General features: G+C 33.5%; 2 protein-coding genes across 5 annotated transcripts; both read left to right on the top strand.

Annotated features, from left to right (window-relative positions):
• Window positions 1-21,428: 21,428 nt before the first annotated feature.
• Window positions 21,429-29,225, top strand: LOC113779115 (lysine-specific demethylase JMJ706). 2 transcript variants are annotated; one of them, XM_027324565.1, is made up of 11 exons: window positions 21,429-21,909; window positions 23,647-24,025; window positions 24,285-24,441; window positions 24,518-24,737; window positions 25,352-25,405; window positions 25,498-25,577; window positions 25,652-25,929; window positions 26,082-26,477; window positions 26,576-26,961; window positions 27,053-27,316; window positions 28,362-29,225. In XM_027324565.1, exons 1-11 carry the CDS (start codon window positions 21,907-21,909, stop codon window positions 28,725-28,727), a joined length of 2,583 nt encoding a protein of 860 aa, XP_027180366.1. In that variant the 5' UTR covers window positions 21,429-21,906; the 3' UTR covers window positions 28,728-29,225. The 2 variants fall into 2 exon arrangements, with proteins under 2 accessions (XP_027180366.1, XP_027180367.1); XM_027324566.1 differs by having other exon boundaries at window positions 24,336-24,441.
• Window positions 29,226-45,113: 15,888 nt separating this feature from the next.
• LOC113779060 (probable transcription factor KAN2) lies at window positions 45,114-50,255 on the top strand. 3 transcript variants are annotated; one of them, XM_027324479.1, is made up of 6 exons: window positions 45,114-46,211; window positions 46,379-46,455; window positions 47,357-47,402; window positions 47,544-47,703; window positions 48,945-49,005; window positions 49,962-50,255. In XM_027324479.1, exons 1-6 carry the CDS (start codon window positions 45,449-45,451, stop codon window positions 50,079-50,081), a joined length of 1,227 nt encoding a protein of 408 aa, XP_027180280.1. In that variant the 5' UTR covers window positions 45,114-45,448; the 3' UTR covers window positions 50,082-50,255. The 3 variants fall into 3 exon arrangements, with proteins under 3 accessions (XP_027180280.1, XP_027180281.1, XP_027180282.1); XM_027324480.1 differs by having other exon boundaries at window positions 48,948-49,005; XM_027324481.1 differs by having other exon boundaries at window positions 47,553-47,703.
• Window positions 50,256-69,643: the final 19,388 nt, after the last annotated feature.

A 69,643-nucleotide genomic window follows, 5' to 3' on the forward strand; every position in this document is an offset into this window, starting at 1 on the left:
ATGATAATCTTTCAGGTGGTGGCTATTGATATTATTTTAGAATCATTGCTATTGACTTAATTAATTGATTTCTTGTTATCAGGGTTTGGTGAAATGTGAGAATCTTAATTTAGTAGTGTTCATGTATTAAAGGTTTCTAATCTTCTTAACAAGTAAAAAAAAAAAAAAAGCTAAGTTGCCATCTACACTCTATTAGCGGCATTTTTGAAAGCGCTGCTCTAACGAATGCCCAATGCATACTTGTTAAAACATCTTAAATCACACAAACCATACCATGTGAAAGTATACGTTAGTAATTATTCCCTTAATTACCTTGCATTTATAAGCTTTCTCTATCGTCCAATGTGTACTTGTTAACCAATAAGGTTAGCCCAGTGACCAGGGAAGGACTATTAGAGTTTTTCCTGCCATCATATTCAGAATTCAAATCCTAAATTTAACAGTTAAGGGTGGAAAGAACGTGATAAGGGTGTGGGAGGTAAAAGGGAAAAAAAATGAGCATTCATTAGACAAACCCTTTTTAAAACGGTTTTAAGAAGTTCATTTTTTATTATTTAACATTTTCTTAGACTATTATTTTAGCCCTTAAGCTGTATGACTCTGGTAAAAGTGAACTGTCGTCCTTTTATGTGTGCATGTCTTGATGAAGACTATGAAGAATTAAACACACTAATTTAAGAATTCAAGAATCAAGAATCAGAAAATATTAAAAGGAACAAAATTTACAATTTTCCATTGTAAAACAAGCAAGGGGCGTGATTTAATTAGAATCTTGGTCATGTTGAGGGCATTTAACCAAAATTTGCCATTAATGCAAATTTCTATGATATAAATTTAATTTTAGTGTACTCAATGACTACTAACAATTTCATTAATAAAATTGGTTATTTATCAAAAAAAAACCCAATTGGTCATCTTAAATATTGAATTGACAAAATTTATTTACTTCCATTTAATTCGAAATCCAATCCTTCACTAATTTAAAGCTCATCTAAGTTATTGTGATCCTGCAATTTTATTCCCACCATGATTATCCTGCTACTAGTATAATTAAACTACGATACATATATCTCAGAATTGGGCCTTGGCTTGGCAGGCGCTCACTCTACAGATAAATCATCCTCCACCCGGGCCGGACTTCAGAAGGGCCCAATTTTTGTGGAAGATCTGGATCATTTAAGGATCCAAACATGAACCAGATCAAGCACAACAGGCTTTCACCTGGTACCGGGCTACCTTCAAGTCGATACTTCTGAATCAAGAATTACATTTATTAACCCAAGGAAAAAAAAGTTTACTTAAAAGCAAAAAAAAAAAAAAAATTAAACCACTGCAGTTGTAGGGGAGTTTGGATTTCTCGATTTTGGATGTTTCTTTTTGGTATAGGTTTATTGTAAATTGAACCCTTGAACTACTATTACTGACTTGCAAATTGCACTGTTAACTTTCAATTGTAGTAACATTTTAGTACATAATTACACTATCAATTTATAGCACGTAACTGAATTTTGTTGAGAAATTAATGAATTTTCCTGAACAATTTTGATGAAAATAATTCAATACCCCTAAAGAAATAAGAATATTTGGTACATAGATGCAAATTATCAGTACATAATTTTTTGAACAATTTTCTACAAAATTAATAGTCTAAAGATATTGCAGTGCTCAGCAAAGTTAAAATCAACGATAGTCTAAGGGTGCATAACCTTTTAGTTTTATGTTGATTGGATTTGGAAAATAATCACATCTAAGTATATATTGAGTAAATCTTATATACACTAACGGTATATACACTATTACGGTTGGATATACGATACATATGCAAAATTTTACTTTCAAATTCATATTCGAATTATGCATCATGCATCTAACCGTGAAAATATATACACTATCATCAATGTATAGAAAATTAATCCTTTTATATTCACTAGTAAATTTTGGAGTCTCTCTTGAACTAATAAAAAAAAAAAAAAAAAGCAAAGGCACGCTAATCCTCTATCATAGTCACCCTAATTGAAGTCCAAAAGAAACAACCATAGACACCTAAGCCACATAGGGAGTTCTTGGGCCTTAATGGATTAATCTGCAGGGCTTCCCCAACTATTCCTTGGAATAGTTCAGTAATGACTCAAAGAAAAAGCCCAAGATAATACCTAAATGAAATTGATCAAAGTTGAATTTAAGGTGGTGTGAGTTTTGACCCAATCAAACCAAAAGGAATTTAAAAAGAAAAAAGAAACAAAAGGACAAATACATGGTGTGAAATGTGAATGGAAGAAATGAATGCAAAATTTGACTAAGTATTACCAATAAAAGAGAAGTAGACTACAATATGTAATTGACGGCTATTGGCTACGGCAGTTGTACCAATCAGTACAACTTACCGCCCCACCAACTTACCAGAAAAAGAAAATTCAGATATAAATTCTTGAGGAAAATTTTTGTCCTGAAAAGTGAAAGGTAGGAAGGCGACTTTTGCTTCTAGGGCCAAACTTTTCCCTGTGTGTAGCTGCCGAAGGCTATGTTGATACCATGAAAGTTTGAGTCCATTAGCAGCTAATAAAGAAAGATTCTAACTTTTGGGATGGTGTCACCATTAATTACTCCATCAACTAACGAATTAAATTTTTTGTTCTCAATCCACGTGACTTTTTGCTGGATCATACCTGTAAAAACAAAAAATTGTATAATTAACCAAGAAAATCAGATATAATCTCTTAATTAAGACCTTTGTTTTGGGTTATCGCCTTAAATTAATCCCTTCTACGACTTTTTTATTACCTGTTTATTTTGGCTTTGCCAGTTTGTAATTGTTAGTTTCTAAGTAAGTTTACAACTTGCTTGGATTGTTTTTTTTTTAGCAAAAAAAATTATTATGTTTTCCGTAAGCATATTTTTCAATCACTTTTTTTTATTTTATATATATATAATCGCTCGTTATATTACATTTTTTTTTAACAAAAAAAAAACTCCAGAAAGTAGCAATTCAAACTGTCTTAGTTAGACTGTTCAATTGGGGCTTGCAATCATTGTGGGTTACTTGTAGCGTTGATTTGTGTGGTTACTTGTACCTTGTGTTGACTTTAGATGATACTAGAACTGATTTACAATTCTAGAAGGCTTCAATTCTCTATAATTTTGTTTGAATTTTATAAATAAAGAAGCGTGGTCTTGTACTTTCAAATTGTCTTTTTTTTTTTTGTCTCCAATAGAATGGAACTTTCGAAATTAATAACATGAGCGTCAATATCAAGAGTTAGTAAAAGCAAAAAAAAATTATTATTATTATTATCATTATTAAGAAATAATTCCAAATTAATCACATACGCGTAATATTTTTTAGGGGTCAGTTACATAATTTCTTTCGCGTTGATTCGGCCCAAAAAAAAAATATAACACATTAGAGAGAGCTCTCTCTAATTGAAATGATTCTTTGGCTCAAAAGCAAAAAGAAATAATTCCAATTTTTTTTTTTTTAAAAAAAAAGGGATTAAATCAACATCTTTAACATCTAAATTAGGACATTGATAATGCTGCAATTTAGTAGTAAGTATGTATATTTAGCTTATGCAACATGTCATTTGTTATAATCTTACGCGCCAAACTAAAAATTAACGTGAAAAAAACACGAAAAGAATTGGTCAAAAGTTTTCAAAAAGCACAAGAAAGAAAACAAAAAAGAAAACCCCTAGTCAAAATGAATGGTCATTAACGTATGGAGAAACTATTATTCTGATGATTAATACAGCGGCCGTGGAAACGCGTGAATCTGCGGCATTTATTTACCCCAGAAATGGTTTGGATTTGGTGAGCCAAGTCCACCTGAAAAACAGTAGTGAAAACAAGAAGGATACGTAGATGACTTTGAGAAGTATCTTCAAGATTTGGGATTTAAGGAAGAAAATTCAAAGACTCGAAGGAAAGGTACTAGAAAGAAAAAGGGACGTATGAAAAGTACGCCTCCACATACGTACCGAAGAAAAGCCATCTCCGACCAATCAATTGGCCAATGGGCAAAGGGCAAGGGGAAGGGAGGGAATATGAGGGGTAAATAGTGGTAGATTCATTAGATCATCTAAATGTGTAGAATCCAATATGAAGTTTCCAAATTTGGACCATTTCAAAGCATGAAAGATGCTGTTTCTGTGTTGAAGTCATGGTCTTCATTCTTTGCCTCTATCCCATGAATATCACTTTTTTTCTTTCTTTCTTTCTTTCTTTCTTTCCAGAATACTACTACTAATTGGCCAATGCTTCCGACCATGTCTTAAAAGTCTTATCTTACCAAGGGATAAGATAAATCTTTGTCCAATCATTCAACCTCCTCCTTTTGATAAAAATCTTGTATTTTAGGACTAGATAAACCTAAAATGGTGGGGGTATTACTATTAGACATTTAGACATGATAGGTTTCTGAACTCTTATTTTGGGTCCCCTTTGTACAGTATTTTTTGATTATTCCATACTTGGAAATTGTGGAGAATGAGTTGGACTCCTTTCAGTAATCAAGAATCAAGCTGGACTTTACTCTTTTGCGTTACAATATGAACAAACAAACATATGGAGTTTTCTTGGACTTTGCTTCCCACAAACTCAAAGTGATCAATGGATGCCCTATGGTTTTGGTTCTATAGTACAATCACCTAAATGCACTTGTTCCTTCTGCACTTTTTAGAAAAAAAAAAAACAGAGTGGAAAGAGAACGGGAGGAGGATTAGAATCTAAAACTTCTGAATCAAAACTTCTTCGGCAATGTTGTTTATGCTTTCGTCATCTCTCTAATCTAACAAACTCTTGTCTTCACTAGTATTCTATTTATATTTTACGTGCGCCCCGAACCAAAAGGAACCCAAAACAATTTTAAAAAATAAAATACGATCAGAGCCCTTAAAATTCTCGCCACCAAGGCACCAACTATCAAAAAAAAAAAAAAAGTAATTTTGCATTCCAAATATCAGATTCCCATCACAGGGTAAGAATCAAGGAGCACGACTAAAAGGGACTAACTAGTATCTGGAGGGCAATAAGAGTCTCAACAAAAAATATGTGTTGCCATATAGAATCTGCTATCTGAGGAGGGTGATGATGCTTGCATCCATGAATCATAGAAGGACAAGCAGAGCATTATAGGAACTTTAGAATCTTATCATATGAGAGCATTAATCAAGAAGTTGATGAGCACAATGCTGCCTGTCGCCTGTAAATAAGTTGACCATTTCTTCTTGGAGAAGGTTACCAATAACGTAGCAACAAGAATTCACCAGTTCTAGAACTTGTGTCCAGAGAAACCAATCAATTTAGTTTGAGGCTTAGATGAATTTATACCAACACACCTACCTACATATGGAGTATATTATTTTGCTTACTTCCGCTAGGATGCTGCCTAATGTGATGCACGTCAGCTTGAATTCATGGCTTTCTTGTGCACCAATTGCAGGGTAGTCGTGAGTTACAGGTGAAGAGAAGACAAGCATGCTTTGTGCCATGGATTCTCCTGATCCGTGATTCTTATTGATTATTTTGCTTATTTAAGTACATCCCACAATCATACAGCAACTAAAAGACATTGGGTAGAAATAGGAATAAAATCCATAAATATAATTGTTTTTTTAAAAGGGCATTAAAGGCACAGACGACAAGAAAACAAAGGTGCACTTAGGATTACATCATCATATCATATTAAGGGTGCTTTTGATAAAATTAAAATCTGAATCCGTTAAGTTATGTTACTGAATTGTTCAGTACTAAATCTGATACATTTAAATATATATTATATTATCAATTAAAAACTTTTCATTGGGGGACACATATTGAGTTCTTGTCTATCAGCCAACAACATAAATGTCCTGAGTACTCAATTTTTTGAGTATTATTTATAGACAAGAGCCAAAGCTCTCAGGAAACAATCATATAGAAACTTTAGAAAGAATTTCTACTTTTAAATCGTAGAGTATTGGTTACTTTTTGCTATGGGGCAGCATGTAGTAATTAGCTCTGAAATTATGGTACGGTTCACACCTTGTAGCCAAAAAGAGGAATTAATTCACACCTGATAGGGCTTTTTTTTTCATGTCCCAGCAGAATTAAAGTGGAAAAGTTAGTCATAACCACTTTTCCTAAAGAATCCACGACGTGGAACTTCCCATGTCCATAAATACACATTCGTTGTACTTTGTATGTGGAGTAATTAACAATCTAATGGCTTTCCGGGAATCAAGATTGTAGGAATTTAATTTTAAGGTGGGGATCCAAATACTATGACCCACTTCCGTCCATTTCTTCACCAGTTCCATGCAATTGAGCAAGTACTATTGGTTTCGACAATCAGCACATATTTCTGCACAAGAATAGAATTTGATCGTACTTTTCTTGTCTTAATCGAACTTATTATGTTGCATCAAATTTTATGCTTGGAGACCCCATACTAGAATTTTCCCACTTTTATACAAAAAAGAAAAAGAATTTGGAATAATGTTTTTTTATTTTTGACTTTATAACGGAGAAGAGAAAAAGGTAAGGTTTCAGTGTCGAATTTTTCGAATTTTCAAGAAATTCCATGACTGATTCTTAGAGATCAATAACTTGGCAAGAACATAGCTAGACTTGTACAAACTTCTACGTGTATGTATAGTTACATGCAATGTACAAGAATTCATGTTGTTTAAATTAGCATGGACAAAGATCAAACTAAACTGTACTTGAAAACAAGAAGACAACTTGTGTCCAAATTGTCGTAAAAATTTTTTGAATAATTCACTCGTGTCTTTTTCCCCTACGACAATGGTTCTTTTCATTTGTAAAGGGACACGAAGCTTCGTGTCTTTGTAAACCCTTCTTCATGCACATATCTTTGTCACCAACTCATAAATTCTGATGATGTATGAGAATGATACAAGAACATTTTGTTTTGGCTTGGATTGTGACATTTTATTCAACAATCCAACACATAAACCCCATTGCCACCACCATTGCAAGAATTTCAAACAACATTTTTGCTCCATCTCCCAAAAGAGAAAATCATGGAGGCATGCTACACATTCCTCTTGCCACATTTTGATACATACATGCATGTGAACTAAGAAGAAAGGTGCCCAAACATTGATAGTCTAAAGCGAAACCATTGGGGCCATAGACACATAAGAGTTGTGGTCATATACTCATCAACATAAATGGTCAATGGTCGTATATATAGTCCCATGATAGATATATATATATACTTTCAACGATTAGCAGTTTACTAAGCTTTCATACATTAGATTTGGTAAGCCAGCTTCATTAAAATATTTTTGTGGGCTTGACTGATTCAAACTCAATGATTTTTTCCTGAGAAATCGACACTAATCTTATAAAACTTTTTCCTGAAAGTCTTTTGGGTTGGTGAAGATTTTACTGTTTCTATTTCTGTTCGTGTCTGCCATGCAGCAGGAGTCTTTGTCCACACCAAATTCTAAGAGTTTCTTTTCTACACGTTTTCTTGGGTTGAGAAACTGTGCAATGACTAATGAATGAAGCATTGAAAATTCTTGAAATACTATTACTACTGTTGCCTGAGCTGAAAAAGGGTAAGCAAGAATGGGAGGAAGAATGGGAGGAAGAAGATTTATATGTAGCCGTGCTTATCAATCATCACGGGCGGCTTGGATCACGGGGGCCAGGGCAGCTGCAAATGTGTGATTCTCATCATGCTGATTTAGACCTATCCACAGTTCTACAAAAACGACCAAAATATACGGCTGCATAGTACACTAATTACTAATATTCATTGTTTCGGAAAACTGGAGAAATTTACTGTTAAGGTTTGGAGAATTTTATTCTAGCATGCATTAAGAGACAAGATTCTTTTTTTTTTTTTTTTTTTGTCGACGGAGTGGGTGTCCGGGTCAAGTCCGTAAAGGCGGCCCGACTAATCCCCACTCCGGCCCGGCCCAGCGCCCCAACCAGACCTAGCACGTTAAATGCACGGCGAACTGATGTTGCTGCGGAGGTTCAACCCTAGGACCTAACGGTCCCGAGGAAGAGGCGCCAACCACCGGCCCATTCACGTGGGGCATTAAGAGACAAGATTCAAGAATGAGGAATATGTGTTTCAAGTAACTAATAAATTTCTATCTCAAGTAATAGAAATTATTGTTTTATGCTTTCACCATCTGAAGATTTTTTTTTCTTCTTGATGAAGTACTTTTGTATAAAAGAGTAAAAAAACCATAAACTTCAATGGTTGTATACATTGTCAACTCAATCAACATGTGTTCCATTAACATTTATGTATCTAAAATATTTTATATGCATCATTGTTGGGGGCTTATTCTTAGCATTTTAAAACTACTCAGACTAAAGCTATTCCTTTTTTTTTCTTTTTAATGAAAAGCTATTTTGAGCATTCTTAACTACTATTGACTTCTGCTTTTAGCCCTTTTTTTTTCCATCTGCAAACAGCTTGTTATAAAAAACAGACATTGAAGTACTTTGGAAATTAGTTTTCAAGTTCCAAAACATTTTAAAACAGAATTATTAGGTTTTCAATTCTTTTGTAAAAATTTCATGAACAGCCTAGAAAAGGCTAAAAAGGGAGTTGATTTCACGCTCTTAGATTCTGAATTTACACTAATTTGATTTGTAGGTTCGATGAGAAGCATTTAGAAAATTAGACTCTCTATATAAAATATAATAAAGAACATGCAAAAGTGAGTCTAAAAAAAGGACAGATGTGATATATGTTATGTTTCAACACATACAAAATAAGGTGTTTGATAGGTCAGGTTACTATATTATATCAGACCTTGTTACTAAATAAAATATAGATTCTTCAGTTTTAACTAAATTGTAAAAAGAGATGTGATTGTCATGTTGACATATTTTTGTACAAATTCAATTGAGCTTATTTGACTATTTTCAAAAGAATATCTAAGACAAATAAGTTTTATAACTAATCTCGGTTTTTTTTTATTTCACATATATCAGCAAAAGCACTTTTGTCATTAGTAATAAAATATAGTTGGAAATTTTGCTTGAAGGATAGCGAGTACTCAATTATGAAATACAGATAAGTTAAGAGCACAATTTTAGCTAAAGTCACTTTTTCTTGTTCATAATCCTTAGAAAAATACTACTTATATACCTATCAACTTCCTTCCCCTACTTATTTTTTTTTTTCCAAATGAAGGGTGTTCATTTTTTGTTAGTTTCCTATCCCATTAAAACATTCCATAGAAGTTTATTGATTCCTATCTATTATATATGTCATTGTATGGAATGACTGACAATGCTCTGATGCCTTGATATTTTTTTAAGACATTATATGTGAATAATTTTGAGAAAATCTAAACCCACACCTTTTCATCCTAAATTTACACTTTGTGCAGTATTGGTTTTAATACAAATAGTATAAGTCATGAATGCATCAAATGTATGAATTCAAGATGGTAACCTCTCCATGATAAATTTTATCAAGTCATTAGTAAGTTTAGTTTTAAAAATAGTAAGTTATTAGGATGAGATTTTCTATTTGTTTTAGGAATAGCCAAACAAGATGTTTTTGATATAATGTTTGGATATGGTGTTTTTGGAGTTGTTTTGGAAATACACATTTACTGTAACATTTGGAATGTGAAAAACAGTTTTTCAAAAATAGAAGCAAAAACAAGGAATCCAAACGGACCCATAGTTTTAGCACTTTAGAAGGGGAGGATGCCCCTCCTGAATTGAGAAATTAGAAGGTCCATACTTACTGGTGAACTTATAAATAATAATCTGCCCATTGTATTCCGTGGATTAATTATTAATTAATCAACACAAAAGAGTTGGCAAATTTTCAGCCGACAGCTAATCACTATTTTAATTCGTTGCCCCTCACACAGAATTGTATTAGCGTGTGATTAACAAATAATGCTGGAGCACAATAAAGTGTATAAACAGGAGCTTGAGGAAGTTTCCAAAAAGATTAAAAGAGGGGACAAAAGCTAATGCAAACGTTAAATCTTACGCAAGCACTTTTCCATATGGGCCTTCCTGTTGTCTTTTTCGCTGCTGTCTATGGTCTGGCAGTAGCTTTTGCAAACCTGATGGATATTTTGGAATGTTTGTTGGAACTTTATTTGCGATTTAGGCTTTTTTAAATTTATTATCTCTATTAATTTATTAGCAATTTTTGGACTATCATCGTTTCTCAAAATTTTTTAATTTTATTTTGAATTGGACGAGTTTTTCCCGGAACAGTCTCTGAATTATATATATATATATATATATATATAAGAGATGATCTTGATTTTATATTCATCTAAGTCCGTTTGGATTGCTATTTTTTAAAATTTTTGTACAAAAATATACTGTAGCAATATGATATGTGTAAGGTATAAAGATGATTGAAAAATATGTTCACGGAAAACGAAAATTTTTTTCAGTAAAAAATAAAAAATGACAATCCAAACAAAGCTGAATTGGAGGATGAAGGAAATAACATAAGAGTTTTTTTTTTTTTTTATGTGTTGAAAGATCTAATTACGCATAACATACTAAAATTCCTTTTGTATAAGACGCTTGAATTAATATGGTATGACAACAAATGTACGATGGGGTCTTTTGAGAAATACCAATGATCCCTTCCCCTCATTTATTATGTAAAAAGAAGAGAAAGCCCAAAAAGTTAACCAAAACTAAAATTTAACATCCACGTTGATCCAACTTGTTGCCAAAAGTGATTCTAGCTTTGATTATTTCCACCAAGAACAGCAACAAACATGGAATTCAAAAGGTAATCCTTAAAATACCTAGATAGACAGGGTAATAGAGTAATTTTTGTTTTTTTTTCTTCTTTTACAAATACTTCTTTTAATTTTTGTTCTCAAATGGGATCTTTTATTTTTCTATTTCTTTTTTTTTGGGAGGGGAGGAGGGGGGGTTGTTGTGGGGTTGAAGAACATTTTTTCCGATATAGTATGAAATGACAAAACATGTAGAAAAACGGCCTTGAAAAGTCAACAGAAAATAGCTATAACTTTTCAATCTAACTCAAGATTAAGACACCTCAAATTGACCCTGTCAAAAACTCAAAATTGCTCATGTCCGGCTTGCAGAGACATTATTGATTATATCTCTGTGGAGGACAATTGTGGATTTGTCCACCTCGGCACCGTCTTTGGGAGCAGGGCTCAATGGGTACCAGGACTTCAACCCAAGAACCTTTAAGGTCAAGGGTTCGAATCCTGGGGAGGCCCCCCTCCAAGCACCACCAGGGAGTCCAGGCTCCCCTGCTCCCCAAGAAGGTGCCGAGGTGGACAAATCCACAATTGGCCTCCACAATATCCATATAACCAAGATTAAGACTTCACTAATCCTTGAGTGAACCTACTGTTTTGGCACACCCGCTTGATGACTTTTATTTTCCGCTAATACTCTGTGTGCTTAACAATAATTGAGCATACAATTCCTATTCCAGAAGTAGCTAAGCCATGGAAAGTGTACCAATTAAAATCTCCTCCCTTAAAAAATTTTTTAAAAAAATTACATCACCTACCATGAACCAAACCCAAGTGGATAGTATTGTTTAGTGTGGGATATTAATTGGTGATGGTGGTGTTGTTGATTCATCATTGATTGGATGGTTTTATATAGTTTATGTGGATAGGGTAGTAGGTATGATAGTTATGATAAGGTTGCATAATTGAGTAATTTATCAACTTTTGCCCCTTATTTTGGTGCTGCTTTGGGAAGGATACGTCCTTTTGGCCGATGCATAAGATTCCTTGAGGAATCAGCCAGTCACAATGGGACATGAGATTGGAGAGCAGAAAATATTTATTTGGCTAATTAGAAATATAATTTATGAGGACAGCTTTCTTTATAAACCATTTAGATTAATCTTCTATATATTAACAGTATATACACTATTATCGTTTGATGCGTGATAATTAGTCTGAACTTGAATTTAAGATTTAAATTTTGTATGCATATCATGCATCCAATCGTGAAATGTATATACTGACATTATTGTATATAAAATTAATTCTAAACTATTTGGGATAAAGATTTCTTTAGTTGCACTTCAAGGGCTTTCTTAAAAAGGAAGACTTGAGTGTTTGTAAGTAACATTTTAGGCACGTACAACTAACTTGTCATGTTTATTTAATTTCTTGATCGATACTTATTGAAGTAGGGATAAAATTCAAATGATGCAAAAGATGTTATGTTTGCAAACTATTTGCTATGAATGTGCAACTTTAAGGTCGTTTAGTTTCAAACCTAATGGCTAGTTTCTGATTCTATATTAGTGTTCGTTAACAATAATTGATAGTGATTAGCACAAAGTGTTGCGTACAAGAAAGATTTAATCTAGTCAACATGATGGATTCATTTTCTTTCTAACAAGTTAGCAAGAATTTTCTTTAAAAATTGATATTTAAAAATGAGAAAAGAACTGGAAAATAGTATTGGGAAAAGACGAAGACAAAGAATCAAGAAGATGCCAAGAACCAAGGCCTAATGTAGATGCCATCTTAGATGATTAGAAGGAGACGACTTTGGTGTTAAAAAATTTTTTTTTCTAATTTTTAAACGAGTCAATACTTTTGATCCTTCTTTCTTGCTTTCTTCATGGAATTCTTTGAATTGAAAATGCCATTTTGAGGAATGCGCCATAAACATTAACAAAATCATAAATAAATGCAGTAAAAGTACAAAAGAAGCAATTATAATATGACTTAAAAGCCGCAATTTAACTAAACCATTGAACTTAAAAAAAAAAAAAAAAAGTCTCAAACTCTCATGTTGACCTACGGTGAGTGCAAAATTCAAGAACTCATGAGCTATTCTTCTTAATTAACTCATCAAATTTGCCTGAATTCCTGGCTCTGATTAGCCGATAGCTTTACAAAACAAGCCGATCATGACTGTTGTTTATTTGATTACCAACTTTGATTTAGGTTATGAATTTATGATCAACAGAGTCAACCATCCATGTGTGACTTAGTATTATATTTGTCTTCACTTGCCTTTTGCCCATTGCCGACTTGAATTTCTAAACCGCCAAGTCAATAGTTTTCTTCTAGATGTTCTATTTTAATTGCAGTCTTTTGAGTTCATATGGTACGTGCTATAATGGGATCTAATTTAAGCACAATGTAATGCTTTTGTGACGTCTAGTTGAGCTACATGATACCATCAAATTATACTAAATTACTTCCACTAACTTGTACAAGGATGGGAATCTAACATAGTCCTAAGAGATAAGATTCTTTTTTTTTTTTTTTGCATTTGAAAATAAAAGCAAAATTGTAAATCTATTTTTATTATTTTATATTATCTCTATTCACCAAATATATATATTTTTTGTTCCTTTTAGTTCTTCTCTGTTTTAATGTAAAAAAAAAAAGTCAAGTTAGATGAATAAGTGGCAAAATTGAGAGCCCATTTGGATTGCTATTTTTTGTAATTTTTGTAGAAAAATATGTTGTAATGATTTGATGTATGCGAGATAAAAAGTGACTTCAAAATGTGTTTACGAAAGAAATGTAAATATTTTTTTTGAAGAAAAAATTGCTTTCAAGATATTTTCTTTTCTAAAATTTTTACAAAAATAGAACCAACCATTGCTATCTCCTGCATTAGTCTGGCATGTTACTTGGCTATGGCCACCAATCTGGTTCTGGGGTCCCATGTGATTACTCTTCTGGCAATTCGCAGATTTTTTGTCTACCGTATATGCTATTTGAAGTTATCATGACCCTATCTTCTAAAGTGACAAGCGAAGATATGGCATGACATGATGCTCATTTAGTCTCTTGCTTTCTTTAGGTAAACTATTTAGCATCAATGCGTTTTTGTAGATTATTGTCAAGAAGAAGTTCCAAGGTTTAGGAAGATGCGTTGGTTAAGAAGGAAGAGAATGTGGAGAACATCCAAACGAGATTTTATAGACGAAAAAATAAAAAGCAACATTTTATTTACAAAAAAAAAAAAAAGATTTCGAGTAGGATGAAAGTATTACATATTCTATTTATATCACGTGACATGTTATGTAGTGTGTTAATAACAATCGCTAAACATTAGTAGGTCATGCCTTGTTTGGTTAATATTAAAACATAATGATAGCGGGTAATTGGCACTAATATCCTACAGACAATGCGACATTGTGCATAAAATAATGTTTTTCCCAAGAAGGGTTCTGGTCCTTGGAAGATGCTAAAGATTTGTGCACAGGATTTGGATTGCCAGTTTTTGCAGAATAAAATATTGAAAATATTCTTTAACCTGTTTTTCAATCACATTTTTACTTCATATACTGGATAGGGAATGCTCGCGCATTGCGGGGATGTTTGGCATGTATGGTTAAAGAGAATTTTTTAGGTGCCTATGGTGAGCAAGTGAATGAAGATAAAAATCAAATAACAATGCATATTGAGTAATATTAAGGAAATATAGCTTTTGTTGAAAACCATTATAAAATGCTAAGTGTAAAGACTAAAAAAATAACGCGGTCAGACAATAACTCAACAGTATACCCGTGTTATTGGCCATTTAATTGAGATGTAAATAGTGTTTTATTGCTGGTAGAGAAACTGTTTTAAACGACTGAGCTTCAGACATAGGAAAGTATATAATTATGAGTGTTTCAGACAGTTGAAATAGAGTTATACTAAAATTACTGAGGTTATCGGCAGCATGGCTCTATTTTAATTACATAATAACCTCATTTTAGTAATTGCACAAAAACACACATTTATATGAATTGGACCAAATGCACAAATGATTGCCAAATAAGCCCACATTCCACAAATACCCAAGTGTGTTTATAAATACAAGGTTTAAATATACAAATATGGGAGTTTTAATGTAAAAACACTCAAACACATGCTGCAATCAGTTGCACCAAAAGCTTAAAAAAAAGCAACACACTTTTCAAATTTCCAAAATGCCTCTACCCATGCGGTTGAAATTCAACTTTCTTTTTGACTAAAACTCAATATTATATAGTATAAGGATGTCAGATCGTTACAATATATTTTTAACAAAAACTTCAAAAAAAAAGAGTATCAATCGAAACGGTACCAAATGGTTAGAGTTATCATGTTATTATAATAATGTAATATATGTGAGGTAAAAAAATAATTAAAAATGTGTCAATTGAATGTTCTAAAAAATTTTCTGAAAAAACCGAAAATCCAAAAAAAAAAATTTTTTTTGGGGCGCAACAAAAGCGCTAACCCTATCAACTTTAAACGGCGAGACGGCGTGGTACAACCACATTGGACTGTTAGGGGCTATACGTTCTCGAAGGCTGTGCAAAAAGCTCCCATTTTTCCTCTTTTAGGGTAGGTAGCTCCAGGAAAGGGACGTATTGTACCAAGAACATTTGCACTCTGAAAAAGTGTTGGGGTAATTACGTGATTCTACAGCACTGGTCAAGGCATTTTCGTCCATTAGAGAAAGTTCCAGAGACGGGGTTGCCTTCTTTGCAATTCTTCGGCGGAGTTTGGTCTCGTGACTACGCGGCCGTAGTCATTTAATGGAAAAGGCCGCCGTTGAGGAACAAAATTACAAAATTATCCTCAAGTGACAAATGTCCCAATTTGAAAGCTAGTTTTGACTTTAAAGGAATGGCCAATGGGAGGAGAGAAATCACATGTGTAAATATGTGATGGAATGGAAGAATGGAATTGTGGTCCTCTGTATGATTGCAGTTATATGCTTCAATTATGGAAAAGGGATCTTTTGGCACCTTTATGCCTTGATAATGCTGGATTTATTTCACTTTTGTTAACTCTAGAAACTTACATTGGTGAACAAGGAAAAGAATATGGTACATGTCTATTTGGCTTAACATGGAGAATTGGGTTTTCTTCTATTCATTTTTCCTGTACAGGATATCTGTGATGGCAAGAGGATGGAAAGTTAGATTCCTTAAATTCTTGTTCAGGATGAAGTGTACTATGGAAATTAGACTATCCTAGGTAAAGCTTAGAATCATCCAAAACTTGTAATACTCCATCCATTCGTCCCAAATTATTTGTCGCATTCTGGGATTTCAATTATTTAAAAACAGCGACTTGATGATGATATTAGTGAATTTGTTTCAAAAATTGGTCAAATTTAAATAAATTTGAATTTAGTATGAAATATAGCTAAAAAAGACTTTAACATTGGTAAGATGATAAATATTTTGAAACATGCTAAAATGGAATGTACGATATTTTCAATGAAACAGAGGGAGTAGTAGTCTTGCAAGTTGCAACAACAACAATGGTTTATTTTTTTATTTTTTTTTTTGAGTTTCTTGTAATCTTTTTTTTTTTTTAAAAAAAAGAGGCATGGTTCATTTTTAGTTTAAGTAGTAAAATTTCAAGGATTTGTAGAAAAATAATGTGCAATAATTTATAGCAACTTTGGTTGTTAAAATTAGTTTAATCAAGTGATGTGAGAATAGCATAATTCAATGGAGAACGGGGAGAAAATAGAGATATTACTAAAATTGTGACTATATTAGATTCACAAAAAGATAGACTAGAAAGAGTTTTAACTTGATATTAGTTTTCTGGTTTCATTCTTGCTAAAATAAGATAAATTAATTTTGACTATCGTGGAGAAAATAATGAAGAATAAAATATAAAAGAAAAACAAGAAATATCACAGTCATATATTTTTTGAATCGAATCTATTTGAATTAGGTAAAAGAAATTTTAGGGATCTTTGGTGGGAAAAATAAGCCAATCTTGCAGTATATTAAAAAAAAAAAAGATTTCTTTCGTTCTTTCTTAAAGTGATTGTGAAAGAAAGGAATCTTTGCCACCTCAATAGTCTTTTAGATACCATGAAAAGTTTTCTTCTCCAAAATTTTGATAACCTCTTAATTTTGAGAAAGACGACTTTAGGGTTCTCAAGGAAAAAGAAACTTTTCAAAAAATAAAAAAAAATCCTTCAGAAGAATAGAATACTATTCAAAGTAGCAAATCAAAGGGTGATAGAGAAGAATTACAATTTAGTCTATATAACTCTATCAACCCTAATGTCATTTGAGAGCAAAAGCCTTTTTTTTTTTTTCCCAAGTGAAGGTCTTGAATTCATAACTTTCTATTTACAATCTCTTCTACTTTTATCATCTAATCTGACTCGAGCAAGAGCAAATATTCATTATTATCCTTGCCATTAAAAAAAAAAACCTAGCATCATAGGCTTCAAGTTTTTTAAAATCGACAAATATTTTCTCTTTCAAAAATAAATTGTACATACAGGTATCTTTTAAAGAAGTTCAGTGAAAATAATGAATCCAAATAAAAATAGACCAATCTACTATGTTGTATCTCTACAGCCTTGAAATAATAATCTCTCCTTTCGAATTTTGATACAAGGAATTTATGGAAAAGTTTTTTTTTTTGGGTCAAAAATCCCTCAACTCATCTGATTTTATGACGCATTATCCAAGTTGGCAAATTTTCGTCTTCACAAGCTTTAACTATGACCCCCCTTCTCACGTATTGAAAAATCTTATCCATAATTTTGTCTTGAATCTCTGGAATCTCAACATGTTAGTCATTGTCGTTTTAAGAACTCTACCACCGTCTTTTCTTTGTTTTTTTTTTTGGGAGGGGGTCCAAATGTCAATTCCTATTTAAAAGTGAAGGAGAAATGTCTAAACCAAAAAATAAATGCCAAGTAGATGGCAAGCAGTAGCTGTCAATTCAGCTGAGCCGAGCCATTAGCCACAAGACATAAAACGCCGAAGACCAAAAGCGTGGAAAATGTTGACTCAAAACTTACGACGAATCCAAAGCCGAGCCGCCAAAGACCTTCTTTAGTGAATTAGTGGTCTACTCATCTTATCTCAGCCCCTTCATTTTCGCTGACTGTTGAAATCTAATCATTAACCCAACTTCCCCCTGCTTCCCTTCGTAACTGTACATTCTTTCTAGCCAATAGCTTTTGAGTCCACTCTACACCTAATAAAACTTTTTCAGACAACAAATAGTAAAAAATAGTAGTACTACTAGTACTTTTATACCTTAGATTATTTTTCTACGTATCCTTTTCTTTCATAAACGACAGCACTTATACGGTAAAAAAAAAACTCATTTTAATCTTTTTTCTTGGACCAAAAAAAAAAAACTCATCTAAACGCGATGAGTGCACTAATACATCCATTGAATTTTTTACCTCTAGAATTGACGGGTGCACTAATCACACATATGATGGGGATTTTAAAATTCAAATTACAAGCTAGACAAAATTCAAAATATGATGGGAGGTTTCCAATTACAGAGTGCATGGAGTTTTAATCATTTAAAAAATAAATTGAGTTATCTAATGGTACTAATATATATTGACTGCATATATATTAATACCATTAAATACACGTGACATGTACAGAAAACAAAAGAAATTCAAATTTAGGTCAAGATCCAATTAAAGATAAATATTCAATGTATGTCATATCATCTCAATTTAGAGTTGAATTCCAAATTTTACACAAAAATGGAGATGATATGACATACATCAAAATGCACTGAGTCAATATTAATGTATATTCTATCGATGTATAAAAATTAATTCTTCATTTATAATACAAATTCAAATATAGGGTGCCGCGTCTTATAATTTCCAATTTACAATCTCTGCCTCATTTGAATTGAATTTTTTTATATTGTTCATGAACATAATTTTTAATTACTTTTTTATAGCATATATATCAAATCACTATAAATATATTATTTTTTACAAAAATTCTTAAAAATAGCAATCTAACCATTGCCTAACCTGTCATTGAGGTGGGGTACGGACGTACGTACAGAAACCCATACGTATAGAGAGAGCAAAGGAGTAGTATAGCGTTGAGCGGAAAGCCTGGGCCGGTAATCACAAGAGAACGTGATACCTGCTGTAACCGCCAGCTATTTCCCGCGGAACTACAGCCCATTGTATGCAACCGCCGCCACCACATCACGCCACGTGTTGACTTAAATCTCTCTCAGCCCTCCACGTGTAGACTTTCCCACTTCCTTCCTCCACGTTTCGTTCCCTCTATCAACTCCCCTTCCTTCCCCGTCTCGGTGGATCCGTTTTAGTATCGAGATCCTGAAAAGTCGGGAATCGCCCTCAACCAACGGTTAAAAAGGGACAGCGAGCGGGGAGAGAAAGGTCTTTTCCGTTGAAGTGGATATAACTAACAGAAAGTTAGGTCAAACTGCAACGATGCGTGTCAATTGCGTAAACGCCTAGAGGGTATTTCACTTGCCGTCTTTTAGATTTTGCAGAATTTGGATTGAGATTTTCTCGACCGTTCATCTAATGTGAACAAAAGTTCAGCGACGGTCTGATGTTACGCCGCGCAGTACTCGTCAACTGCTGATAAGCGCACGTGATTTTTATCCCCTCATTTCCTCCCTCTTTCACAGCCCTCTGACCGAAACAGCAGCCCACACCCTTTCGGTGATACCGACCTCTACTTCCCAAAATACCCTTCACCAATATCCTAATTTCCTTTCCCCATCCTACCCTCCGCCCCTCCCCCTAATTTTGGAGAATCACCCAAAATTATTCGTTACTTCGTCCAAATCATTCAATCCATCTTTCTTTCCGTTTTTAATAAACGACAGGTGAATTTTAAGATGTGGAGAGAGAGTAGAGGGGTTAGAATTCAAAACTTTTTCAACTTTAATCACTAAGGCTCCGTTTGATAACACTGAATCTGAATTCTGAATTCTGAATTCTGAATACTGAAATAATTAATTTGCTGAATTTTAAGCACTGAAAAGAGATATATGAATGTCTGAATCTTAATGCTGAATCTATTTATACTGTTTGATAAATATTCATAACTTAATGCTTAATAAGCTAAATTGTACAATTTTGCCCTTCTATCTTTTAATCCAAAAAGGAAATAGAACCTATGATTTAATTAACTTAAAATTGTTAGGTATGAAAATGACAATGATTGTGAAGAGCAATGCATACAGTGACAATGTTTCTTTGTGTGGGAAAAGGGTATGGTTTCATTGTTTTGAGAATGGGAAAACGAGCTTTTAATACTCCAAAAGCACGTTCAATTACATTTCTCAATCTTGCATGTGCTTGGTTAAAACGTTCTTCTTTTGATCTTGGACGAGAAGCATTTCGAAAATCAGACAACCAATATTTAATATTTCGATATGGTGTCATAAAGCCACGTGTGTGTGGATAAGCTGCATCACATAAATAATATTTATCTGCACAAAAAAAATATATATCAAAATATAAATGTTTGTGGATGAAAATTACTGCAAAAAAAATACTATTGTTAAAAAAAAAATTTAAATAGATAATATTAGGTTGTTTTGTTTAATTAGATAAGGATTTTGAATAGGGAATATTAGGTTGTTAATTAGATAAGGATTTTGAATGTAATTAACAAACAGGGATATACTTGGTAGATAAGATAAAGTAGTTGAAGTAAATCTCTTGATTCTTATCAAATTAAGCATTCAGCTACGATTCTTGTGCTGAAAAAAATACATACAAATTCAGCACCACTTAATAAGTTCAGCAGGTGAATTTTTATTTATCAAACACCCACAACATCTGAATGTCTGAATGAATTCAGTTTCAGCACTTTTTTATGTTATCAAACAGGCACTAAATCAAAACCCATTCAATTGATTCTTTTTAAGATTAATAGTAATCTTTACAAATATTAGTGTAATTTTATTTATAACAACAGATTTAAATACATAACACATAATACGTTACATTTATTTAAACCTAAATTGTTTATGCGGCTATACCTGTTGGTCTAAAAAAAATAATTACATTAACAAAAATTGACCCAGAACATAAAAATTAAAATAAATAATATCATTCGAGAGTCAAAGAGTCATATTTACTCAATGTAGTAAATATTTTCCTAATTAACTTAATTAGTCTACAAATTTATGCCAATTAACTTATTGATTATTGGGATCATTTTAGAGCACTGAGTAATTAAAGTTCGTTAGAAAGTAGTATTTGTAATTCATCTTGTTTGCTCTATGTGTATCGTGTCATTTTGGTTTGTGGAAAGGGTATTTCAGGAATCACAAGCGTATAATAAAACTGTGCGTTTGGAAGCCGGCAAGCGTTTGGTTGAACGAACCTAACCAACCACCACTTTCCTTCATAGTTCACACTTCTTTGCTTTTACCACTTACCCACAAAGGAAGTAATATAGTATTAAATACCATATTAGTTTCATTTTTTTTTTTAAAAAAATTTCCTCTTCAATTTTACCAATTTCTGAAATTTCCAAAATTAACTCTAGTTAAAAGTACAGAAGTAATAAGGAAATAAACAAATTAAGAAACGTATTTATTTATTTTCACTTTCTAATTTTTTTGATTGATGTGTGTACTGTGTGAGACGGGGGCATATATAAAAGTATAAATTATCCTCTCTTTTCTCTTTTTTCGGTTTTCTAAAGCCATACTTCTGGATTGAGTCTACTGTTCTTCTCTCTCTACCATGTTCTCTCTCTATTCTCTCTCTTCATATACATACAACTTCTATATACATTGAAACACTACCATATTTCGCCGGAAAACAGCTTGTTTTCGCCGGAAAACCGGTGGTTCGTCGGCGGGGAATTGTTCAAGGACGATAGTGTCGCTGTTTCATTGGCATATTCTAAGGGTTTTACACGAGTTTTGCGAATCGGTGTGCGGAATCGGCGTGATCTCTGAGTTCGACTCGGTTCGTGGAGTTTTTACGAGAATGTGGCGAGTGTGAAGCCATTGTTTTGGATTTTTTTGCCCTAGATCACGATCTAGGGCTTTGTTAAGGTTCATATTGTGGTAAATATTGTAAACTTTCAGCGGTGAAATTGCTGTTATTTTTTTTTCCTTTTTGGGAATTGGAGTGAAGAAGAAGAAGGAGAAGACGGCGAGAAGTAGAGAAGAAAAGCTTCGGGATGAGATGGTGAGATAATTTTGTGAATATTGTGGCTAATTATATGTAAATTCACGTTACATTAATTTTGTATTTGAAAAAGTAACAGTAAATATAAGAATGCGTTTTGGTGAAAATGTATGTTTGTTTTTTCCATAGCTTTTTTATTTTGAATTTGGATCTCGAGCATGTTTTCGTAGTTTTGCCGCTACCAGATAATTTTCCGGGAAGATTACTGTAGTTTTTTTTTTTTTTTTTTAAACAAATAAATTTTCTGTTTAGCGTATATGCACAATATGCGTGTAGGTATAACAAAGAGTACTGCTTGTTTCTGTAACTTTTTTTTTTTTGGGTGATGAAGCTGGTAATTGAGCTGTTTAATTTCGCAAAGCTCTAGTCCCAGATTAATGGCTTTGGCCGGTTTTGTATTTTTTTTGCAATTTTTTTCTCTAATACATACTTTTTTTTCTAAGTAGTAGTTTGGTTTCGGCTAATTTTTGGGTTATACATTACCAAAGCTGGAGAGTTTCCGGCTAAATTTCGCCTAGTTTCAGATCTTACAAGCTTTAGGTCCATATTATGTGAAAATATATTTTTGGAAGATTCTAATCTGGGTAGTATCTTTACCTTTTTTATTTGACTTTTTTTCTTTTTTCATATTTATTGGTGTCTTAGCAAAAATTGTTCGGGGGTTTACCTGTATTTTCTTGTTTCACCTAAAAGGAAAAGTCATATTTATGTTTGGCTACTTGGGGAAATAGGAGTTTTATTTCTTTACCTTGGGGGAAAAATAAATTTAAAATTAAGAAATTCGGGGATTGTGAATTTAGAGGTTTCAGTCCATGTTTGGCAGCTGATGGTCTGCTATGTATGTGCTGTTAATTCCGTTTTCTGCGATAGTGGTATGATTTATCACCCATAGTCAAACTGGTTTATGGTCTTTCAAGTTGTTGATTTTGGCTTAGTTTGGGCTTGAGATATTGTTAGTATTGTTTTGCGTTCTTTTCCCCCTCCCCCTCTGTTGATTGCATAATGCAAAGCGTGAATGGGCATGCATCGATTAGTTGGATTAAGACTTTTGTTTTCCTTCTTCAAGTTATTCCAACAATTATGGAAAATAAAGGAGGTGGTATCCTGCTGTATGGCAGTTTTTACCTGTGCAGACCCATCTTCTTGTTTAAGCATTATTGGAATGTCTAGAAACAAAGGAATTTGACATAGTTTGAATATGTAAGCAAGGGAGTTCCATGCATGAGTGCTGCAAGAGCCAAATCATTTTTCTAATGAGAATGAGGGCAATATATTATGTTACAATGAGTTGATTTTGGGTTTTATCGTATTCGGAGTTGTGGTGTTACATGAATTTCTGAAGCTATTACATGAATTTCATGTTGTCTTTAGTTGGTTAATTAATAGGCTTTATTTGGTAAATGAGAGTTTTTAAAGTAAACTTGATTGAAATTAGTTGGTTAGTTAATAGGCTTTTTTTGGTAAATGAAAGTTTTTGAAGTAGACTTTATTGAAATTGCTGGATGTTGCTCTTAAAAACAATTTTGTTTTGCCTATGCCTATGCGTATGTGTTAACTAATGTTCTACCATATTGAGCAATGTTGGATATTTGCAACCCTTATTTGTCCAGGAATACTATAGTACTGAGGATGATTTCTTGTCTGTTTGTTTAATATGGACTGACTGCTTATTGCCTACCTGTCTAATTTTGGAAATTCTGTCCTCTTCATCTAAGTTTGCTGTATGTGATTTAACAGGTGGAAGGAAAGGCTTGTATGTCAAGAGAGGCTAAATTGGAATTCTTGAAGCGCAAAAGGCTTCAGCGGATGAAAACTGAAACTGTTAATGATTTCACTTGTGTCAGTAACATGATGAGTAGGAGCGGAGGAGATGCTTTAAGAGGCTCTGCACCATGTGGTGTGAGAATCCATGGCAATATGGATAACTTTTCACAACCTGGAGCTACTTCAAACGTGAAAGATGTATTTACCAAGCGCAAAGTGGCAAAGTTCGATACTACTGACCTTGACTGGATAGATAAAATTCCAGAGTGTCCTGTTTATTGTCCGAATAAGGAGGAGTTTGAGGATCCTTTAGTTTATCTGCAGAGAATAGCTCCTGAAGCTTCCAAATATGGTATTTGACTATACATAGTTTTCTTGTATTCAATACACACATTTTCTTCCTGTGGTTGGGTGAAAAAGAGTATGATTTGATTGTGATATTGACGCTTAATTCAAAGACTAACAAAACCGGTTCTGCTTGCTAAAAGTTTTATGCTATGCATGCGACAGATACTTGTTTTATCTGCCTCCTCCTCACCACTGAATTTGCCTGTGAAATGAAATTCTATTGGTTTGTTGGATTAGACCTTATAACCTGATGGTTATATCAGGAATATGCAAGATTGTTTGCCCTGTAAGTGCTGATGTTCCGGCTGGTGTAGTTTTGATGAAAGAAAAAGCTGGATTCAAGTTTACAACAAGAGTTCAACCTCTTCGTCTTGCTGAGTGGGACACAGATGACAAAGTCACTTTCTTTATGAGTGGAAGGTGAGCTTTGCTTTGATAATGCATTCATATTGATTGGTTATCTATTTAGACCTTGAGCATGATTGTCATTTTTCAGAAACTATACATTTCGTGATTTCGAGAAAATGGCGAACAAGGTATTTGCACGTAGATATTGTAGTGCTGGATGTCTTCCTGCTACATACTTGGAAAAAGAATTTTGGCATGAAATAGCATGTGGAAAGACTGAAAGTGTTGAATATGCATGCGATGTTGATGGTAGTGCCTTTTCATCTTCTTCCAGTGATCAGCTCGGAAAAAGCAAATGGAATTTGAAGGTTTTTATCTCATTAAAGTCTCCTCTTATTATTTCTGCCTAGCTCAAATTCTCCTTCAGTAGGTTTCACATTAGTATGAACAATTTGGGACATTAACTACTTTTTAAACCCTAAATAATTACACGCATACAAAAGGCCTGCAATTGCTGAAAAGAATGTCTTGAGGCAATGGGTAAACTGAGCTCAGACCATTTGCTATCAAGTTGAACAAATTGAAATGATTTATTTTCCTAGAAACAAGCAACTTCATTTCCCACAAAAGTTACATTCAGAAAACAGCAGTATGTTGACATATCTATGTGACTTGCCTGATAAGTAAACTTGTGAAATGGAAGAAAGAACCGTAAAACATTAAGGGCTGATGATTTGTTTCCTTTTTAACCTTTTATCCTTGTGGATTAAGGGACTTGTGAGTTTATTGGATCAGTTAGGCAAGTTGTTAGCAGGATTGATTGCAAATGTTAGCAGGATTGATTGCAAAACATTCTTGAACCCATTTCATCTTTCATCTTCTTTCCTGCGTATAAATGGATGGTCATTTATGGGGGGGTTTTTTCTAATACCTTTTTTACTATCTTCTGGCAAATTTTGAATCTTTTGCTTCTATAATGCAGAAACTTTCTCGGTTGCCGAAATCCGTTTTACGCCTTCTACAAACGGCAATCCCGGTATTGTGATCTTCCTAAATTGGTTTTTTTTTTTGTTTTTAAATTTATTTTACATGTCTGTGTTTCTTAGCTCATTTTCGCTTTTACTGCAGGGTGTTACAGAACCTATGCTCTACATTGGGATGCTATTTAGTATGTTTGCATGGCACGTGGAAGATCATTACTTGTATAGGTATGTCTTCTTTAGACTGTGGTTGTGTTATCGTCATTTAATGATTGTTGGTAATTAGTTTGATCATTGTGCAGTATCAATTACCATCATTGTGGGGCAGCGAAAACCTGGTATGGCATTCCAGGTCATGCGGCTCTGGATTTCGAAAAGGTGGTTCGAGAACATGTTTACACTCGTGATATTTTGTCTGCTGATGGAGAGGATGGGGCTTTTGATGTGCTTTTGGGGAAGACAACACTCTTTCCTCCAAGCATACTCTTGCAGCATAATGTCCCTGTCTACAAGGCTGTGCAGAAGCCTGGGGAGTATATAGTAACCTTTCCTAGAGCATACCATGCAGGATTTAGCCATGGTAAGATCTTAGATATCTTGTACAGATTAACTAGCAAAACCTACTTCCTCGGGTTTGTTTAATCTGTTTGTTACATTCTCTGGTCATTGCATTCCTATACTTTTTACTTTTCTATTTTTTGCATGCTTTAAAGCGCTTTAAATATTTTGCAGGCTTCAATTGTGGTGAAGCTGTGAACTTTGCAATTGGCGATTGGTTTCCATTGGGGTCAATTGCCAGCCGTCGTTACGCACTTCTAAATAGGATGCCACTTCTTCCCCATGAGGAGCTTCTATGTAAAGAAGCACTGATCCTTTGCATGCGTTCGGAAGTTGAAGATCCAGAATATTCATCTGCAGACTCGATAGCACAACGAAACATAAAGGTTTCTTTTGTGAATTTGATGCGGTTCCAGCATCAAGCTCGTTGGTGCTTGATGAAATCACGAGCATGCTGGGGTGTTTCTTCATTTTCTCATGGAACTATCCTTTGTAGCATCTGTAAACGTGATTGTTATGTAGCATATCTTAACTGCAATTGCACCTCACATCCTGTGTGCCTGCGCCATGGTATGTTCATTTAACACCTTGTTAAAGGTTAGCATTTTGGTCTGATCTACTATATTAGTCTTGCTGATTGGTTTTGTTGTTTTGATTGTTGATAACAGATCCTAAGTTGCTTGACTTCCCTTGTGGTGGCATTCAAACGCTCTTTTTGAGGGAAGATATATTTGACATGGAAGCTGCAGCGAAGAAGTTTGAGCAGGAGGACAGTATATTGGATGAGCAACTCTCTAGGCATAGCGATGACCTTATTCTGCTATATAACATCTTCCCCTGGGCACAATCAAGTGGGTATATCCCTTACTGTGATATAGACTTAGAATCAAACTTGGCATTTCCAAACATTGAGAATCCGTCAGAAGAGCCAATGAGCAGTTCTCCCTGCTATCCTTCCATGTGCGATGTAGAAAATTTGAAGACAGAGAAGTTAGATACATCAACCATCAGTTCTTTTGTAGAGCTAGCTGATAGTATAACCAAAATTGATCATGTAAGACATGTTCTTTCCCTATTTTTATTGTTTTACTTACCACTAGTTTCTGCTTGGGTAAAAGCTTACTCTTTCTTCACTTTCCTAACAGGTACATGAGTCTCATTTACGAAATCCAGCGTCTATTAAGTCTTCTACAGAAGCACTTGTTGGCTTTGGAGATTCTGAATCTTTGATGAGTGATGAGCATGCCGGTGGGCATCTCAGGGAAAATCAAAGGAAAGATGTAAGACCTACAGAGGATAATGAAAGTGATGAATCTGATTCAGAAATCTTCAGGGTCAAAAGGCGTTCTTCAGTAAAGATTGAGCAGAGATATGGACAGGATCCCCTATCTGTCAGTTTTGATCATCAGGTATGGGAAGTTGTATGTCTATGTTGTACTTGTCCTTTTGGAAGTTTTAGTTGTTTAACTTGGCTGCTGAAATATACAAATTTGTAAGTGGTTACTTGATTTATTGTAACTAGTGTTCAAGGCAGACAACTCCAAAAAATATTTAAATTTTTTTTAAATATATTGGCCGAAATCATTTTTAATAAGAATTGATTTTATATATTTTTTAATACATATGTAGAAAATTCACATTCTTTGTAAGTAAAATGTGCAAATAGACTATTATTTGGCAGTGGGTAGTTATGAGGAGAGATGTAAAAGGAGATATAGTAGTGGCCAGTAATATATGAAGGGTAATTGAGGAAGATCGTAAAATGACAGCTTTTAGTTTACACCAAAAAAGTCTCTCCACCTTTATATATGGTATAGATAATTCATGGAAGAGAAGAATAATCCATGCAGCTAGTGCTGTTATCTTGTGTTCTTTATGTTGTTACATGAGACGAGGCATACTCCCAGTTTTTGCAGGGGATGCTCCACTGGATCCACACACGCTGCTTGAGTAAACTTAAGAAGCATTTTCTCCTCTCCCTTTTTGAACTGTCATCGTCTAGTGTCAACTTTAATTCCTATGTTCTGTGCTCTTCGAAATGTACATCGACAGATGCTGTTGAAATGAAGAATCAACTATCCCTATTTCTTAATGATTTTTCAACAATGATATGCTACAAATATTAATATGCGTCCTTGATGTCGCCAGATTAATGTCTCTGCTGCGTATGGCTTCTTTCAAGTGATGAAAGTAGCTGTGCTGCTCTTGCCTTAAACTTTTGGTTCCCAAAACCACTAATCTGGTTCATACCTGGCTGACCATGTTAAATATTCACGAATCACAAATAGTCAAGTTTGATTTGGACTTGTGATTTGTCACTAATTGGTTCACCTTTGATCTCCATACTCTGTGCCAGGGTGCTCAACATAAAACCTTCAATCTTTGAAATTTTGATGGATTTGGTAAACATACTTTGCTGAGAAAATATTGATCGTGGTTTTGCTGTTTTAATAGGGGTTCAAGCGGCTAAAGAAATGTCAGTCAGAGGCTAGTAACGGGCAATTGATTGCATCAGAGCCTTCAGTGGCTGATATTCCAAGTTATACTTCACGTCCAAAATCAAATAATTTCAAAGAAGTTGCAGATAATGGTTTGAGAGACAGGTTTGCCAATAGAAACACTGGTAATCTATCCATCAAGATTAAGAAAGTGGGGAATGATGAGATGATGAGCAAGAACAGGGAGCATCAAAGATCTGATAGGTGCCAGCATGACCTGGGGAGAACAGCGAGGGAGCCACAGCCACCTTTGGAGATGGGGCCAAAACGTCTTAAAGTTAAAGGTCCTTCTTTCATAGGATTGGACAACAGGTTGGATTAAATGACTGACTTATTGATGAAGATCTGGTAGGGCGACTGGCTCTAGAGCCTGACTTTGCTAACAATAGTTTTCTGATGGGGATCTAACAACACGGAAAAGCTAGAGATTCAATTCTGGGAGCAGCGACAGAAGATTAACCAAGTTTAGATTTAAAAGTAACATTCTTTGTGCAGGCCTCAAAGTGGGGCGACTTGCACGGTGGTGTTTCTTGGTTCTCGGGCCGGGGTGTTTTTCCGTCTTTGGCAGGAGAACCTTTCTCCTTCCTGCAGGTTGAAAATAGATTTTCCAGTTAGTGACTTTTGGTGTACATTTATTTTAGCACTTTCAATTGATTCGATTCTTGTGAGGATTAGTGGGTATTCCGCTTGGCCTCTCTCATTTGATGACACCTTGCTGCTTCCTTTGCTAGGATCTAGGTTTTACTCAAAATTCTTTTTTGTAGCTATGGGTCTTTGATCCCTAGACTACTTGAATAAAAGATATAGAAATTCTTCTTGATCCTGAACTCTTCTGCCGAGCTGATTTAGTTTGCATCTCTCTCCCTGCAGTCTTGTGATTTTTCCACCGTTGCCTAAAATAAGTATACTGGTTTTTTGTTCTGTCCTTTATTCGGCAACCCAAAATTTCTGCAAATATTGAAGAATGAATCCAGCAACTTTTGGTAAAATATGCAGTGCCTCTTTGAATTTGGTATGATAATCACCAGCAGCAAAAAGTAGGAATTCCCTGAGAAGTCTTTTCAATTTAGCAAAGACAAAATGTGGCCAAGTCTTGACATGCCTTTTGTAGCAATGTATAGCGGTACCCTCCTACAAGACAGGACCGAGGCTAAACCTTTAACCTAATTCAAAGAGTGTGTGCTCTGTGCACTAGTTCCATGGGGACGTTTGCGTTTTCTCCCAAATATATATATATATATATATATATATATATATATATACATATATCACGGATTCCATTCCCCATTTCTTGTGCTCTGTAAACCTCAAATCAGAAAAGGTTTTTGTGTAATTAGATTAATAACTTAATTATTTGCTTGATCCTCTTGGGCTTTCAAGATATTCATGGGTGGCCTTTGGCATTTTTTTTTTTTATTATTTTAGCACATTTTAACCCAAAATTTCAGCTTCTTGTGGGCTTGTATTTGTTTATTCAGTCCATTAATTGAGAGAACAGACACAATCCTTGTTCTGTTTGTAGTATTTAGATGTGTTTGGGCTTTTGTTGTGGGCTCCCATACTGTGGTCAATAACTCAATTCGTCTCTAATCTCCACGGTCCACTATGGAAAATCCAGAGTTACTTTGAGAATCCCAAATTGAGCCATTTTTTAGGGAGGCGTTGACCGTGTTGTTTTAAATTTTTAATATTAGAAATTTCAACTTCCATCATCTACAGCAGCAAAGATTTTTGATAGATCTTGAATTTAATTTTTTTTTTTTTGGCTTTTCTTAACGGGGTTCTTTAATTTAAGAAATTGAGCATGAAGTATGAAATTGTGGTCGAAGTATAAAGAGAACAACGAAAGATGCACGATTTCTGTGTCCAAATAAACTAGAGATTGTGTTTGACTCAATTACAGGTTATCCATAAAAGTCAGATCCAAACAAACATTTAGACAAGTTAATACAATCAAATGTTTTCTCGTAATGCTAATCAACTTGCAGGTATTAATGGTGTCAAAAAAATTGAAATGTAGAGAATTAATTGGACTCAATTTTATTTATCAGATAAATCTAATTATTCTTCATAGTTATGATGGGAAATAACTAAACCTAAGACCTAACTATTTTAACCCACGTTTGAGTTAATACTTTAGTTTTTTTTTTTTTTTGGCAAAGAGGCAGGGAGATTTAAGATGTTTTTTAACCTTACAACAGAGAAAAAGAAAAAGGTTAAATTAATATGAGAATTTCGATCAAGTGCTCGTTATCTCTTTGAGCAGGCACTTTACACACCTAACCAACGATATTAAAGACTCAAAAGAATTTGACCCAAATTATATATCCTACATCATCAATGGTAACTTAATTAGTTGTGTTTTGTTTTTTAGATAGAGATCATGACATTTTCTCTTTTTTTTTTTTGGAAAATAGTTTAAATGATGTAGAATATATAAAAAGGATAATGTTTATTACAATTTTTATCGATTTTGTATTTTTTTTCTTTTGTTCTCTTTGGATGCTTGTTTCTAGGCATGAGATTTTTTTGGGGTAAAATTTCTATCGAATCTTAGATAAACATGTGAGATATAAAATTAAATTAGTAGAAATCATTTTCTTGAGAAAAAAAATTAAATCATGAGAGTGGCGAGACAAGTATCCGTTGATCTAATCCTTTTTCAACAGGTATCCGATATCTGAGTACCTGCTGATGTGTAAGACAAGTTAGAATAAGAAAAAAGGTTGACCCACAAGGTGCAGCTCGGATTAGCCAAACTCCCAATATTGTAGTAAAAATATATTTGTAACTTATGCTATATGCTAGGGATACAAACTAAATACTCGAAACTTAGGTAACTTTTTCCAATAAGAATTGTCCAAGCACCCTATGTATGTGTAGGTCACTTGTAATTTATTTAATTTTTTAAATTTAGTTTATGGCCAACTATATCCGGGTTGCCATCGTGATCATTTAAAAAAAAAAGCCTAAAAATCATAAGAAAAATGAAAAATGAAAAACCTTGGTCAAGGTGGACACGGGATAGTAGATTTATGATCCTCCATCAGCCTGTTAAATCGTCCACATCAAAACACCAGCTTTAAGAAAAGGCCTGGATAGCGTATTGCGGGGCTTATAGGCCCACGATTTTACTAAGTATGGTGTAAAGAAAATTTGCAGAACTCACAAGTCAATCTGGTGGTCCAGTAAATCCACAGTCCTCTTTTTGTATGCAATGTACACAAGCTTCCATAGTAGGAGGAGCACCATAATTCAATTTGATTGGACATGAACTGTGGGACCATATACCCTTTTCTTTCTTTCTTTTTATTTTTTTAAAATTTTTTAGAATAAAGTTTTTGAGGGCTGGAGACTCACCTCATTTCAAATCTAGGACATATCATTAGCGCACTAAGTCACTTTACAATGGTTCTTAGAGATCACTCGTTAACAACACTTTAACTGACAACTTGACTCAAATCAGAGTGCTCCCTATACAAGGGCCAAATCTTTACACTTGAATTACAACTAGGGAAGCAAATAAATCAAATTTAATTGAGTTATTCGCAAATTTGTTCGGTCAAAATTTGAGTTTGAACTTACATTGATCGAGTTTGAACTCGAACTTAATATGTAAAGTTCGAAAACTCAATTGAGTTTAATTGAGGTCAATTTAGCTTCACACACACATATATATAAATTTATATTACTTAAAATTTGATTGGGCTCAATTAAGCTCAATTGAGCTTAATTTGATGGAGTTTGAGGAAGGCAAAATAAAATCAAAGTTGAGTTTAAAATCAACTTTTAAGAGATCGACGAGTTCGAACTCGAATTCAAATTTTTTAACTCGAGTCAAGATTGAGTAGTGCACTCTCAAACTCGATTTGACGTGATTACACCCTTAGTTATAACACATTAGTACGCTATTCTATTCATGAACAGTTGAAAATGGGATAAAGAAACTAGATGAGGTAAAAGAGAAGAATGGAACAAACTAAAAAGATTAGGGAAGAAAGTATCGCTAATGGGTTCTTGTCAAAAAATCTGCATGTTATTTAGAGTCACTCATTCTCAAAGATTTGCTGGGCATTTATGCTATTGCTTCCCTTTGCTTAAAAGTCTTTGAAAAGATTCAATATGTTTCACTTTTTGTTATTTTGTATCAGGGGTTATAATCCTATACCTATGCGAATGACTTTTGATGGAAAAAAGAAGCATTTGCCACTTTAAGTCATGTTATGTGGGAATGATTGGAAAAAAAAAAATCCTACTTTTTCAAGTATGGTAAAGTCTCAATGAGAATATTGGTGTCTTAGATGGTAAAAACTGGCAACTTTACTATTTGAGTTATTATATAACGTGGGAATGATTGTGAAAATCCAAACTCTTGACAAAAAATTGTTTACTTGGTCAAGTTTCTTGAGAATATTTGCGTATGCAGGGAAAGGGCACTTTGCATCATTCCTCTTTTGAAGCATTCGAGGTCACAACCAATATGGAATAGGTTGAGGTTTTCTTGTTCTTGAGCATATATATTATTCGATTATGGTTTGGAGAATTTGGTGACTGGTTACATACTAATGGGAACAGTAAATCTTTCTTGCAAACTACCATATCTGAATCATCTGTTATCAGTGTAAAAGGATGGAAGAAAATCTTTCATCGACTGGAATAATTCATCTAAGGCCATAGTGGACCCAATCTTTTTGAATTTTCAAATTTTATCTTATTCTTAATATGATTATTATTTCTGGACATCCTAAAATAGTTTCTGAGTCATTGTAATGGGAACTCATCATTTCCTAGGATTAACCACTTAGTATGCTGACATCCAGAAAAAAAAATAGTTGATATGTTTAAGTGTAGGGATAATTTCAGAAACCTCCCTTGAGGTTTCACGAAATATCACCTAACTCTCTTGAGATTTTCAAAATCTTGCTTAGCACCCTTAAAGTGGTAGTGGAACCACATGTCAATATCAAAGATGAAGAATTGTCAATAATACCCTCATATTTAAATTTTCTAAATTTTTTTCTCTAAATTTCCTGCTTTTCTTTAACAATGTCTATGCATACGTGCATACATATATTAATATATATATATATATATATATGTATAATTGAATTACAAATATCAATGAAATATAGGATTCATAGGATCGAATCAATGAAATGTTCAGTGCAATTGGAGAAGAATAGCTACAGGTTTTTTTTCCCCTTTTTTTGTGATTCACAGCTATATTTATCAATTTATTTATTTATTTGTTCCTATTCATGTAGAGTGCTAGAGAAATGAAGTAACTGAACCTCCGGACTCTTCGATTTTCAAATGTTGACTTTTCTTATTAAATTTTCATATTTCACACCAATAAAAAAGTCAATCTATTTTGGGGAAATTCTCTGTATGATTTTAAAATTGGATTTCATCTATTGCTCATATGTATAAGTTTTACATGTTAATTACCTTCAACACTATGGAGAGTTTTATTGTAAAAGTGGTATCAAGAATAGTATTTGCTTTTATTGTCTTTTTCTACTATAAAAGTGACTATTGGTTGTAACATAAATCTTTATCAATTTTCATCCCCTCACTTTTAAGATGATTCCAATTCAATACTTTCTTTTTTGTTGGTTTGTAAAATTTCATTTTTTTATAGCCTAAGGGTATTCAGGGCACTAAAATACTCTCTCTCCTCCAACATGAATTTTTTAATATTGCTTTTGGTTAGAAGGGCTGACGATGTTACCAAAATGTCAATTCAAGGGGTGCTAAATGAGATTTTGAAAACCTCAATCGAGTTAAGTGATATGCTAAATGAGATTTTGAAAACCTCAATCGAGTTAAGTGATATTTCATAAAATCTCAGGATAGGTTTCTGAAATTATCCCTTATGTGTACATGTGAGTGAGAAATTGTAAAATCATGATGATTGGTTGTTGTACAAACGAAATATCTAACTTTCATTTGTTTTTTATTCTTTCACATTAAATTTGGTTTGGTACAATTATATCTGGTGACATCCATTGATTTCCAGATGAAAAATTTTTCGCAGATATATGATTTAACTTTGAAAACGTGCTTGATAAATAACTTCCCTTAACTCTGTAGTACATATGAAAATGATTCTAAACATGTTTAATGTATTCATCATTAAATTGATAAAAGAGTTTGTTATGATTTAATGTAAATTATCAAGTAGATTTTTTTTAAAAAAAAGTATGAATTGCGCATGTTTTCTTGGATCTTGGAGTAATTTGGGCAGAACTGGAAGCAAACATCGACTAATCTCCAAAGATGAATTTCATGAACTAATTGTTGTTTTCTAAGGTTTATAAGTTGAGTTGAATCTCAATCTAAATTTCAACGTTGTCAAGAGCAATTTACCCTTCCCTTTAATTTCGAAACAAGATATGTTGAAGCTTAGATGCGATTTATTTTTTCTTGCTTTATTGTTGAGGGATAGACTGACACTATCTTCAACAAATTAAAAGACAATCTAAAGCAGGTTTCTAAAGTAGTAGTACAATAATTAACATATTTTAACAACATAGTTGAACAATTTGCTCTTTTTTATTTTTGGGTCAATTATACAAACAGTTTGTCTAACGGATGCCCATAGGGCACTCGTTAAGATATATTTCAAATGTTAGATTTTAAGAAATATAAGATTAATTAAGAAAAGTGTATAAATGCAAGTAGATTAATTAGAGAAAATGTATAAATATAAGAGAAAATAGTAATTGTTAATGTGTGTATATACATGATAAGTTGGGTAGAATACAAGTGCATTAAGGCATCCGTTAGAAAAATCCTTATACAAATTCAAATATCTTTATCATTTGATTTGGTTTAGGGCTATTTTATATGGATAATCCTTTCCATTCTTAATTTTTTTTCGGATACGATAAATTCTATTGTACACCTATTTCTACTCTACACTAAGGGGAAGGGGTGGACAAAGGGGATCAATGGGGAACCCGGAGGTAACTGAACCGCTACCGAACCAGATGGATGCCTTTCCATTCTGAATTAGTTGTACAAATTATAAGTTTAAGTCCTCTCTCTCTGTATCCTCATGAATGAGAATTGAATATAGTATTTGATTCAAACATGTAAAAGGTGTTAATGTTTAGTCAAGCATTAACAACCTGGAAACCATATTGCTCAGTTGATTCCTTTCTCACCTGTATGATTATGAGGCAATCATCTTAGCTAAAGTGTATCCCCAAATTATATACCTTCACATCAACCTGTCAATTCTGAACATTTCTTTTTCCCACTTACGTTTTTTGGAATCTGTAAATTTGACTGTCGGGTAATATTTTTCCCCACCTAATTTAGTGCACACAAATTAAAAAAAAAATTAGTGCACACAAACACAAGCAAAAGGCCAGAATGTGTGTGTTTTTGTGGTGGAAAATCATGCTTTGTACAGTTTAGTGTAAATGATTGACTAAAAGTTCTCAAATTTTGCCTTCGAATCCTCGACATTCAGATTCAAATAATATTTTCTGTACACGATTGTTTTAGCTTAACATATTTACTTCGCTTAGATTTGATGTACTAGTTTCAAGTTTTTATACCTGTTGTGAAAAAATAGTTTGCACATTTACAGAAATTTTACCAATTGATGATTAAATTTTATGCTTTGTTTTTGCAGCTATAAGTAGGTTTGCTCAGGAAAAAGATGCAATAATTTATGTCAAGATGAAACTACAGGAGGCACAGTGTTCAAACTTCATACAGACAGATTGTGGTATAATGGGGCTAGACAAATAAAAACAGCACACACAAGTATGGTGAAATTTCCATATTCACACCAATGTATATTTATAATCCTTTGGTTTTACACACACATACACACACAGTAGGCAGTTCAAACATCTGCTCAATACGCAATAACTTCTTATTTTGCCATAATCTTCATAATTCAATGGCCTTAATTTTCTGTACCCCTAAAATAGAGTGTCTATATCCTGAACTTTTTTGTGGGAACCTTAAGTACGTTATGATCTACAAAGATCTAAGCCGTTTGAAACATTTTGAATACAATAGAAAAGATACTATCAAGTAGTGTCAAAAGTTGCTTAATGCCAAAAAGTTCCATGGTATGTGATGCCTAAATTTGATTTGAAGATTTCCTGAGGCTGCAAGGTTGGAAGATGGTAATGGACATAAGGAATAAAAGGAGTGCACTATTCTTATCTGATAAAGCTCTCCACTTTGAAAGGTAACTAACAAACCTTTTTGGAGTACTCATATTTGTTTGGATAAAGGATTATTTGAAAAAAAAAAAAACTTTTAGAATAATAATGTATCACCTTTTTTTGGGGGAGGGAGTGTAAGCAAGAGGTCTCGGGTTCGAGTTCTCCCGCTTACACTAAAAAAAAATGTCAAAAAAAAAATGTATCACCTTTTTTTGATGCAATGTACGTGACATAAAAAAGTAATTGTGAAATTAAACGGTGTTTTGAAAAACATATATCAGGTGATTTTCCAAAGTAATTATGATATTCTTGTTTTGCCAATTACTCCTTTTTGTTTTGAACAATCCAACTAAGTGGTAGTACTTAACAGTAACAGTGCATAATTTGCTATATTTACTGAAACAAATGGGGGGTATTTGGCACGTATTGCTGACTCAAGTGGCAAATTAAGTAAGTGGGAAAAGGACATTTGCATTTTGCCATTTATGATTAACTTTGTGGATACTAGCTAGGAATAGAAATGAATTGAGTTCATGTAAAATATCTGTGGACTCTGGAATTTTATGGCCTCCTTGATGAAGACAACTTCTGTAGCTACCTCTGTACTCACTAGAACAATTTAATGTGAAATGTTTCAACCTTCAAGTTCAACAAGTGTTGTTCTCTTTAAGCTTGACAGTTACCATGCTAACACACTTTTGAACATTCTTTATGAACAAGGTCCCCAACCATGTTTCCTTGATTTAAATCTGCTCTAGTAAATGCTTCAATTTACTGGGCCAACTGGAGGTACAACTTCACTAGTGTCCAGATAATATGTCCTCTGTAGATGACTAGTGTTCAAGAGCTTGTAGCCCCAGTTCTCTGACATTCTTGTATATTTCAGCCCATGACAAAGAAAATCAAATCTTCTTTCCATCCCCTTTTCAAGAAATCTGCTGCATCTGGTTGAGAATTTTCAGAAGAATTGTTAATGTAAATTTTTTTGAAATAAACGTATATGTGTGATAAAAGGGTAGTAGGAGAGCGTCGTCTTAGCATTGAAATTTCTAGAAAAAGATGCAACCGAATTGAGTAAAAACTCAACCTTAGAAAAAAAAAAATTAGGGTTAAAAAGAATGTGTAATGGTAATAGTCTAATATAAAATCCACCATTACGAAAGATACTCGTATAAGTCATTTTCCTGAGAAAGATCAGGATCTAACATGATAACATTGCATGTATGCTGTATGTCTATTAAAGTGGACACAATTCCTCACCGGAATCTTTTTTCCCCCCCAGCTAAAGCAATGTCTGATTCCAGGTAGTAACACAGCCTAACCCTTGCAATAATTTAGCTCTTCTTCTTCTTTTTTTTTTCTCCTGTGAGAAATAGTCCAAAATATTTGGTAATTGTTGCTTAAAGGGAGAGACCGGAAAAAGAGATTATATCTAAATGGATGTGTCAATTGATTCATAATTGCTGGAAATTTGGATAGCAAAAGATGGAAAACATTCAATTATTCGATGTCAAGACCTGTTCCGGACAGCGTGATCATTATCTATTCACTAAAAGCTTTACAATTAAGGATGAGGAAACTATTTGTTGTTCTTTTCCAATCATTTTTGTACCTTAAAACGCATATACACATATATATACACTTTTCACAAATCTTAATCAGTATTTTTCCTTTGGTACTTATGAAAATTTTTAGGTCCATCATTGGTTACTTCATTGGCATTTTGTGGCTCAAAGGTTGGGTAGTAAATGAACATGTTGACCCATTTGTGCATTTATCGATGAGAAAACAATGTTGTGGAGATAGTGACATCTTCAATGTCGGTATATCCTATTCCTTTCTTTGTGCAATCTCCATTGATTATATGATAATTAGTGCAGAGTTTGTCTGAACAAATTAGTCATTTGTTCATACTTTATGTTTGATTAATTAGCACAATCACGTGATTTGGAGATTCATTGGAGAAAAGTCAATCCATACCAAAATAGATTGAGATCCAACACAACAATTTTTTTCTTTTATAAAATAATGAACGGTCTGTCTAACGGATACCCATTTCAGGTGTTAGGTTTTTAGAAATATAAGATTAATTAGAAAAAATGTATAAATGTAAGGAGATTAATTAGGAAAAGTATTGAAATACAAGAGAAAGTAGCAAGTGTTAATATGAGTGTATACATGGTTGCTTCGAAAGAATTTAGTCGTGTTAACGATGGACACTCCTTAGAAAAAATAAATCATTGAATGGCTAATGAAACCCTCGTCCGCTAACAAGCAAAATTAAAAAAAAAAAGAGGAAATATTGATTAGATGGAACCTCTAAAAGTTAAAAACCACTAACACTTTTTACTTGACAGCCATTTGAATTGAATTAATGAACAAAACTCCCATCATTAGTTGGAAAGTAAATACTATTAGGTAAACCTAATTCATTTGCCTATCAAGTAAAGATGCACCTCAGATTTAGATGCTGCTGATCTTTGGGTCATAGATCTAATGTAATCCTAAACCTTGAGATTACCTTAATAATAAATTAACTGCGCCTAATTCCTAGCACGATTGGAGCTACAGACAATATTAAACAAAACATTTGGTATTTATGTAAGATTCCTTCTGGCCAAAGCCTTGGGAAGCTCAGACTGAATAAATGGCACGAATTGACTACCCAAACTACATGGTCATGAATGGTGACAAATTAATTAACTTAATCACTAGATGCTTCCAACCCACATTTCTTCCTTCTCAAAAATTTCTGAGATAAATTCCATTTAAAATTATCCTAATCCGCATTACCGAGGAATAGTTGACATTGATCCAATCGACAAATTATAATAATTAGAATCCCACTCTTTAATAACGATAATATTTAGTATATGATATCATTTTAGATTGAAGATGATGAAGAAGTCCATCAACCACGAAAACCAACATATTTTGTCAGTCTTCCATTTTGTTCCGTGTCCATCGCTGGGGGCAAAGTTCTATAAATATTAAATCAGGATTTGAACTTATTTTTTAGCATCTAAGTGCAGGTAATATAATATTTAGGTCTTGTGTTTTTTGTAACAATATTGCTTCCCAATGTTGTCGGGAACCCTAGGAGGTTTCAGCTCTGTACTTTGTACTCCACAATGTCAATTTAATATCCCTCAACTTCTGAAGAATTTTTCTTCCAGAAAGCTGTAAATTGCATTGGTGAAAGGTACTCGGTATCAACTTGGAATGCTTACTTTTATGGGATTCAAAGCCTCAAGTCTGTTATAATCTAATGACTAGTTGACTAGATATTAGCATCCAGACTTACAATACAAAATGTCCCTTGAGTTAGTTGAAATGATAAAGTTGATGTCATGCCTTCTTGCCTACTTGGTTCGAATCTCTTCTTGGACATTTGTCCGTCGCACAGGACTTACCTAGTGCGTCTTACCTCTCCGTGTGGTTGACAGGTTATTGCATGGGACGGGGTTCATTTAGTGCGCACTCTCAGATAGCCGGGTTCAAACCTCTCTTGGGACATCTGCTCGTCGCACAGGACTTGCCTAGTGCGTCTTACCTCTCCGTGTGGTTGACCGGTTATTGCGCGGGGCCGTGTTTACCCAGTGCACATTCTCGGATAGGTTGACGGGTTATTGCATAAGACATGGTTTACCTGTTGCAAATTCTCAGATAGCGACTGTGGGTTCTCTTGTCAACAAAAATCAAGACTTACAATAGTTTCAGAAAATTAACCATAGCAAATCTAGGCCCTTCATTTTCTTTTCAAAATTTGAAGACTACTTTGAAGGATACAATATATTGTACTTTCAAGTTTCAAGAAAGTTAGAATCACTATACAATAATTATTCGCAAAAGTTACCCGAAAACACACAAAACCTTCTCTTTAGTTTCAAATAAACCTTAATTGTGTAATGCATTTCTGGATTTTTCACTTCTATACAGTTTTATTTGTACATATAACTGGATAAGCTATCGTATTTCTTACTGATTATTTTAAAAAAATAAAATAAAATTCTGAGACATGTTTTTGCTTCTGCAAGTAGTGTTCCATGCATGCATATGAGAACATGATTAATCCTTGGTTTAGAATAATGTGTTGAAGGTTTGGACGTACAAATGCTGTCTCTTACATGTATGCATCTGCTCTATTAAATTTAAATGGGGCCTGCAGCTCAAATTCCAAAAGAACTAAGGAAGCTGCCTTAGTAGTAATTCTTTTTTGGTGGGTCAGAAGGTAGCTTGGCCATTTACCTATTTGTACAATGAAAGTGAGCATAAAGATTACCACTTTCTTCTCGGAGGAACAAACCAACTAATTGCCAACTCCTACTACCCCCCCCCCCCCTCTCCTTTTTCCCCTCCTTTCTCTCCCTCTCCAAAAAAAATTAATTTAAAGGAATTTTGAACTTTGAAACTAGTTGCGTGGACTAAAGATTAATTTACTCCTTCAATTAATTGTTTCACCGTCCAATTGGTTGATGAAAATCTTGGATGTGGGACTTGTAGGCAAAATAAAAGAAATTACATATAGTCTCACATCCAATACTATAGCTTTTAATAAAATGGAAATTGAAATTTGTTCCAAAAGAAGAAGTTAAAATGTTTTCTTGCATATTTGGTATTCAAATCCTGCGTGGTGCATTAAGAGGGATGCATATTTGATGATTTGTTCCATCAAATATGACAAGATATACAAGGTTCTTATGGTACACTTTGAAAATATTATGTAGCACGTGTTCTCTCTTTAAAAGCATATAGTTATTATGCCTAACCGGTAGGGAACCAGACAAAGGGATAACTTCTGTGGGTTACTCGTCCAATTAATGAGTCACTGATTGAATTGGTAGATTTTAATTTAATAATTATAAATATAAAATAGTAATTTTAATGTACATATATAAAATATCTAGTAAAGTGCTTTTAGATACTAATTATTGTACTTAAAAAATATATAATGTACATATAAATGTTAATAGAAGACTTAAGGTAAATTTATCATACTTTTACATAAATAAATAATATAGTCAAATATAAAACAAAATTGTGTCACTTATTTTCAAAGATATAGCATCATTTTTTATTTTTTTATTTTTATTTAAAAGTAAAATAATTTTCTAACTACTCAAACATTGTCAGTTTGAAAGTTAAAAAAATTAATTGTATAAATTAAAAAGTAAACAATTTTATTAAAAAAAACATTTTAGTTATCAAATAAAAACTAAGCAAGTGACAAAATCTTGTGTACATTTGAATGAAAATCCAATGTACAAATCTCATCAAAGCATGTATACATTTTGTTTCAAATAAAAGACCCACAATTGACAAAAAAAGGGCGGGGGTCAATTAGAAAATCGGACGGGTTCTCATTTGAACCAGTATGTCCAATGGGTTTGACCGGATCAACTTTTTATCCAATCAAACTAAAGACCTGACTTGACCTGATAATCAAATCACCGGACTGATTGATTCAATCGCTGAATTGGATCGGATTTAATAACTATGTTTAAAAGTACTCATTATAGAACAAAATTAGGTTTTCATTATCACTATTTCTTCCTCACATCTTAGTTAGACCAATTGCGATTTCTGTATGCCAAAAAAAAGAAAAACCTTTAATCATGTCAAGAGGAAAAGTACTATTTTAATCTTTTTATTTCCTTCATTATAGACGGGCTGATTCCACCACCAAAGATTGGGCCTGGTTGAAAATTCTAAACCCACAATAAAGAGGGTTAGTTGAGTATTTGACCGTCTGTTAAATGGGAGGCTGTGGGGGGACCCAAGTCTATCCAGAGAAAAGATAGCCAGCAATATATATGGGTCGTGTCGTGGGGGGTGACTCCAAATTTGAGGCACTGGAAAAAGTTGTAAATAAAGTTACAAAATCAAAGGTAACATTTTTCCATGATGCTCTTGGTCTCACACGCACATTTATACAGTTAAAAAGGTATTTAATCCTTTCCACTCTCTTTTCTATATCTTCAAGAAAGATTTACCTAAATTATTAATTAAAAGTAAAAGATCACAATAGTGTGATAGCATTCGCTTGATGCAATTTGGAGATTTTTAAATTTTGATGGGGTCGAATTCACATTAAACTCTGCTTTCCGAACATTTTGGTAAATATTTGATGCATTAGTGAATTAAGGTATAAAATCCAATAGTGCAGTTTTAAATTACTAATAATTAAGGGGTGTGTACTACAGGTATAGTGTAGGCATACACTTAATTAGTTCTCTTATTTGCTGCTTTTTTTTGTTGCTTAAAATCTATCATATTCTACAGTGAGGGTGGTATACAGACCCGACTCAATCAAGGGAGTGTTTTGGCATCTCTTTTGAATTTTTTTCACTGTAGGCGAGGTTCGAACTCTCGATCTACAATTTAAAGAGGGATTTAATCCGTTTTTAATGACTATTGAGTCAAAGCTCGATCGTTAGCAAAGTGCTATTTCATTCCTTTTTTTTTTTGTTTACTTTAGATTTTAGCTTCAAAATGTTGTCAATTTTCAAGAACTTAATTCTTGATCTCACTCATCCTAGAAATTTGAACCAGGTACGGCAGACATTTGTGTGCAAAGGAAGGATTTTTATACCTTTCAGCTTTTACTTCTCCTTTCTTTACCATTTCTCACTAAAAATGAAAAGAACTGAGGAACTTGCACATGCTTCATATTCTTCTTTGGTTATCCTGTTGCCACTTTTCAGTTTCACCCCAACCAAAGATAGTGTTTTTGTTATTATTATTATTGTAAATAACCAAAGATGGTGTTATAGTCTAACCCTATACAATTTGAATCATTGAATGCTGATGCCAATATATGTTTCTTAGATCTCTGACTAATTAACACATACAATTTTTTTTCATTTATAGTGTATATACCCACATTTAAATCCCTTTGCGTGTAAACACTATATTCAACTTTTTACTTTTCTAAAAAAATTTACACTATTATGTACTCCGCTTTGTTTTAGTGTACTTAATTAGGACACTCGTTGGACAAACCTAACATAAAATCTTACATATATAAAATGCTAAGATGTAGACAATCATCCAAAGTTTTAGATGCTTAGAAGGCATCTTAATAGTAATCAATCACTAGAGTTAAATAATTAACTAAGAAGTCCATCCAAATTCAAGTTCCTTGGATTTCTTGTCGAAGTGCAGAATTTTCTAAACTCTATTTTCTATCTCAAAATCATACATAAGCACTAGTTGACCGCTATGTGTAGTACGTGTTAACTGAAACAGAAAAGGAATACAACAGACTCAAAGGATGCAAAATTTTAACCATGAAAGAAAAGGGAGAGTAGTAGTTCACACACTTCTATTACAATCTCTATCGCACATTTTGATGAATAGACATTTATGTGTCCTTTCCACCAAGCGAAAACAAATATATTGATAGCAGAACAGTAGTATCAGATAGGATTGTAAGACAAACTTTGAGTTTAGGGGAAAGGAAAATGATGAATATTCAGAAGAGAATAAGAAGAAGAATAATAGATGGTTGCATTAGAACGTAAATGACCACAAACTACTACAATCATCTTAAAGTATAAAGAAATGTTGAGGATGCACGCAAACGTAGTATCTCATACCATATAGAAGGATGTAAAATAGACTCGCCACTTGCAATTTGTAAACATTATATCTCAAGAAAATGTACTTGCATGTTATAAGCTTGATTGTGTTTTGTCTTGTATTTCCCTCCCTAGATTGTCTTTGAATGGAGTTTCTTTCCTTTTTCTTGGGAAAAAAAGGGAAAAGAAGTAGAATAACAACGAGCCTGAATTGGTCTTCAATTATAAACAAAGGTTAACAACGGCTAAAATTGGAGTAGTACTTAATCGTTCCTGCATAAATGAGTAGGATAGAATACTTGAGAAAAGAAAAAAAAAAATCAACATGGAGAGTATATATATGAAGAAGTTGTTGAGTCACAACCAAAAATTAAAAGTTCCATTTATCTATGTAAGTCCTAATTGCAAGTTAATCTACAAGTAATAGATAGAAATTAGGATATTTTTTGACCACAAAAATAAAGCTAGAATTAGGATGTGAAACTTGTGCAGATGTATCGGTATGTATATATAACCGTGCAAATTTGTTCATGAATAAGGTTTGAGAAAAAGGTACATTCGATGAGTTTGAGTTCAGTGAAGAGCATTGTTTAGAAAGGCAAGTATGAGTTGTTGATGGACAAATGCTCACGTTAAAAGCTTACACCAAAATTTCCTTTTCTTCTTCCCCCAAAGAACGCATACACGAGAAGGGTGAAAAAGAAAGAGTAAAAAGGAATCAAAGTCTCAAACTTAATTTTCTTTTCCTTTCTCATCTTTTTCTCTCCCTCCTTTTCCTTTCCTTTCTCTCATCCATCCTACCCCCACGTCCACAAAAGAAAGTAAGAAACCACATATATCTCACTCTCTCTCCCCATAGCCCCTCAACTGTCATTTTCTCACATATACTTCACACAAAAGAAACAACCATTCACTTCATACCTTGTCATTTCTTCCCTTCTCTCTCCCTCTCCTTCAATCTCAAAGTCTCTGCAACTACTCCCCTCAATTCATCATTTAACCCCATCTAAAAAAAAAACACCCGGAATTCTCTCCCTCAAAATTCAGCAACCCCATATCCTTCAGGCTTCAGCTACAAAACCCTCCAAGATTTTGTGACCCTTTTCAGCCCTGAACAAACAACCATCCCACAAGCACAGAACACTTGCACCAGCAAGAAACAAGAAAAGGTAGGGGCTGTCAAGAACAAAGAAAAAGAACAAACAGTTCTTTTTCTTTTTCTTTTTCTTTTCTTGTAGGGTTTGTTTGGCCGGCTGCTTGTTGAATCAAAGATGGAGCTGTTCCCAGCACAACCAGACTTATCCCTACAAATCAGCCCACCAAACAGCAAACCCTCCTCAGGTTGGAGGAGAACAACTGAAGATATGATAGATTTGGGGTTTTGTAAAAGAGCTTTGGACTCAAGAAACTCCTCTATATCATCATCAATGGCTGCAAAACCTGATACTAGTAACTTTTTTGAACTTTCTTTATCAAACAATCAAAGGATGATTTCTGTTTCTGATCACCATCATCAGCCAAGCTCCAACAATAGCCATTATAACCTCATCCAGAATAGTAGCTCTACTAGTACCACAAACAATAATCTTATTCACTCTTTTCAGCAAAGCCAGCAGTTTCCTCTCCACCATCAGCACCAACTTCACCATCACCACCTCCTCCAACATCAACAGCATCAAGTAGGAGGAGGAGGAGGGGGGTTAAACCACCCCGAATTCGGGTTTTTGCGACCAATAAGAGGAATCCCAGTCTACCAAAACCCTCCTCCTTTTCCATTATTTAATCCAATATTACAGTCTTTAGATGCTAGTACCACTAGTTGTGGAATTCCTTCTCCTACTTCTACTACGACTAGTTCCTCCAATCCCACCTGCTTCCAGTCCCAAGGCGGATGCGGTGGTGGCGGCCTAATGCGGTCGAGGTTTTCATCGAGATTTCCAGCTAAACGGAGCATGAGAGCTCCTAGGATGCGGTGGACAACCACCCTCCACGCTCGTTTTGTTCATGCTGTAGAGCTCTTGGGTGGCCATGAAAGTATGCAACATTAATATCAAGATTAATGCTTTTTTATCTGTTTAGTGTTTTTCTTCAGCTAATTATAAATTAGTAACAGAAATAGCACTAAACTTGCATATTCATAATCAGTTCATTTCTTGAAATTATGGCCTTTCTTTATAAATTTTTTATGGGGGCAAATACAGGAGCTACGCCCAAGTCAGTTCTTGAGCTAATGGATGTGAAAGATCTCACTTTGGCACATGTTAAATCACATTTACAGGTAATTAAATGGACCGCTTGTTTCATCAAATCAGTTAGTTTTCTCCTAAGAAGGGATTAATTTTTTTGAGTTTTTACTTTCCTTGTAATTTTGTTTTGTTTGATTCCATTTTATGTCAGCATCAGTACTACTTTCGTCCGTGAATTTTCTACTGTAATTTGAAGGTGTTTTAACAACTTTGAACTTGCATTACTGTAACAAAACAGTACAGAATGGTCATAATTTAAACATTTCAAATTCCAATGTTTTCCTGTCTAAAATCCTTAGCACTTCTTTTTCTACTAGATCTGATGCTTCTTCTGCTACCTATCAAGTAGCTTTTTGCTTGGAAGAATGAACCATCCATCCATGATCCATGTAAAGAGAAAAGATCCATAATCAATAATCAATGACTCAGAGAGAGATATATCATATATGAAGGGAGAGAGAGAGAGAGAGAGAGAGAGATGAACCAAGTAAGACAAAGCCCGAGGAAAATTAAAAACAGTCAATAGCCAAGCCAAGACAAAGGGTGTACACAGTATGCATCATTACTACTATTATATTTTTGAAAATTCTCCTTTTACCGAAGACAGTGGCGATAAGAAAGTACAAAATGCTATCATGTCTCAATGATATCTCTTTCCCTTTGAGTTTGTAAAACCAAGGTGTACAGAACTGTGGTTAATTCCATACAGAAGTTTTGCACATGGCATACATTCACATATATGTATGTAGTTTTATGTAATAGTACTATGTAGCATGTTTTAGGACATTAAAGCTGGGACACATACAAAAAAGTGCATATTTCACCATACGTACATTGCATTCTTGGAAAATCCCTCTTAGCTTTTCTATTTTGTTCCTTTTCTTTCTTGCAACATTTTAATTATTATGCTTTTCATTTTCTTTTTGGTTGCAGATGTATCGAACGGTGAAGACAACTGATAGAGCAGCACCTTCTTCTGGTTAATCTCCTTGACTTTCTTCCCTATATGCTTATTTTGTAGTGCTAGTGCTAGTGTACAGGATCTTGAGATTGATGCAAACCATCTTTTGTTATTTAGTTGGATACTGTTCTCATTCGTATCGTTCTTCTTATCGTTTAGGACAATCAGATATCTATGAGAACGGGTCATCTGGGGATAATTCTGAGGACTTAATGTTTGAAGTTCAGAACTCAAGAAAACCTGAATTATCGGTGCAACAAGGAAGGCAAAATATACAGCAAGACAAAGACTTGCATGGTCTTTGGAGTAATTCCTCAAGGTTAGCCACTTAATGATGTTTATTAGAATCAATAAATTTCTATACTTCTTGCTGAGACAGAGAGGAATAAATGGAAGAAACTAAAATTTTTGGAATGTTGAGTTAGGCCAGATCCCCAGAGGCTAGTTTGGAAACGATGGACGAAATATGAAGAAGAATGCGAGCTTCATTAGTATAAATATACTGTCTCTTATCATCTGAGATATGACCAAGTTTAGGGTGGTATTTGCAGCCCTTTAATCTTTGTCAGAACTGCGTTATCCTTTTATAGCTACCTTACATGTTCAATAAATTTTAAGGGCCAAAAGAAGCTTTGGTCAGATGGGCTCAACGAATAAAGCAGAAGTTTGAAAATTTGCTTATTCTAGCTACTTTCATCAGACTGAACTCTTCTGCATTTTCTTGTGTCATTGTGTGCGAGGATAAGTAAAAGAATCCAAAATTACTTTAAGGCTTCTCAGAAAAGCCGATTCAAAGTTTTGTTTGGATTGAGGGACTTCATTACTCTTGCTAAAAAAGATATGCTAATAAGTGCAATTCTTTTCCCATCTCAACATTTGTCTGTGCGTGTTCTGCGTGTGATTTTGTTCGTGTGCCAGTGCAAACATAAAGAACATAATCCTAGAAGATGCTAACAAAAAGAAGATGAGGAAAATAAGCCCACTTCTTTGTTCTGTCTGTCGACAATCAGGTTTAACACAGAAACTCCATCATGGTTTAGTAATCTCTTTCTTTACAGTTGTTGAAACATGAAAAGTAAGTGCAGCAAGGGGAAGAAAACGCACACATCCTAGACATAAAAAACATTTGAATTCAATTTGGCTTAAATCAACCTAAAAATGGACATATCTCTTTCCTCTAGATCTTGTGGGCTCAGATAAGGGCATTTCAGTGGGGCCATAGCTAAGGAACTTAGTGTCAAAGCTAAACACTGAGTGATGGCCCATCTGTAGAAAAATCTTGGTGCCAAAGCTTTACTACTAGTCTTTTTGAAACTTCCTTGAAGTCTGTTTCATTTAGCATAATATGCGGTATCACATGGGTGGGTTCAACCTTTTTTTTTTGGGTTTCCTCCCTATCGTCACAGAATATAAAGTGAAGAAGTATAAATGATTCCCTCAAAAAAGAAGTATAAATGAGACAGTAAAAGATAGCCATCTTTTTCTTAGCAGTTTACTTTTTCTCGCTTCTGCATGGCTTCCACTGATAGGAAATATTCTCTCAATTGCATTGTTTTGTAGCAGGGAAGCTTGGCTGCATGGCAAAATGAGGGATTCTTTAGGCAACATACCATCTCTTGAGGTACTAAACGCAACTAATCTAGAATATTGGCCTTTTCATTTTCTCTTTCTCCCCAAAAGTTTTCTAATGCTGGTCTACGCTTTAGTCACCAGTCATTAGTCATTACCATTTGAATATTTACTGAATAAGCACATAGAAATATTTGTGTTTGTGGACTTGCTCGAGGAAGATTGAGTCCTTCACCTTTGTGTGTTGTGTCACATGTAATCTAAGGATGTGAAATTTACATGACAGATACATTCATGGGAATAAGAAGGAAATTTACATGTTAGAGTTATCTGGCACCATATGCCATTACAGTATAAAGTGGAATAAGAAGGAAAAAAAGGCTTGCTTTTGTAAAGTTGTGCAGGCCATTTTGCTATATCTGAGGTTCAAGGAATTTTGTAATATGTAATCCAAAAGAAAGGAACCAGCACCCCAAAAAAATGTATTTTCTTTTAGTAGCTTTAGTCAAAGGATGGAATACAACTAAAGTGGATTGTCTTCCTCAACATGCTATAACCTTAATACCTCGTACTTGATCACTATAACACTGCACCAATGAGTGAAATATGATGGACACAACCAAACATTCAAATACACTGTGCCCAATTAACGTACTGTCTCTATTGTTTTCAACCACATGAATTTAATTAAACTTTTATCCCTATTAAAAGCCCACTTGCCTGTTCTCAAAAAAGAAACAAATCTTGCACTGATTGATTACATAAGAAAGTTGCATAAAAATGTGCATGAGACATGCATTTTAAGAGGGGCAACAGGCTTTATGGTTTCTTGTTGCAGTATCACACCTTGATAAATATTCCCTTATTCTTTTAAGTCAAATTTGTACTTGGATCCCCGCAAACATATTGTACACACATCCCTCATGTTACTTGCTTTTAGCTAAATTGTTGAGCTTCTTTTTGAGCATTTTTATAACAAGATATGCATATTTTGGTGTGAAAATCCAGAAGGACATCGAACCAAAGTGCTCAAGCTATGACAGATTATCAGATGTGAGCTCATCAAGCTTATCAGAGTCAAGCCCCAAGAAACCCAATCTGGAGTTCACCTTGGGCAGGCCACACTGATCAAGATCTCTGCGTGGATAGTACTACTCATTTTGAAATGATTATTGCTTCTGAAAGAGGGAAGCTGGTGAGGTTGAAGAGATTCGGGTGCCCACTCAGAAAATCAGCAGTGAGAAAAGAAAGTTTGTAGTAGAAAAGAAAAGGAGAAGAAAGTAAAGGAAAAAAGAGGCCTAAAGAAAGACAAGGAGACAACAAAGACAGAAAGCAACAAAAGGAGAAGGCAAAGAGAAAGAGAGAGAGAGAGAGAGAGAATTCAAGGGTGGTATCAAAAAGCATGTCCTAATTATCCTATCAATCTGTGAGCTCGAAATCATCATATTATATTGCTTAAGTAAATATGTTCATTATCATCATGATCATCATCAGTCCTAGCTGATTGATTTTTGTATTATGATGCACTTTTATGGGGGCAAAAAAAGAGAAAAAGGAAAGAGGTATGTTTTTGGGGGACTTTTAAGTCTTTTAATCAGGGAAAAAGTGATCCTTGGTAATTGTATGGGGCACTTTGTACTCAAGAAAAAGAAGGTATAATTTTACCAAATGAGTTGGAGCATACTCTATAATCTATTCGTTCCTAGGCATTGACACATACCTTTTCACTTTCCCAACAAAGGAAATGAAAGAAAAGATGACACGAACTGGTAAAAAGGGACTGAAAAAATGTAAGGGGAAAAAGAATTGGGAAATAACAAAAGGAAAAAGACAAGGTGCAAACTATGAAAAACAATATCTGCATGCCCTTTTTTATGCTCACTATGTGGGGATTTGGATTGTGATTCTGCTTTTTGTTGGCTATACAAAACACGAATATGTTGCTTTATTTGACAGAGATGGATAACATTTATCAAGAATAGGCATATGCACGAGCTATTAGGCATGTATCTGTCTGCCTGATATAAGTATTTCTATTTCCTCCCGGCCATTTTAGTCTCCAAAGTTAGCATAATTTACAGGCTATTGTACTAGTGAATGGTCACCAAGTGTGATCAGTAAACTTGGACTTGCTGAATGGATTAGAATACACACTTAATTCCCATTTCAATTGAAGATCGATAAGTTTAGGTTCCTCTTACATATCTGCAAAAATAAATTACTTTGAGAAGAATTGACTATTTGAATTAGACATCAATTTTTGTCATCATATCACATTTTGATTGCACCACCTAAATAGCACATGTTATCAAATGACAAAATATTTCGGGCACATTTTAGCATGTTGAATTGCATTGTGAAGATGGAATTAGTCAGTGGTAAACCTGCATAATCTTTTAGAGTTCATTTTGTGGGTTTAAAAGTATGGATTAGTAAATTGAGAGGATACAAATGCTAAGAGTAATATCACAAATTGAGTATTAATTCATATTATCAGTAGTATTTCCAAGATATCACTCCTCCCCACTCATTAGTATTATCACAATTGACGATTTAAATTTTACTCATCTTTGGAATTGTTGCTCTTCCATGCCACTAATCTTCTCATGGTTGACTTTTCATGGTTAAATTTCCGAGTTTTAGGAACTTTATCTTATTTGATTTCTCAATTTTGTCCAACATTTCAAGTCTATATACTACAGCCTTTTGTATAAAACTTAATTTTGCTCAATAAATTTCTTTATTAAATAAAAAAAAGTATATTCATTATTAATGGCACAAAAAGATCTGTTTGACCATGAAAAGATAATTGGACAATTTTAGTGCGATGAAGGGAGTATACTATATATGTTTGACGGGGATCATTCATACTATTTGTGTCAAAACTGGTCTCTAGGTAATGATTGATTAGCAATTTAAGTATAAACAATAGATACAGATGGAAAGTAGCGACTTCTTCCGTTTAACTCTGCCGACGAAAAAAATGAATAGGACAATATTTCTGGAAAAAAAAAAAAGCTTAATGACTTGTCATCAAGATTTCCCGCATTGTATAACATTTGGAGAAAAACATATAGTTACTCTAAGTTTTAAATTATGAAGGTATAAAAAATCCAGCCATGAAATCTGCAACTTGAAGCATCGATTTTCCCAAGAAAGACAAAAGATACAGTAATGAATGAAAAGATAAAGCAAAAAGTAGCAGAAATTAATGATATGCATGTAGTAATAAGTACATATTGGCATTTTCAATAGTGCCAAAATGAATAATACTTGTTAGGAAGAAACATCTCGAGAGAGTCTACTAAAGAATCCAATATGTAAGTTAAAAATCTAACTCTGATCCAAAAGTTTAAACTATTAGGTTTTGGATCCTTACTTACATATTAACCGCTCTTTCTCCATCTTTCAAACCAATGTGAGACACAATCCTCTACCTTTATCACCAAGGTCACATCTTCTCTCAAACGTGGACCCACTTTTCTTCAATATCCAAACTGCATTCTGGACCTCTGCCAACCTTTGGCTTCTTGGCTTTTTGGTCTAACCCAACCGAATCCCCTGCCAAACCCATGGCACACCTGGTCCAACACCAACCAAACTCCTTGGCACTTCGGTTCACCATCAAGAAGAGAATTTCACCGGTAAGAATCCACTTGCCCATGAATAGCTTAGTCTCATAACCTGAAGCTCTGATACCAATTTGATAGGGGAGAAACATCTCGAGAGAGTCCACCAAAGAGTCTAATATGTAAGTCAGGAACTCAACTCTAAGCCAAAAGTTTAATCTATTAGGTCTTGGGCCCTTACTTACATATTAACTGCTCTTTCTCCATCTCTCAGACCAATGTGAGACACAACTCTTTACTCATGAATCTAACAATAATAAGTAAAAAAAAAAAAGAATAATATTAAGTAGATTTATTGCCCTCCAAATATTCTCAAGCTATGAGTAATTTATATTCTTCGACTGATTGATAGATTCTGCATATTTGCTTGCAAGAAAGTTTCACTGTAAGTCTGAATCGATGCTATATCTTCTTTTCCAATGGAAATTCCGTATTCATGTTTTCAGGACAAGGCCACAAGTACAATTATATAAAGCAACTAGGACACACTATTTTACTTTTTCTGCTTCTTCTTCTTTTCTGACTTTTGTTTTTTTTTTCTTTATTTTTGGGAGCAAATTACAATTATCTGTTGATATTAAGGTTGAATCTGAAGATCATCTCTTGGTTATTTTAATAGTGACGTTTCACGTCCCCTCAATCTTATTCTCCTTTTTTCTTGAATAATAAATCATTAAGGGACCACACCAAAACCACGAAATTAATTTCCGATGACTAAAAGAACCAAAGAAAACCAAAAAGTCATTCATGTTCTCATAGCATCAAAATTCTGGATCTAATTAACCTCGACTAAATTTTCCAAACATTAATGCACCTTAAAAAAAACAAATTTTTTTTTTTTAAAAAAAAGCAAATTATGGAAAGAGGGTAAGTAGTAGTATTATTTCTGGCGTGAGCGTGCAAGAAAGCAGGCTGGCCACTGGCCAGTCAGCTGTTTCTGGGAGAAATTAACGGATGGGAATTAAATAGGAAGAATGTATGAAAAGGGCTACAGCTACCTAACTAGTAACCATCAAAAGTCTCTCAAGGAAATGGTTTAGAATTTAGGTAACATTTAATGAGAGACGACTAAAGAATAGTGAAGCATCAAAGCAGAAGTTACAGAAAACGTCCTTCTGTGTTGTGTGAGTTCTCAATTCTCACCAATTGGCAATAGAGACTGATGGTGCATGTGGTGAACTCTCTTTGTGGAAAAAGTACATTAAAAATGTCTGTGGCACATTTCAGGCCAAAGAATGTTGATGAATGAGTGAAGAAGAAGGCAAAAAAACATGCTCTAGTAGTACAAGCTAATTGGGTTGCAATTGATAGGTCAGGCCAAGGCTCCATTCTTGATAGCTTCAGTCTCTTTCTTGATGTTAGACTACACCAAATAGCTATAGGACCAGAGCTGTAATTACCAATTTTCATAATGAATAGACTTTGATAATCAACTTTAATGTGAAGCTTTGTAGTAGATGAAGGAAGAACCAATTTGAGGAATTATTGGTATAGGTTTCGAGCCCTGCTTTTCAAATCCATGACCCAAGAAGTGTCCTTTCAACATGTGTTGTATCCATACCACACACTATTCAACTTACGACGCACCAAAGGTACAGATATTCTACTTTCTATACTTAAATCATAGAAGTGAATGTTGATTAGCATGAATAATCCATTGGAAAAGCTTTCCGGCCCCTTCCTCCACCCCAAATCCCAGCCCAAAGGGGAGAAAACAAAACAGAAAATCCAAAGGGCCACCATGAAAAGGGAAGAAATTCGTCTATTCTTTGAGTATTTCTTTCAACTCGTTGAAAGTGTTTAGAGAACGTTTTGAAAAAAAAAAAAAAGTAACAGTAAATTCAACACAAGTACGACTGCTATGTGATTTTTTACCTTCTGAAACGAGAATGTAACCAGATGCTTATGAAATAAAAATGTGTTTGAAATTTTAAACTTGACAGAAAAACGTCAAACACTAATAATAATGTTAACGGAATGGAACTGGTGGTCTCAGCATCTTCCAAGGCATGAGCAGGGGAAGTGGGCACGGGAGCATAATGATACAATGAGCAGGAAATGAGAATAGGACGATGCTGAGCGCTACCACATTTAATGTGAAAAAGGAAGGCTGAAATAATTCTCTGATTAGTCACTGCTGCTTGACACTTGACAGCAAGCTTCTTAGGTGGTGTTCTGGGTGTTTTTTATGCATTCAACTCCAAAGGAGGGTGATCACAAGACTAGCAGTTTCACAGTTCCACTAAGTTATAAAGGCTTGGGACAAATGAATGGGAACAAAATTCAGATATACTAACACATACAAGTGGAAAATGTTTCAGTCGGAATGTGTGGAAAATGTTGTTTGGGGGTGTTTTTGAAAAACTTTGCTGTAGCAGAGTTTTTAGAGTATATTTTGAAATATTTTTTATTGGCACTTTATTATGAGATATTTGGTAAAATTTTAAAAAAATTTAAACTAATTTTTAGATTATCTTTTAGAGTACTTCGTTGTAACTTTTATTGTATTTGAAAAACTAATTTTTGAAAAACACTCCAAAAACGGGAGATCCAAACATCATCTCTTTCTACGCTTCTTAAATCCCACTCTTCCCCTGTTATTTATTTTTTTTTTTTGGAAAAAAAGTGGAATTTTTTTTTGCTTTCTATTTGTGGTAGTACCAAGTCAGGTTTGGACTTCAAATTTCAGACTAAAATGACTATTATTATTTTCTTGAACTAAGGAAAAAAGTGTTGGTTTTCCAAAAATTGTACGACTGAAAAAAACTAGTCCTACACCACAGGTTCCACTTGTACAATTACGACATTTCTTTGTCTCATTTTTTCAAGTAATAACAATGACAACTCAAAAGGTGATACTACACATTTATACAAATATGGTATGTGATGGATGGACATGCCTCAACCAGAAGGTATTAAGTGCTTAAAATTGCTACGTGGAGCATTAATACTTAATGTGGCACTTAACTTTTTAAATAGGACAACTTAGTTCGTAGCGTACTACAACTTAAAATAGGGTTTGGCTATCATAGGGTAGCATTAAGAGTATTTATAGTTTTACAAGAGGATATATATATATATATGTAACCCACTTCCTAACCTTTATGCTTTCTATTTAATTTATTTTCTTCACTTTCCTGGTTTAAGGGGCTAGCCCCTCGTCCCGTCGGGTATCAGAGCTATCTTTCTTTACTTATTATGATGTTGTTAGTGTAAATTTACAAGTTTATATCTTCCTAATGAGATTGTTTAATTTCGTGATTACCATCTTTCTTTATTTATGATGTTGCTAGTATAGATCTACAAATTTAGATCTGTCTGATCAGACTGGTTAATTTCGTGATTACTATCTAATATATTTAAGCTTATTCTAGTATTGATAGTATTGATTTTATGACTTTGGATCTGTCTAAGGGACATGGAGCCTGTAATTGCTAGTATCCGGTCCAGGTAAGGCCATGAGATTTGGCACTGTAGGGATGTTAAGGTTCCTGTGGTCCGAAATCCAGAACGGTGAAGTGTTGAAGGATCAAATCTGATTTCATGGGTTTTTACTATCAATATTATAATTTTGTTTGAAAATATAGTCGTCATGCATAGTTAATCTTTCTCAAAAGATTTAGATCTATTCGTGTAACTTTATTACTATCTTTATTATGATGGAAATATGGTCGTCATGTATAATTAATCTTTCTCAAAAGGATAGATCTTTTCTTGTAGTTTCCTCACTATCTTTTATAATCTATTTAGAAAAATGGTTATCCTCCATGGATCCCGAAGGATTCTGTGCCAAAGGGAAGAGGATTATAAGTTGTTTAAATCATTTATTTATCTAATTATTTATTTATTTAACTTGTCTTTGCTTATGGCTTCAGTTGTTAGAACAAACTCCAGATCTTCCGTTTCTTCTTTAAACAACAATCCATTAGATGATCTTCAAACTAGAATTGCTCGAATTGAGCAATCAATCCTTATTCAAGAAAAACTAGAAAATAAACCTTCTGAATTCCAGATTGACAAACAATACCTTAGATCGGAATTCTTTGCAAACCACAACTGTTTTAAAAGAAAACAATTTTTTGACAAATATCAAGGAGAAACCCGAAAAAATATTCAAGAACACTTTTATGACTTTTTGACAAAAACAAAACACCATATTCATTTCTTTAACTGGTATGAGTCTCAAACATCTCAGGTGTCCACACCAGAACTCGAAAATCCAGTCCAAAATATTTCAAAACCTACATCTTCTATGTCAAAAACTATAGAAACTCAAGTTTCTACTTCAGATCTCATAGATTCAGTCCAAACTAAGCCAAAACCCCTAGATCTATCCATAGATCTATCCCAAACAACTCATATATTAGAATCCTCTCATAAACCCTCAACAGGATCTATAGATCCATCAAATCTACCAGATTTTCCTATAGATCTATCAAACCCAATAGATTTACCAAACCTAGGATCTATATATATATATATATATATATATATATATATAGGGATAATTTCAGAAGCCTCTCCTAAGATTTTCAACAATTTCATTCGACTCTTTTGAGGTTTATATAATTACGGAGACTTCCCTTGGTATAATATAAAGACAACAATATCCTTCATTAATTGTCAACTCATTGAAAAACTCTATCAAATATTAAACTCCTCTCATCTATTATCAACCAATGATTCAAACTACAGTATTTTCCATTTAACTATCTATCATCTTCCTCCTACATCTATTTTCCTTTCAAACTCATTTGTTTATTATTATAAACCAAATATGTGTTGTTGCCACTAATAAAATCATCATACACACCAAACCACCAATACTTACATATCTTGATATCTATTCCCAATTCTCGATTTTTCATTATTATTAAATAATTTCCTTGCACCCATTTTTGTTTCTGATTTTTTATAGGCATTAGCAAATTGAAATTGTCAAATGACAAATTGAGTGCTAATTTCATTATCAAACTAGATGGAGATGAAGATAGTGACAGTGATAAAAAATAAAAATTAAGGATAGGAAGTGGAATAGGAACTAAATATAGGTTATACTGTTATGGTTGCCATGAAAAAAAATGTTCTTGGTATATATTTATAACTGCATTGTGTTTCTATTTTTGATTTATAATTATTAATGTTATTCCTATAGAGAGAATTTGATTGATTTTGAACTCTGTGCCAATTGAGTATATTGGATATTGATATTAGTAGTAATGATTTAGATTATTTTGTATTAAAAATGTGGTAGTCATGGAATTGAAATTTAAGGATATTGATGAATATTGTTACGTATTAAGTAAATTTTGATATTAATATAAGATTGTAGGTAAGTTTTTGGGTATCTGATGTAGCGTTTATAGTTGATACAATGGTCTACATCAAAAATTTTAGATAAAAGAGGAACATTAGAATAAAGATAAGTGTTTATTTAATCGTCATTTGGATGTTGATGGGTAGGTAATAGTGATAGCAAGTAAAGATAAATGAAATAGAGACCGTGAACCATTTTTTTCCTTTACATTTTTGTTGTGAATTATAACTCAAGGGCATTATAGAAATTTTGAGAAAAAGTATAGCTTTTTGGTCCTAAAATGTTACTTAAATAGTGAAAATAGGGGAGGTGGGTGTAATTTTTAGAACTTGAAGGGAGCTTTCTGTAATTATCAAAAACCTCAAGGGAGGTATGTGAAATTAACCCATATATATATATATATATATTTAACAAGGGAGGAGTAAGATTTAAAAAATGGAGAGGAAGAATGGGGATCTAAACTCAATATCTCTAATTCAGAAAAAGTGTCAAAATGTAGAATGCAAGGATACAATAAATGTGAGTGTGTGTATTCACGTGATAACTTAAATGTGATTTAAGTGTATTCAACATTGGTTTCCCACTGTCTCCCTTTGATGAATCAACCCTGTGATCAATTCTATTACAGATGAAACGTCTTGTCAACTTACTAAACAAGCACATGTCATCAACAGATTTGGCGCTCAACTTCCGTTTAACAAAATTTTCAAACCCAATACTTATCTTAGAAAAGACCCAACGCCTCTTTTTTCTTTTTCATTTCTATGCCTTATATTTATATCCAATAAATAAAACAAACATAACCTAAAAATTAGTTGCATTGATATATGAACTGTTTCCCTTTTTTTCTTTTTGGGTCACAAATTAGTAATGTGTATAAGAAAGTTTTTCTCTTGCATATGTTTAGAAACAAATCAATTTGATGCAACGAAATTAAACCTCATAGTGAGGGCCCAATATGATGTAGAGTTAAATGAAAGTAATTTTATGTGTCACGTTAATATATATGAATTATCTTTGTTTGTCCACCAAAACATAGATATGTTTTGCCAAAGGAAACCTGAATTTACCACTTCTATACTTGGCCCTGGTTTCAGTCTTTCAGAGATTGAAATCTCTTTCAAAATTTGCCTACCTTTTCTCTTTTTGTAGACTTTTTTCTTAATTTTTGTTAAAAGCCAAATCTCACATTTGGGGTAAGCAAATGCTGTTGATTTGAACCTTTATCTTGGAAAAGGCAAAAGTGAGACAGAATGCCACTGAATAGTGTTGTTTAGAAGTTTAAATGGGATAGATTTCACTTTATCTTTATTTCTGGACACATTCTTTCTTTGAGCTTTAGGAGATTGGGCACAAACTAGAAAAGTGACATATCCAAAAAGGATATCAAAGGGTTATATTCACTAGTCAAAAAAAAAAAACAAAAGAAACAGTAAGTGTCTTCTTTTTGCCACCTCTCGTCCTCTACAAAATAAAAATTCTTTGAATTTCTGTACTTTGCTTTTATTATATCACCCAGGTTACTTGTAAGTTGAAACTAAAGAATATGATACTCAACTCCGATGTCCAATTTGTTAATGTGACTTTACTAAACAAGTCCAAATAATTAAGTATATATTTTTAGATTAATAGTATTTGAATCTTGTGTTTTAGTCTCCTTCATGTTTTAAGGATTTTTCTAGTCGAAATAATTCGTAATTAGAAGACTTTATCCCTTATACCCTTCAAAGTAATGGTGGAAACAATTTGGCAACTCTTTCTTGCTGAACCAAAAGAAAATTTTGTGATCATACCACTTTGAGGCTGAGAGACTATTGGTAAACCATATGTCAAGCCAAGAGAACTCGTTTAAGTTACTACTCTTTCTTTGATTTTGTTTTGTTGTATGAAATCCAGGAAAATGGTTCGGTATAAAAGTTAACTTTGCAATAATTAAAGAATGAGGTTTTGCTAAACAAAGTCAGGTAAATTAAACTTGAAATCCTTGTTAATAGTTAAGTAGATTTGAAGAAGCTCAATGAGTTCATCAAAAGGTTAGGTAATCCAAGTCAATATATGACATAGATTCGTTAGCACTTTACGAATTCATCAGACATCTAGAGATGAATGTAGCATGAAAATCATATCCAACATTATAGTTTCACCTATAAAAACGACTCATAGACATTATTATCTTAAATTAAACAAGGTATTATAAAGAAAATACTTGGACAACTCGAGAAAAAAAAAAAGCACACACACACAAAAAAAAAAGATAATTGAAGTTAAGACTCAGATATCAAATTCACAGCTGATGGCGAAGTCACAAATTGATTTGCTTGATGGATTTAAAACAATCATTTTGATTTGGGAAAGCAGGAGAATCATTACCACAGAACAGAGACGTTCTCTCGAGCGGCTATACTTCGACCAAGTATCATTTGCATTATCCAGAATGGATGAATCCATAAGACTTTAAACGGTATATATACATATCATTGTACTAAAGGTCCCCAACCTCGTTTCACATATTGTGATTTGTGACTGTTCTCAAACTAGCTTGTGTGATGGAGGAAGCTTTATTCATTGAATTCTGAAAGAGAAAGGCGCCTCGTTTGGGTTGAGAAAAATTTTAATTAGCATGTATACTGAAGAACTTCGCTTGCCTTTGAATGGCTCAACAGGTCAATAACAAGTTGTCAATAGTGCAGCTACTCAAGTAGTATTAATTTCCAAAAAGCTCAAATCATAAATGTCGAACACAAATTTCTTGTCTGCAATCAATTTTAGCTTCCAAAGTAGGTTACATTTCTTTGATCATGTTTACACTTATTTGACGTGGGCATTTTGCACTTCGAATTTTTCTTATTTTGATTTGTCACGACACTCTTACTAAGAAAAGGTGCAATATTCATTTTTTGCCCTACAAATCTTGCCACCAACAAAATGGCATGTACCTATGCTTCTGTGCTAGGAGCTAGTGGGAGGGAACGTTTTATGAGAAGAAATATGAAGGTCATATACTACCTAAAGTATGCCATCCAATGGTGGAACCAAAATTGAGTCAGAAAAAAGATGACAAGGGCCAATTTTTTATTTTGAGTTTGCAAGCAGAAAAGATCTGATTTTACCCAAGAACCTAGTTTAAAAAATTTGTTTTGTCTATGTAGAAAAGGATAAAAAGTCAAAATTTGGAGCTATATTTTCAGCTATACATAGCCTCTGGATTAATGAGTGTATTTGCAATCAATCAAGAAGTGCTAGTATAATATTTGATGATGTAATTTGAGAAACCTCCCTTGAGGTATTTAACATTATCACCTAGCACCTCTGAAGTTTCAAAAATATCGCTTGTCTCCCTTATTTTCAAACTTTTGTAAGACTATCAACCCAATTCAAAATATAACACTAAAAAAACTAGTTTTTGGAGTGTATAGATACTTTCATTCTAAAATTGCCCTTTTGTTGCCTTTCCTTAATTTTCATGACAAACCAATTTGAAATCCCTCAACATTTGAAAATATACCAGTTTACTTCTTTAATGAAAAATTATAAGTTTTTATTAAGGTTGCGAGATCAATTAACAAAATTTATTTTATAATTTGGACAAAAGATATTAAAATTTTAAACTTATGAATAATTTACGAAACATGAAAAAATCAGCCATAATACTATATAAATGAAATAACTTTTACTTTTTGCATCTTGAGAAGATTACAAATTAATTTTTTTAGTCTCAAATAATTTACAAATACAATTTTAACACATCTTTTTTAAATTTTCAAGCCATCGATATGGATAAAAAATTGAAATGCTAAACAATGCATAAAATTTCTTAAATTCACTCAAAAAAACTTACATAAAGGGAAAGATTTCTTTATTTGATAACCTAAAAGACACCTTATTAGCATATAAAAAAAATAAATGTAGCCCCAATATCAAAGTGTTAAAATCATCATTAATCCCCTAAATTGCAACACTTTAGCAGAAGAAATCTACCTTTCCGTCAAAATAATCGACCTACTATTATAGGATCAAATAATTAAACCCTAAAAAAAATTACATTTTCTAGTTTGAAAACATTTTAAATAAATTTTTTTTATAGTTTAAAAAATTCTACTTATGGTCGCAACTACTATATTTTGTTCCATCATATTTACATCTTTATACTTTTGTCTTTATTTTGAACTTTTGATTAATATACTTTTTAATTTGTAATAGTGAGGCAGCCGAAAGGCAATGTTGCAAAGAAACTATGTCCTCTTTCTTAAAATGAGTATTTTAGTAGTATATTTTGAATTGGGTTAAAATGTTATGAAAAAATCTAAAAATAAGGAAACCAAGTGATATTTTTAAAATTTCACGGATGTTAGGTGATATTGTTAGAAATATCAAGGGAGGTTTCTAAAATAATCCCATATTTGATGTATTGGTATTACTTAGCATATGCAGTTACCCTCCTCACAAGTTACTAAGCAGCCCTTAATTACATCAAGCCCTGTGTCACCATATAGTACTACTCCATGTTAATTTTAACAAACGTGATTATGACATTCATCCTTCACTTCTGAAGTATTAATTATTTTGACCCTTTGCAAGTATATTTTTCCTTGCCATAAATGTAGAAACTGTCAAAAGAATTGAATAATTTGGGTTGAAGTTGGAAATAAGGAGCTACCTTAGGTAGGTATACAGACTTTGACTGAATGATCTAAGCCTCAACTTTGACTTCCAAAGCCCTAAACTCTGATGGTGCAAGATTTCTGAGGCAGACAACTAGCATAAAAAACCAGTCAAACCAATACAAAAAATGACAATTTGCTGGAATATAGTCTGAGCTTTTAAAGCTCTGCACGCTGAGGTGGTCTGCGGAAGGGATGTTAATCAAGTACGTGACATAACTTTGTCTTTGAAGGGCTATAATTTCTTTCAAAATATTATTTTAAATCTGAAAAGTAATTATTTTCTTTACTTTTTTGTAACACGGTAATTTTCTCTTTCTATTTTGATTCATTTTCATTTTTCTTTTGCTGAAGTTTTGTCTCTGCATTTTCGGCCTTGTTTGGATAGCTATTTTCCGCCGAAAAATTGCGTCGTTTTTCGTGATCACATTTCCCTATTACCTTTTTTCCTCACATACTTCAAATCGCTACAATAATTTTTCTACAAAAAAAAATCCTAAAAAAGCAGTCCAAACACAAAGAAATCTTAGCTGGGGTTTTTTTGTCTCTGCATTCATCGGAGCCACTTGTGTCCTTTTGATGCCCTTGGCAACCATTGGATTAGAGTTAAATGAAGCTTATTAAAGTCATCTTTTGAATTGAAAAAAACAACTATAAAAATATAAACATTAAAACTATGTAATGTTACAAATATATAGACCCTTAAAACTAGCATACATATGCCAAGAATACCATAATTAAAACTAGTGATAGATTTGTTAACCACATCTTAGGACAAATATAAAAGAAAGAAAAGGAATAGAACCAGCGCAAAAACCAAATCACTAGGGTTGGTTCAATGGACGAGGATGAGAGGGAAAAAAAAATAAAGTTCTACACAAACCGGTGCAAATAGTTTCTTTTCTTTTAAAAGGAACTTTGCATTTTCAAAATAAAAATTTGTTTATGATATTAGCCTGCATTATTGCTCACGAGCCATGTCTACTATTACACCCAACATTTGGCTATGGGGTTTAATCAGTTTCCAAACTTTAATACACCTGATACTGTCTTGTTCCTCTCCATATAAATTGTGCTGTATTGAATTTGTAGTTTATATCTCTAGCTCAACATAGGGTCATTTTGTCAACTAGCCTGGGCTCTTTCAACCACATTTTTGTACCATTATGGCATTATTTTCCAAAAAAGAAGAAATGAACTACTCCCTCTGTCCCACTTTGATAGTCCTGTTTATCATTTTTGTCTGTCCCAACTTGTAGTCCACTTTCCAATTGAAGAATATAATTGTCTTTTAATTTCTCTAAAATAACATTATTTAATGTAAGTTGTTATTACTATAAACTACCTTATTTAATATAGATTGTTAGTATTGAATATAACCTGTCCCATTAATAGCATTTAGATTTTCTAAAACATATTGATATATGAAAAGCCAACTTTATTTAATGTAAGGATATTTTAGGAAAATAGCAATCTAAATTTGTTTTTCCAACGAAATCAACTACTTTTTCTTAAACTGCGTGAAAAAAAAATACTCCCTCCGTTCCTTATTAGATGGCCTGAATAACTAATTCTCTTAGATTAAGAAAGTTGGTTATTTTCTAAAAGTCAACAAAAGTTTTACTTTACTTCTCAAAATTACCCTTTATCTCTCTTCAACTATACCTAATTAATATTACCTGTCATTTAATTATTTAGAGTTCCAATTCAAGAAAGTTGAAAGGGTAAGCAAGGGTAAATTTGGAAAAAAGTTCATAAATGCTTTCTTGATATCATAAAATGACAGATAAAAAGAAACAATGGATTAGGACATCTAATAAGGAACGGAGGGAGTACTAAGACTATCAAAATGGGACAGAGAGAATAGTAATCTCTAGGACTGGCATTACATAGAATTGATAGTATAGTAACCACAGGTTAGTTTAGCTGATTGATTATCCCATGCATTGAATCTTCTTTAGAACTAATTAAATGCCTTGGGACTTCTTTAATTTTCCACCTGTGCAATGCACTTGGTGCTGGCCTGTCATTAACTTGGCAACATCAAACTCCATAATTGAGCTGTATAGAGTAAAACAAACATACTTTAACATTAGCTTCGAAACCAATATGCCAAGGAAATATTAACTTTTTACTTTGACTTCTTGGTTGCTAACAACCATACTTTTTGACTTTGATATCCTAAACCCATGTTCCATGTTTTGTACCCTTTTCATGTAATCGCGTTACAGGCACATTATTGACAGTTTGCAAGCTAAGAAAAATAAGCTACTAAGTTTGTTTTTATATTGCTGATCAAACTTTACTTAATCATAACTTTTTTTTCCATATTTGTTAAACATTTACCTCGTGGTAACTGAGCAATGGTATAGAAGGTGTCAATTGAAACAGATTAACTTTGGACTTTCTTTGTTGTCAAAAATAAATATGTAAATAAAACAAAGCAAAAATTTGGGCTCGTTCTAAAGCCTTAAGCACAAAAGATTTTATCCAAATTCCTAATTAAACCTATTAACTCCCATCAACTCCATCCTTGATCCTTTTTTTTATTTTTTATCCCTTCCACCCCATTCCACATCTTATTAGCCCCTAGTTTTCAGGCTCACGATTCGAACTTGAAAGATTTCACGAACCCTCTTCAGTGACTAGCTTAAATAATTTATTTATCCACAATCTTGTCTCTACAAATCCCTTTTTCTTTCGTATTTTTCGTATATTTCAACGTATTTACTCTAGTTTTCTTCTATCGCACCCCCTAATTAAAACGCAAGTAAGATTCAAATTTCCCTCCAAAGCTAGCCTTCATAACCATAGGAGCTAATCTCAATTAGACCAAGCTTGACCAATTTGATAAAAAAAAAATGAAAATCAAGCTCTATAAACTTAATTTGGCAGCAGCTTTAACAACACAAAAAGAAAAAAAGATCATGACACTTTTTTATCGCAGTAGCTTTATGTCTCTCCTGGCTGTCACTAAGTAATACTCCTATCCTGTAATGAGACACTTGACACAGACTAAACCCCCCAAAAAGTCCTAGGCCTCCTACCCCAAACATGTGTGTACACAGCATTTCCATAAAGACCAGAGCCAAGAAGGACCTATAAAGAAAGAAAAGAAGAGAAAAGAAAAGAAAAGAAAAGAAAAGAAAAGAAAAGAAAAGAAAAGGAGAGAGAGTGAGAGAGAGAGAGGCCGTACTGCTGGTGGTGTTGCAGCCAGCGACAGCAGAGAGGGAGCAGTGGCAGGCCAAGAATGTCAAATTATTTAATAATGATTACACTATCATTTATTCACTCATTCATTCTCGGTCCACGGACTTGGACACGTGTCGAGATCATGGATCTTTGATTTTTGACGTTAAACTGGTCTGTGACCGTCAGATTTTTTTGTGGGTCTGTCTGGGGACAGTGAATAGTGTGACGATATTTTGACGCCTTGTTTTCACCCAAAAACTGCAAAAACTGCTTTGATGAGTTTTTGGCAGTCAGTCCTACCATTCCAGTTGAGTAGCTCGAGACACTTTTTCCTTTGGACAAGAGATCAAGAACAAGCCGTGGTAATTAAGGAAGGTGACCCCACTTGGGTTAAAATATGAACAAGCCTAATAAAAGTCTTCTCTATTGCGGGGTGAATATTTTTAACTCTATTTGAGCTAAGTTTGGATTGTAATTTTTTGATAAATTTTTTTTCTATGAACATATTTTTTAAATATCTTTTTATTTCACGTATATCAAATCGTTACAGTATTTATATTTTTACAAAAAACTCAAAAAAATTAGCAATCCAAACGGGATCCTACTTTTTGGAATATTTTACAAATAATTTGGAAATAGCATGGCCTTTTTTTTTTTTTTTTTTGCATATTTGTGATAAAAACGATAGTTAAAAATGTTCTCTAGAAACACTGGATCTAAAGAAATAACTCAATCCAATTAATTTTGCTGTGTAGAGTTCTTGTAACGCCAAGTTCAACAGCTCCCAAACAATCTAATTAACTCAATCTAAAATAAAAAAAAAATGAAATGGGAGATCTTTTTTGTTAATAAATTGCAAATGACTAGTAAATTAATTTTGCCACCACCTTAGTTTCATGATCTCTTATAGGTAGGTTGAGCAATGATAATCTTGGTTATGGTTGCTTTCAAGTTAAGAGCTTATGTATGGCTCAAGGCAATCCTTCTTTTTTCTTTCTTAACACAAGATGAGAATATGGTACATCAATTATGCTAGTTGGAACTTTATAAAAGCTGATTTAAAAATGATTTTACAGCAACAGTAACAAATGTTCCATATCTGCAAAAAGAATTAGTCACTGTTTAACATGTGTCTCCTTTTCTATGTCGTCATGCCAGAGAACCAAAATTATGGATGCCTGCTTCACGTCAATTGACTTGATGGCTATATATATATGTTGTCCTAGACCCTATCATTAGGGCAATCAATTAAGCACAACTTAAGAAAGCAAATTAGAATTGATCACAACGTCCAAAACACATATTTCTAGGTAAACAAGCTCCACTTTTCTATGAAATCAAACGCTTGCAATGTTAGCCCTACTTATATATATATATATATATATATATATATATATATATATTCGAGTTTTTTCAGAATTTCACATGATTTTCTTCTTCTTTTTCTGCTATGGAAAAATAAAAATGTTGAAAATCTAAGAAAACTATTTAAAAGCTTACGAGTATTTTCTTGTTTGTCCTATATCAAACTTTGATTCTTAATTTGATCATAAAACTTGATTTATCTGTGATGATGATCTTCCTAAATAATTTCAGCTTGAAATTGATGCATTAAAATGTACTCCCCTCTTCTTCTTCTTCTTCTTTTTCTTTTTTTTTGCCCCTTTTCTTCTTAATCACCTATGTAATTAATTTCGAGGATATAGATGTTCTTCTCATTTGCAGGCTAATGAGAATCTATTGCACACCTCAACTGTGTTTTCTTGCTACACTAGCAAGAGACAAAAATGAAGAACATAACTCAATTAGAGAAGGAGAAACAACAAAACAAACCATACATTCTCACTACCAAACTCTTACAAAAGAAACGCATATTATGGCGAGATTCTCGCGGGTACAAAACAATTCTATCATTTCTCCATCATTCTCTTCACCTTCACCTCCACCTATTACCCTATATACACATACATACACATCTTCTAAGATATAGATGGCCAAAAGGGCATATAATTAATTAATACCTAGGAATTATTTTTTTTAAAAAAAATAATAAAGTACTGTGTTGTATTGTGTGAATAACAACACACACAAGTGATTCCAAGTGACAAGCCATAGAACCACAAAAAATATATATATATATTTTTTAAAATTTTGAGAATAATAAAAAGAAAAAATGTAGAGGAACTGTCAAATTAAGACAATAAGACATGAATGAAAATTCAAAAAAATGCATGCATGCATGCATGCATGCAGGCTCTGTCCCTCCTTAAAGAAAAAGAATGGGATCATTTTGGTCTTACGAGAGAGCTAGAATTGGACAGAGTCTGAGAGAGAGAGAGAGAGAAGGGAAAGGGGACCAAAAACCATTCAATGATTTTGTAATGGATTGCATTATGATTGACCCCTCGCTGACCTGAATCACTGACCACCTTGCCCACTCTGCCCCCACTCCCATCTCTTCTGACTTTCCTTCTGAACCAGAAAGACAGTAAAAGAGAAAGAGACACAGCTGCTGCTTTTGTTCATTCATTGCATCCATCATACTGAAATATTACATGCATGATTAAAGAGAGTAGGCTTGATTGGCAATTAATATTCCAACATTTTATAATTTGAAACAAGTTTAACTGCAAATTTTACTGCCATTAGCCTCAGATAATAGGGCTTATCCACTTAATATGTTTTAACCGAAGTTTAATTTCAAATCATGCTATCGACAGCCTCTTGTACGTGAAAAGTGACATGCCATGTCTCTAGGGAGTATAAATTGTTTTGTTACTAAAACAAAATGAAATTACATATCTGCATGCCTGGATCCAAAGTATATATATATATTTCGTAGACCGAAAAAAAAGCTAGGATCCATGTACGTATGGTACATGATTCATGAGCCCTTTTTGTTATTTCACATCTTTTGTTGGGGGGGTGGGTGTTCATTGGGGTGGTGGGGTTGGTGCTAGCAGTAGTACTATGCGTCTGGGAATTAGGGCAGAAGGTGTGATGGAGACCATACTTCATCTCTATTACTGCTGCTCTCTGCATCTTCTAGGGGCAGTGCTGTCTTTGTCTGCCCGGCATTCAAGGCGGGCTCTCTTCCTATTTCTCGAATTCTCTCTCTCTCTCTCTGAATTTTCACTTTCTGATTTGCCATTCTTTCCTTAGTTGTAGTATCCAATGGTTCTTCTCTTGGTAGCATGTGGTTTGGAAAAGGAAAACAAAATGAGCTGGTAACATCTTTTACTTCTTCTTTTCTAATGCAGTCAAAGTACAGAAATTAACTCAAACTATGTAGGGTGGTGGTTGAAGAAATTAGTGTGTTGGACGTGGCCTGTCCCTCGTAGGGGAAGACAACATCTATATATTTATCTATTGATTTGATTTCATAGCAAGTAGGTTTTGCCTTTTCTTTATATAACTTTTTGTTTATTTCTTGTTATCTATGATGTATTACACGAAAATTCAAGAATTTTTATACATCGAAAATTCAAGAATTTTTTACTTAAAAACTCATTTATTGCATTATGTCTACATTTTTGATGCATTATAGGTACGCCATTTGTGGAAAATTTTCAAATTGCATCTATTTAAAGTCTTCTTTTCTTTTTTTTTTTTGGTTGCATCAATTGCATCATCACTTTAAACTGAATGTGCATATATTTAAGAGGCATCTATAGATATACAATATACACACACACACACACAAAAATCATTTCCATAGAGAATTCTAACCCTAGACAATTTGGTGGACGAATACAGGCTTGTTTATGGGCTGTCAAAGAAGGACATTGTCGGGCTTCAAAGTCCAAAAGATAAAGAGAAGACCACATCATGAGGGTCAAACATTCAGTCCAAACTTTTCAGAGAGCCCGCTGAATTGGGCCTCCATTCGCC

Source organism: Coffea eugenioides, chromosome 8, assembly GCF_003713205.1.
Source record: "Coffea eugenioides isolate CCC68of chromosome 8, Ceug_1.0, whole genome shotgun sequence".
Lineage (NCBI taxonomy): Eukaryota > Viridiplantae > Streptophyta > Magnoliopsida > Gentianales > Rubiaceae > Coffea > Coffea eugenioides.

Excerpts from the sequence above, each read along its gene's own strand:
- LOC113779115 (XM_027324565.1), top strand. Across the intron at positions 24,442-24,517 it reads ACTTTCTTTATGAGTGGAAG|AAACTATACATTTCGTGATT; the intron begins GTGAGCTTTGCT and ends GTCATTTTTCAG. Across the intron at positions 24,738-25,351 it reads AAAGCAAATGGAATTTGAAG|AAACTTTCTCGGTTGCCGAA; the intron begins GTTTTTATCTCA and ends TCTATAATGCAG.
- LOC113779060 (XM_027324479.1), top strand. The coding sequence starts at position 45,449 with ATGGAGCTGTTCCCAGCACAACCAGACTTATCCCTACAAATCAGCCCA. Across the intron at positions 46,456-47,356 it reads ATGTTAAATCACATTTACAG|ATGTATCGAACGGTGAAGAC; the intron begins GTAATTAAATGG and ends TTTTGGTTGCAG. Across the intron at positions 47,403-47,543 it reads TAGAGCAGCACCTTCTTCTG|GACAATCAGATATCTATGAG; the intron begins GTTAATCTCCTT and ends CTTATCGTTTAG.